The sequence below is a fragment of the Lagopus muta genome, chromosome 1, assembly GCF_023343835.1.
Source record: "Lagopus muta isolate bLagMut1 chromosome 1, bLagMut1 primary, whole genome shotgun sequence".
Classification (NCBI taxonomy): Eukaryota; Metazoa; Chordata; class Aves; order Galliformes; family Phasianidae; genus Lagopus; species Lagopus muta.
The window spans coordinates 30,650,441-30,722,529 of record NC_064433.1 but is presented as its reverse complement, the minus strand read 5'-3'; the positions used below and the strand labels follow the sequence as shown (position 1 = coordinate 30,722,529).

The following is a 72,089-nucleotide window of genomic DNA, read 5'->3' as shown; positions in this document are numbered from 1 at the left end:
AGCATTTGAAATGTTGTCTGTACTTTTGTGATAAACTCTCTAATTTTCATCTGCAGGGAAAAGGGAATCAAAAATAAATAAATTAAATAAAAATAGCTGATGATTTATTTACATTAGCTTTAGATGCAGAAACTGAGCCATGCAGTTTCCAGCCATACAGCTTTATTAGCTCTGAAGCTCATGTGTTAGGGCCTGCCAGATAATGGATCAAGTGACCTGCATGCACTAAGAGTGTATTCAGACTGCTCAACTTTATTTTTCTTTCTATTATGTTGCACCGTGCAGGCAGAGGAACACAGCAAAATTAAATCAAAGGGGTCAGTAAGAGCTGCTTTGTTGCTTCTTTCCCTGATTTTGAGGTGGCCTACATTACCTGCAAGAACAGACGGTACAAATAGTTCAGTATGGAAGTCACTGCCTATTGAAAGATGTAACCAAGAGTAACAGAAAAATAAAACCCTGATATAATCAGTAGCCTTCTCAGGCCATCAGATTGGTCTGCTTGATGGATGATCAAGTCCTGCTTATATAGCTTCTAATGCCTGCTTCATATTTATCAGTCATAAATCACAATATTGTGGAAAATAAAAATGCCACTGAAATATTGTTGAGATAGATGAAGAAAATTATTTTTTTCTGATTGTTTAAAGCCACAGTATTATAAGGCATTGCATGCACCTTAATAAATATATCTCACTGTTATTCCATGGTTGCATCCATATACATTTACAATTTTACTCTACACCTGTGACATCCAGGTTAAGCATGTCTGTAATAAACCCCAAATCGATGCATGAAAACAAAGATATTTAAGTCCAGTGTGGTCTTACATATTACTGAGATAAATCAGACATTTTTGTCAAAGGTTTAGAATAGAAGTTTTGAAAAGCTATTCGGCCATTTCTGTCCAGATACCTCTAACAGTGAAGATTTTGTTTTTATTTCCAGTATTGCTTCTTTAACAACCTGAGTCAGTTAAATTAGTCTGGAAATTCATATCTCCCTTGGAGACTTTTGAGGGCAGCTGGCTGGAAGAAGGCCTACAACTGAAGTTGTTTGCTATTCCGCAATAGCTTTGTGCTCTGCAAGCTGTGAAATGGTCAAAATCTGATAAGAATGGCAAGAATCAATGCTGTCTTGAAACTAGGTATAAGTTATCACAATTGCTTTGTGAGACACTAAACTTGCAGAAAGAGGACTATGTTCTCTGCCTTTCGTTTTCTCCTGCCCTTCCTTGGCTCTAAATTGTTATACCTAAGCAGGAATATCTCCTAATGTGGATAGCAATTCAGTAAATCTAGATGTCGAGGGCAGAGTCCTGGGAGCTTCTGAATAGTCAGTCCCTGCCCCATTTCAGGTGTCACCTAAAGTTTCTGCCCTGTTACCTAGATGAGCTAGGTGTGCAAAGAAAGGGAAAAAAAAGGGATTCTGACGTATGGAAAGGAGCCCATGCAGCAGTCACAGTGTCCCTCCAGGTGGCTCACAGAGCTCTGACTCTTTCCACAAGCCTTCTCATTTCTCTGCCCATCTAACTGGACCCAAAGCAAGTAGGATGGCGGGAATGTGTATTTGTCCAGCCCTCACTTGGTGGAGGTTTTGCTACTCACAAGTTTGTTGATAATTCTGGCCCATATATTCTAAGATGAGCTTGAGGTGGGACCTGAATTAGGCATTCCCTTCTTCCAGCTGTGTCAAAGGGGCTGCAAACTCCTGTGAGAGAGGAAGAAGGTGGCCACTGGGGCAGTAATGTTGTAAAATTCATCTGATAGACACACCAGAACAATCTATTGTTTTATAACTAGCTTTCTTGGCTTCAGAAAACATATCCAGCAACCAATGATTGTGGGCATGTACTAGCCATAGCCTTAGCCATAGCCTTGATCCCAGTTGTGACCTCAGCACAGACTTCCTTGAAGTTTCCTTGGGTGACACATAACTGTACTTCTGAATGGGACAAATTACCCAGATACCACAGGACAAAGGACAGGATAAGCCTGAAGGAGCAAGCAAAAGGTCTCTCTGTTTCCTTTGGGCTTTTCCCTCAGTGAAGGTACAAGGTTAATGTATTTCATCACCTTCCTCTAATATGTACTGAATTCATAAAAAATAAGCCACAAAAAAAGTGACTTACAGAGTTTAGTAATCCACATTTGGAGCATGAGCAAATTTTACAATCACAATAAATCTTAAATCCAATTAATATATTTGCAGATCAAAATGGAGCACATTCTGTTGTAAATAGAAGTAAAAATATTTTATTCATAAGTCTAACAAGACCAGTAACTTCATCTGATTGACCTACTTACCATGGCTACCTGATCTCACATAACCATGCTGTTGAATCAAAATTGATACTAAGAAGCCAAGCATGAGTTCTAGGAATGGTAAACTAAAGCGTGCTTTTTAGCTCCAGTGTTCTCTTCTTTGTGTTTTACTTTGAACTCATTACAGTGATACAGTGATGTTTCCTTTATTTTTAGCATATGGTCTGATCTTGGGCAGATTTGATGGTTTAGTGCATGCTGAATGTGCTAATAATTAGCATTACATTATAATAAAATAATGTTATAATACTTTCAGTTTGAAATTATAGCTAGTTTAGCAGTGCTACCAATAATTTGCAAAACACAAATCCTTGTTCACTGTGTTACGAAAACATACCCTATCTGTGTTACGCTATTATGCGTCACAACTCAATGTTCAGAAGGAACAATTTCTAATCAATTAAGCCTTCTTAATATGTATTTGCTTGATATTCAAATTACTGTCACTTACTTGAGTCTTCCTACAAAATGGACTTTGATGTTCTGCAGAGGACCTCTGTGTAAAAGACGTAGCTGAATATGTTATGTTTCTCACTGTTTTTCTTTTCCTTCTTCTACTTCTATACGTGTATTCCCCACTGAAATGCAGCACACTCTCTCTTTTTCTTTTCTAGGAGCAGCATGCTACATGTTACATGTGCTAATGAAATGGCATTTGTAAAGCAGAATGTATACCGTATCTAAGAGGACTGCTGTGAAAATGCCTGAGTTGCTGCACTCTCTAAATAGAGCACAATTATGGCATACGGTTGGAGTGCTTTTATCTGTACTGCCACTGCTGGAAATTTAACTGCGTATGTGACCTGAATATTTAGAGCTCCATGGAAAATTCCATAAATGTAGTGTCGCTTTAGAGCTCCTAACAGCTGTTATAAATACTACACCCATCATACACTATTGTTAATTGATACATATGAAGTCCTTCTTCCATCCTGGATGTATTCTATCATTTGTACTGATGTTGTGTTTTAAAAGTCTCTTCGAAAAATGCATGTACTCTAGGCTTGCATGACATGAAACTGCATGGTACTTTTACTGTCTATATATTCATACTTCTTCCTGGCTGTATGCAGTTAATGTTCAAACCTGAAAATGCAGGAAGAAAATTTATCATATGTAGACCACACTCTCCGTGTGTGCTTTTTATTTGCCCAGTATGATATACATGCTAAAAGCCACTACTAGGTGAGCAAACACAAAAAGAGGGAGCAGCTCTTCAAACTCCAAGGAGGTTTCTTATTGTACTGAGGTAGAGCAGAGGTATAACCTTCCCGTAGATGCTCCCTTCCACTCTTTCTTGCAACTGCAGTACTCTACAACCTCAGATCATTGTTGCGGTATGAGCTGCAGAAACATCAGGTATGAAAGTTTATAAGAGCAAAATAGTGTTTGCAAAGCTTTTTGTTGGGAAGAGCACAGTAATTTAATCAAGGTTACACACGATGCAAGCAAGTATCCTAATGACTCCTTCTTCCTGCCTCCTACTTCTAGTCCAGCTCTTTTTGATCTTGTTCCGCTGGGACATGCTAAGAGACTCTTAGCAGTAGAAGGAAGAAGAGTGCATTCACAACTTACTGCAGTGCACCAGCTGCATAAAGGAATGGGAGAGGAGATGTCAGTCAACACACACCTGGGCATCCCTAAGTGCCACATCTAATCAGTAATGTAAAAAGGTAACAAGGCTCAGGTAGAGGTAATAGCAACTTGCTCCGCCAAAGCTGAAATCTTCATGGCAAAGTAATTCTTCCATGTGCTTAACCTGGAAAGGTTACCAATTACGTCCCTTTACCTCCATCTGAGCAGGACCACCACTGCCCACAGCCATACTGAGTGTCAGTTTTTTTTCACAGACCCCACCATCTCTTGAGGCAATCTGTTCCAAGACTTTCTGGAATTTGCTCTTACAAAATGGTCGCCTCCTCCTAATGTTTCTCTTCAGCATTTCTTACTGTAGAATACACTCATCACTACCTGTCTTTAAGCAGCAGAGACAGGACAGATTGTTTCCATCCCCACTGCAGTACTGCATATTGCTCCTCACACTAACCCCTCATTAGTATTAATCAGTCTATGCAAGAAGAGAATATCAGACATGAGGCTATTTCAGTAAAAGTGGTAGAGAAAGAGAGGACTATCCACCTGCCTAAATCAAGATAATGGCAATCTGTCCCTGACAAATTGCACAGCAGTTGGCATCTGGGACAGGTGGAAGTAGAGCTGAGATTAATCCTCACTCTCATGGGGATGCACACCCATAAGGAAACAGTCCCTGAGCACTAATGAGTATCAGCAGCACAGTTATGGGAAATCCTTCTGAAGAGCAGCCTCAGAGAAGGCATTTGTAGAGGCCAGATCTGTTACAAGCCTTCCAGTCCAACTGGCGGGAAGATCCTTCTCTATCAAATCCCGTTAAAGTAATAGTAGTTTAAGACAAACTGATGTTTAAAATAGATAATGAAAATTGTATTATTTATTGGTTATAGTTTACTGCTGTGGCCAACTCCAATTACCATACAATTGCATCAGATAAAGCCTTTGCACTGTTTTACCTAGCCCTGGTTAATTTTCAGTAATGCAGTGGGATCAGAGAAAGTTAATGCATTTGCCTATCTCTGTTGTTATTATACTTTGCATTTTCTCCATCTCTAAATCAAATCCTTTAATTGACCACAAATGACAAGTTCCACTTCAGGAATCAGGGTCAGGACAAAAGCAGCATTCAGAGAGCACCATCCCCCATAGCCATGTCAAAATGGCGTCACATCCAAGCACTTTGGGGAAATGTGATAATTCAGCCAAAGGTAAATTTGACCTCCAAAATTTTGATTGGAAGAAGATATAAACTTTCTGAGTGCTAAACAAGAAAAACATTTGGGTGTATGGCTGGGAATGTTTAAGCAAAAGGATTTGGGTTGAAAAAAAAAAAAAGTTTGGGTTCTTAATATAGCAAAGTCTTCACAGAAAACCCAAAATATCCCTGGTTTGATTCATAACTGCACTCATGTTCTCAGTAGCCTTCTCAATTCTGTGAAGTCTATTTTGTAAAGTCAGTATATCTAAAGGAACACATGCCTCTTGCTGAACCTGCACATAATTAAAATGCAATGGAAATGCCTTCATGCAGTGACTTACTTACTGTCATCGCCCCTTCAGGAGAGGACAGTATGTTCATGTACCCACAGAGAGAAGCAACCACATCCCCACCATACTGGGGACTGAAAGCAAGGATCTGCTCCCTCTGCGTAAGCACAGGGGATCACCCTCTGCCCAGCAGCTCCCTGAGCACATCAGCCTCTCAAGAAGGCATGTGGGTGCCTGGAAATCTGTCCAACCCCCCCATGTTCTATGGGAGGTGCAGAAAGCCAAGGAATCATGCTGTCATTCCCAACCATTGGTTCAGGAAAACATCAGTGCCTTCTGAGAGATTAGGTGTACTCACTGCAATTGGAATTTAAAGACACAGATCTCTTCCAGTCCAAAACAATTAGTGTCATCTATCACTTTGTTATTTCTTATTTACAGTCATAAAGTCACCTCTTATAGGGGTTAAATGAGTTTTCTAAATATCAGAATTGTTACTTTGATATAATAACATGCTAAAATTCGCAGCTTTTTCTGGGATTAATATTTTGACTTTTCCCTGAATAAATGACCTAGTTTCTTTCCATTGATTTAACCTTCTGCAAACTTTTCTCTGTGGGAATCCCACTGATTTCAGCCAGAGTCACTGGATGTCACTACAGAGTCAAAGTCAGAGGGACTGCAGAAACCCAAACCTCAGCACTGGCAGTGTTAAAATGTTATCAGCATCCTTCAGGAGGGCTGGAGCACCGTTTTGCCAATTCTCCCTTTTTAACTGGAAAACACTTAAAATCCCAGACCTAGGTTTCACAGGACTGGGAGGAAGCATTCTTAAAGGAAATAATTATATTACAGGGTTTATGGTTATTGGAAAAAGTTTGGAAAAGGGCAAATATAATGGGTTGTAACATCACAATACAGATAATAATGATATAAATTTTATTTTGAAGGCTTTCTGATTTTAAAATAATCTGAAATTTTGTCACACTTTGAATCATGATGTTGGATATAGGGAAAAAAATCCTAAAAGTGTAAAAAAATGTGCTCTCAATTCCAATGCCCTGTAAAGGAAATGCAACTTATAGTTGTATTGATATCAGTATCAGTATTGGTATCAGCATGGTCACTTCATTCAAGTGAAGGATTTTCTTTTATTTAAGAATAAAAACAGTGTTTTCATGTGCCATGTTAATGAGATAAATCGGGGATTTCCATAGAAGCACCTGAGATTATTTTCTCCCTGGTGCCATTTATAATGGTGACCTTATCACAGAGAAAATCTTGTTACCTTAAACTATTGTATCCTGAGCAATTTTTGGGGCGAGGTTAGAAGGCAGAATAAGAGCAGGAGGAGTCAAGGTGTCTGGGAATGCAAAGTACATATTGCTGAACCAGTCCAGCCCAGCAATGACTTTGTGGACATTACAGCTGTTTAACAGCCTACGTGAAATGAGCCGGTGCCGCACAGTGGCTGTTTCCTGCAGGACCCAGTGATGCCAAGTGGGGACACTTTGGGCCGGTGCTGCTGGTCCTGACTCAGAGCATGAGCAGAGGTTGAGGGAACAGTGCTCTTGTCCTGTTGCCATAACCCCTTTATCCCGCGGCAACAACCGACTAGCCCAACTGTTTTAGGGCACAATGCAGAAAGGCGTAACAGAAATGTGACCTCTGCACTTAGGAGCTTCCAGGCTAAATATCTGCTGTGTGCACAAAGAGCCTCATTGCTTAGGCCACCTATCTCATGCCTTTTCAAAGCATCAACACTCATCTGTAAACTTAAACGTTCCATTTTAATTTGCTGACTCCTTATTTCACATCTCGAAATCACATCAGAATCTGTGTTGACCTGTGGAAGTTTTACAGTATCTTGTGATTTTATCAACATTACCTGATGCAAAATGAAACAAGGAATTGAGACAAAAAGCACACAGGAAATAATTCCCTGTCTCGTGTTACTTGTATGTGATATGAATAAACAGCAGATGTCAGCACTAATCCAGAACTTGGAATGTTCATAAGGGCTTTAATCAGACCCCACTCTACTATCTTCAGATTGCATATGCTCACACTGTGGAGAAACTCATCAAAATACCTGGTTGGAAGTACAAAAATGTTTTTATTTCAAGAACTTTTATACATCTTAAGCAACACTCCTAGCTAGCAAGGTAGGATAGGTGTTTGCCCTATCTTCATGCTAAAAGATAATCAAATCCATAAGTTTCCCTAAAAATTAAAGAGATTTTTAAAAACTGGCTTAGAAGAACTAGTAGCTTGGAAATAATCAAATGAGGTTCAGGAGAACAGATGAGCAATGAATAGGCCTGAGGCTGAAGGACAGAGTTCCCTGTGCAGTTGCCAAGTGGTTGCGCTGGTTTGGGCCCGGTGATCTTTACATCCCCTGAACAAAATCTACAAACTATTGAAGATTTTCTTGGAGATAAGACTTAAATTTAGCAGTACAAGTATACAAAAACCATGTGCACCTGTGTGATGAGTTGCACGAAGATGTGGGAATCCTGTCCCTGCTTGGTCACCATCACTTTGAAGTCAGAGGATGCTCATTTCCTTCTGGCAGGTGTGTAGCATCCATTGACTTGCTGTCTCTCAAGCTGAAGTCTTCTCAGCTCTTGAAATAGAAAGTCAAAAGGAAAATCTTGAAATGTTGCAAGATCAAGCAGGCATTTGCTGCAAGCACAAAGCACAGTTAAACCTCTCAGGACTTTTACCACTATCACAACTTAATCATAAATACCATTTCGATCTTAGAAGATAGAATATCTCAAGTTGGAAGGAACCTGTCAGGATCATTGAGTCCAACTCCTGGCTTTGCACAGGACAACTCAAAAACGAGATCATATGACTGAGAGCATTGTCCAGAAATTCTTAAAGTGCGCCAACTTGGGTCTGGGACCACTGCCCTGGGCAACCTATTCAATGACCACCACCTCCTCAGCAAAGAACCTTTTCCTTACCCCCCAACCTGACCCTCCCTTGACACAGCTCTGTGCCATTCCCTCGGGTCCTGTCACAGTCACCAGAGAGCAGAGATCAATGCTGCCCCTCCTGTACCCTCATGAGGAAGCTGTAGGCTGTGATACAAGAACATGCGTCTTATGATAGAGCCCAAGATTTTTCTTTTAAATATCTTTGGTGAGAACTCACAAATCTTGCAGATACTTGATGTCTGCAGCAAAGGATACGTGGTGAGTCTGCCCCATACAGACATCTTTGAGTCAAGATTCTTCCCAAAACAAAAGCAAGTTTTGTACCAACGTATATCAGTATGTGGTCCTGAGTTGAAGAACAGCAATCATACATGGGAGTTTATACATTTTCTGAAGTATCTTCCTTCAAAAACAAAAAATGACAGGCTTAATGACTTTATTATCTACAGAAGGATCACATGTTCTTTGGTGACCAGGGTTCACGTGTTCTTTTACTGCTAGTGAATAGAAAAAGAGCAGAAGTATACTCATGGTCAATTATACAGTAAAAATAGCTCAGCTATTTTAAATCGCATTAGTACTGGTTACAAAACTGAACTTAAATCTGTTTATATTATCATCTTAACAGACTCACAGTACCTCCTAAGCTGAGAGCTAAGTCCCAGCCTGAACAAACTGTCAAGATGCACAGATCCACCTTCAATTTTTAGCAAACATTACCATGAGATTTTTTCCCACTGCCTTCCCTGTCATTCCCCAATTCTTGCTCCCTAAACTCTTCTATTCTATGCTATTTTTGCAAAAAAATAAATAGACTGTTTCTATTAGCCAGTAAAATGACTGACTTTGATTCATCTTCTTTGACTGAAGAATATAAGAGGCCATCAATCTTCACTGTCAACATGGAGATGTCAAAAGTGAAGTGGTGACAAAATTGTTGGGGAAGAACATGGAAAGAAAAAAAGCAAGGAGGCAAAGAGAATGAAAGATAGTGAATCCCCTTCTCAAAAGAGGGGAAAAGAAATACTACTGTACCTCATTATTGGTACTAACTGACGTTGTGTCAGGTTTAAAACTTCATTTTTCACACTGAATCAGAGATGCAATACCTGAGAAGAACTACAGCCTTGTCATGAATTTAGAGGAAAATTTGGAAAAGTTAAAAAAAAATGTCCCTTTGAGTTATTTGAATTTTGATCTCTACTGTTTGCAATAGCAAAGAAAAGAAACCTTTAGAGCATACATCTGGAATTAGCTATATCTTTTCTTTGCAGGATTACAGTACTCTCCTTCACTCACCTGTGAACTGCTCCCCTGCGGTGTCTTCTCTCTTTTTAAGTGGCAGCTGGCTCTTTTCCAACTATAAGCACTGAAGGCTGATTCTTCCAACCTTTTCAATACATTCTTCATGCATACCGGCTGCTATTCTGCAAAAGCTTGAGAGATAGGATGAATTCCATATCATACTCCAAAGATTATTTAATTCTGGTGACTCCCCAGGTGTCACCAAGCAAAATCATATGGTCTGCCATAAATATCCCATATTTAGATTTCAGATGCCTAAAGTATTAGCAAAAAATACCTCAGTTGTTCTTCATTACTGCTCCATCAGTGACAGAATAAGAGTTGGATTGAAGTATACTGGCCAAACAGTCACTGCAATTGTCTACTCTTTCAAATCTCTACCAGTCAGAAGACACTTTCCACATCTAATGGGAAGTTTTATGAGTTTCATATCAGGTTGAATCCTGTATCAGTATTAACAGATGAGGAAAAAGAGAGGATTTTAACTTCTGAAGATGTCTAGGATTGTAGGAACAATTGATGACAATGAAGAAAATGCATTGCATGTTGAACATCTTCTGAGGTATCTTGATATCCAAAATCATTTCTTTTTCCCATCCGTCAGTATCTCCTCTGCACTATCTATACAAGAGTTCATACAGTCCTTACACATCCAAGACTTACCTCATTTAAATACTGGGAGAACAAAAGAACTGCAAGAGAACTGCATCATCTGTCGTGTCTGAGGGGTAACTGGGGGCATTAAAAGAAAAGAAAAAAAAGGAGAGCTACTGTTTTTGTGCAGTGGGGGCTTTGTGTACCAAGCCAGTTTGTCCCCACCAGCTAGGAGCTAGGCTCTGCAGAGCACTTTGTCCTGATGTCTCTTCCTGTTAGACCTCCAAAGGAGGAGAGCACAGATGTTCCTGAGCAACTACTGCCCACAGGGCCTCTGTAAATACCAGAATACAGGACCTTTAGGTGTATCAGCTGCTGCTAATTGTTCTCAAATAGCAAATAAAAATGCTGAATACTATGTGCTAAAAGAATGCTTACAGATCAGGATGCATTTCCATTTTATGCATAAAACCAGAAGAAAAATGTTAAAATTATATGGCAGTGACAGCATAGTTACTTCAGAAAATAACTTTTTAATATCCTACTTTAAAAAATGAAGGTTCAACGCACAGGAATAGTTGGCTGGATTCTAAAAGCCAAAAATCTTGACCTTTGCAGCCCACAAAGAATAAATTCTTTGACATCTATCTGGTACAATATGTAAATATGTGTTAAGTGCTAAGTGAAAAAATGACTGACTTCAAGAAAGCATTTCTGATGCTTGCCAATGACAACATTGCCTAGGGGAGATTTTAAATTTCTATAGATATAACAAGGGAATAATCTAATTTACTGAGCACAACATTTTATTAAATTCCCAGTTTACTGCGTGCCTGCTGAATTTGTTTTGGGGTACTAAAAAGTACTTATCAATACACATTGAACTTATCAGTAAATATGGATGTACTCTAGTAGTTTGGGAAACTTCTAAAGGCAACTTTCAATAAACAAGATTTATAAATGCAGATCTGTTATTTGCATGCAAATAAATGAGACTGGTCAAAATTTTCAACTACTTCTATAAACAAAGCCATTCCTGAAATGCTGAATAAGTTGGAAGTGGGTGGTTCTCTCAGCAGCAGTATTATATATATATATATATATAATATTATATATATATATATTATATATATATATCTTAGAAGTTGCTGTCTGACTATTCAGTATCTCCTTTATGTGCCTTTTATTCTTATCTATGATTCCATCTGTCTCAAGACCTTCCATGTCCTCAAATATTATCTATTAGACCACTCTTATCTAAAAAAGGATGAAATGCTTACATCACACAAATATAGACTACATGGCAGATCGAGAGTGAATGCAAGAATGTAGGCATGTTCAGTCACAGAGACATGACTTCATAGTGAAAAAGATGCAACCTCTATCCATTTATAGGAGATACTATGATTTCCTGCTTGTCACTTTATGCCAGTAGTTGATCAGGAAAATGCTTTGACAGGATTGTGCCAGCCAGCCTTTCTGGACGTAAACACAGACAAATTCTTGGCTTTTTCAAGAAATCTGTCTGTTTCTAAATATCAGCACTGAAAAGCAGAATTAAGCTCACTCATCCTTTCAGAGACGTTAAGTACTAAAGAGAAATGTTTTCTATCTAGTAAAGACTTTTATCTTATTACACTTTGTCACAGTATTTTCACTTAAACTTCTTTTTAATAGCAGATCACTGAAAAGCAATGAGCAGTTCTTTAATGTTTTGTTTTATCCTTACTAGCAGCCCACTTATTCATTGTCTTATCTAAAGACAGATTGATTCATTTCCTCCCAGCTATCGCTATGGAAAATGTCAGAATAGTACTTCATATGCATTCAAGGGTGTATTTTCACATCATCACTGTGGCAGCTGTTATTGTTCTTATCTTTCTACATGGAGAGTTAATGCACTGAAGGACTGAATCAGATTTACTCCAAATACCTATTTAGGTGCCTATTTTAAGAAAACAAGGATGTGAATGCTACAGCTTTCACTCTAAGCACTACTTTTGCAATAATCCCAAATCAAGCATTTTTGATACAGATTACCCCTCCGATGGTACAGATTATGTCCACCTCTTTGTTCCTCTCATTCTGCGCCCACAAAGAGCCATCCTTTCCTGAAAGATGTTACAGATGCAACAGAACCTTTCTCGAATCCTCTTTACACTTTCATTTCTCTTGCACTGATTTCTACCCCGTGGTCAATAGGCAACAGGGGTTTGAACTAACCAAGATCCAGGAGAGAGCCTGCTGAGAAGAAATCTGTACTCAGACTTCTCACTCCTTGTAAGGTCATTATATAAAAAAAAAGCCACTGCTGTCTCCATTAATACTTGAAATATCTTAACTTTGAAGAAAACTCATCTTTGTCACACAGGGTAAGTCTGATGATTTATGTATGCAGAGGCTCATTACATTTCTAGAACTCAAATGCTCTCAGGAAGAAAAGGTTGGCACTGAATTACTCTGCACTGAAAATTATAGATGTGCCTAGGAAGATGGACCTAGATAGACAGAGATCCAAAAGACACAGAGGCTCCATCTAAAGCTGAGTGCCCCTAAGGTTGAGTGTAGAATCTGAACTGGGTTCAGTGCATAGGCAGAGTCTCACTTTCCACTCATATTCTTGACAGGACCATAATCATATAATATGAAGCATACATACATGAAGCTTTTTTTTTTTTTTAATTAAAGGCTTAGCTATAATCCTATTCCCTCTAAAATTGGAAATGTTCTTTTTTTTAATTTATATTATCAGAAGATACCTTTCTGGTCATTCTTCTATTAAGCAATACCTTGGACTTTGATAGCATCTTCAATATAACTGTTATGCAAATTGAAACTACACAGTCTATCTCATGGGAAATTCCAGAATCATTTTTGTTCCAAATGGAAATGAGCTGTGAAAGTATTTAACATGAACACTGATTCAGTTAAGAAAACAAAAATATTTTATTGAAGTGAGTCAACAAAACGCCATTAAAAATAGTCAAAGCAAAACTTCCATCACTGGAGCACCATGTAGAAATATCCCGTGGAAACTCTTCAGATAAATTTTATCTTCAGTGGGAAAATTTTCAGCAGGAATAGAATACATGTTTTTCTAAGGCATCATTATGACAAAAAAAAATTAACACTTCTTATCATGAGCATCAGTGAAATCTATGTAAGTCAAAAATGTTGTGATCAGAAGAGGGTATTGCAGTCAGTTTGTTGATGACAGTAGGGCACATTCTTTACCTTACTGCTGCATATTTTGATATAACATTTTTTTAAAGTAGATACAATCTACTTAGGTGTCCCCGTCTTCATACCTCACTGATTTCTCTTCCTCTTGGTCTCCCATTTTTCCCTCCATCTTGCTATTGCCAGTCCTGCTCCACATATTGCAGGACATCTTTATACAGGGCATCTTCATGCAGGTCACCTTACAGACCAACTTTTGGAACTCACTAGCACAGCAGGTTTAGCTGAGATGACCACAGTAGAGCCAGTTGCGATGCCAGGATAAGTCTTTCACAAACTACTCACTTTGCTTACTCACAAATAGCAGGAGCTGTTTTAATCCCAGAACCTGTCAGGGGATCCTTCTTTCACGTAGGAATGACGTGTCTCCTATAAAATTAAATCCAAAGCCACAGGTGGTGCTCTGGCAGCAGATCCCAGAGGCAAACAGGAATAGCTGCTGTATGCTTGAATGCTTGATCAACTCTAAAACATCCCAGTGTGCTCCAGGAGCATGGAGCCCAGTGTGGAGCCAGGAGTTGGACCCAGTGATCCTTAAGGGTCCCTTCCATCTCAGGATATTCTATGATTCTGTGATTTATCATATTTGTTTTCCCAGCAATAGCAAACATTTTATTTTTAAATATACTCAGGATAGAAGCAAAATCTCAAGGAGACACTTCTTCCAGTTTAACCAGTCATGCTTTGCATGACTGATGATTCTAATATTTTGATGCTTCTAAATTTTTACATCCCTTTCTGTTTGTTTTGGGGCATTCAAGAGAGGAGGGTTTGTACCTATTTGAAAAAACTTTGAAAAGCAAGAATACTGGCCTGGAAATTCTTGGAGAGATCTTGCTGTGCCATGTGTAAAGGAACAGCTTTTATGTATTCGAGGAAGTGTTCCTGCTGAGTTGGCATTTTACAGCTTGTTTCTGTCCAACTGCTTGCACTAATTCATTAGCAAAGGAAATGTCTGTTCTTTTCCAGATCACACTTGCCTATGCCAAGATAGTTTAGCCAGGCATCACTGGTTCCTCTATGTGGCACGTGCATAACCTCTTCAGCATGGTCACATATAAATGCCAGTGGTAAAGAAATAATGGGAATGGTTTTGTCTGTATGGAAACATTAAATATAACAATTTTCGACAATGAAAAGCAAAATTTGCCCGATAAACTTGTGCCAAAACCTACATTTTGTTAAGTACTGAGAAGAAAATCTATTTTTGTACCAAATGCACTTGTGGTTTGATCAGATGCAAAGTTGTCTTTGTGCTAAACAAGGGATGTGAAATAAACAGCTTCCTTTCCTTTGTTCTGCGACACTTTGGAATGCCATCCTTAATCTTCAGCAACACCTGCCAAACTTTCATGGGAGGTTCTCTTCCATTGAAGAGCTTCCTTCTCTCTTCCCACATTTGGGTAAGGGAGATAATGTCTGTAAGGAATTTGAGATTTTCCTACTTCGTGAAAAGTTATCCTTGTGCTGTAGCTGGACAAAATTGTATCAGCAGCAGCAGTAGCTGTTCCTGGGTGTAGACCTGTCCTATTTCTTGTTTCCTCTGGGCTGTCTAAACTGACATGTTTTACAATACCACTGGAGCAGGATAACAGCATTTTGGAAGAAAAATATACAGTGTTGAATATTATCTGATCGATTGAAATATGAGGTAGTGAAACTTTTGGTATAAAACTACTGTAGGCACACCAGGCGTTGAATTTAGATTTCTTAGTATGGTTTGCTCAGGATAGTCTAATTAAATTATTTGAGTTCACCACTTGTGTTTTTTGCAATTCTTGACTTACATTTACTCCTAAGAAAGTAGTCTGGATAAGACTGTGTAGGAAGGTGCAGAAGTCAATGCTCAGTTTCTCCCCAGATGAAGGAAATAAAACTCATCTAAAAATAATTTTCAGTATGATCTGCAAAGACTAATGAGGATTTCTTGGTCCAATGTTTATTTACAAAAGTATTTTTAAGTTATCCTGTTAAGGGCATGCATAATACAAATCAATACTTTTTTATCTTGGTGACACAGAACTACTTGATGTAGGGGCAAAATAGGTGTTAGAGATGTAAGATGAGCTGATGCTTCCTTTAAAACCTGTGATTTACCAAGGCAAATGGTGGCAAAAAGGACACATGACTGTGCAAATCAACACGTGGTGAAACAGGACAGTTTTGACTCCAAGCACCATTTCTTCATTCTGCATTAAACCAGCATCAGCTAAAATAAAGTAATAAGTAATGGGAAGAGAGACTGAGGTCAAAGGAGGTCCTAGGGCAGGGAAGCACTCCTATGTGTCCTTGCTCTGCTCTGCCCTCTGGATTCATCACCACTGCTGCTGTGGTCCTGGTGATCCCAGATGTGCTCCTCACTTCTGTGCAGACAGGAGCTACAACACATCCATGGGAGTGTGAACCACTTTCCCAGGTGCAGCTGTCTCCCAGAGGAAACTATGATCCTCAGCAAGGATATGGCTCCACCCAAGGAGAGAAGTGCAAGATAAAGACAAGCAGTCAATGCTCAGCCTGTGGCGCCTAGAGATGATGAAGAACCTCTTTGCTTCAGTTATTTTGCATAGTAATGGATAGCTGAGGTTTTCAAAAACTATTTTGCTTTAAACATTCCTGAATAGGCTTCAAGGCAAAAGGAGGCTTTACTTCAGGACAATCCCAGCTCCAGTGCCTCCTCTTAATATCTTTATATAGCGATAGAGACTACAATATTTTAAGTCTCTTCTTTTGTGGCAAAACATTGTTGCACCATTTGTTCAATTAATTATATTACACAGAGATAGACTCAAGGTGATATCCTCATCAATACTTACAAGGTCTTCTGGAGGTACACATGCTTCCTCTTGGGAGTGCTGACCCAAATGAAAGACATGTGTGTGCATTTAATGCAAACTGCTCAAGCTTGATAAGTCATTAACTTGGGCCATACAGCTCCTGTTTGACTCAGGCCACAAGTAGAACAAAGGAACTTCAGCCTACAGAAGGCCATCTAAACACATCATTTCTGCATAATTATTGCTCTGACTGTGAAAGAGTCATTGGCTTTGTAACTTATATTCTATTGAAATTTGAAAAATGCATCTGTTATATAAACAAAGGAAGCTCATCAGGCTAGAGGCTAAACATGCTTTCTGAATTCTTATCTTCTCTATCAGGTTACATAGATTTTCTAAAAATAGGGCCATTACAAATTCTAGAACTTTAAGAATTTATTTGAGCCACAAATTGTAGTGGCTTTGTAGTATGTACAAACGTAGTTGAACCAGCTAAAGAAGTAAGGAGATTAAACAAAGACAGCTGCACCAAAGCGCAAGCCACTTTTTGAGGAATTTTAATTTGAAAGAGCAGACATTACTTAAAAACAATTGGGACAGGAGGCTTTACAATCATACTTTACTTTTTATTGACTCCAAGGTGCTGCCAAATTGACTAAGTAGATGGCAGCTGATGTAACAATGAACTTTTCACTTGCTCTCTCTATTACTATAGAGAGATGATTCATGAGAAAGTACCGTGAATAAATGGAATTAACTGGAATTTACTTTTCTGTTTTACTGTTTTAGGTGCTCAATTCTTCTAAGAAGCAAAAGTAAGCTCTGTTGGATCCTTGGCATGTAAAGATATTTTTATTAACATTCAATTGAGTAGAAATTAGCATGAATGACAGGTTTTAACAAGCAATCAAAATAATCTTTAAATGATTTATTAAATACTAACCAGTTTTGAAGCAGCACTGAGATGAAATGTTAAGCAAAATGCAACCAACGTTCATAACCCTTCAATAGTGATATATCATTCCATTTGCTAAAGTTTATTCTTCTTCTTCCTGTGGGCACCCCAGCCTCTGTTCTCTTTGTATCAAGGCACAGGAGCCCAAAAGATAAAAGGAATAAAACTAATGATTGTTCACATACATGCTAATGAATACGGAAGAATTTTTCAAAGGACAACACACAAAGTTTACTCAGCAGAAATTATTTGGCACCTGGCACCCTTGAACTTGGAAGTATTAATTTATATATATATATACATGTATATATATATGTATATATATAAATTACAAAGGTACAGATATGGAAAGAATTAAATTTTTCTCTTACATAATTTTGAAATAAGTGGATTTAAAGCACACATCAACATTTAGCAGAAGTTAAGTCACAACCATAGTTACCTGAGGGAATTACTAGGTCACAATCTTGATTGTCATCGTGTCTTCATATTTAGATTCTTCTTGGGTCTTAAAATGCTGTCTGTGACGTCTTATCAGTTGTGTACGGAATGGCTTGAATTTCCTTATTCAGATTTTTTCTCCTTTGTAACAACACCAAGTAGACAGAATTTGATTTATAGCAACATCCACATGCAAAAAATTTTGGACACATTTTGTGGTAAGGAATATAGAAATAGTTGTGCTTCTATTAAAGCAAAAAGTTGTTTTATGTGGAAACATTTTATATGGTATTAGAAATCAGCTTACACATGTATGAAATCTCTTTGAACTGATTGCAATTGATATTTTTCTCTGCTATTTCAGACATCAATGAAATCTGATTTTTCAAACAACCACAGATAAAATGGGATCTTAGAAACAGTGGAGGGGAAAAAACTTTTCAACAACAAGCAAAATAGTAAGTTATAGGAAACACATAAATTGAAAATAAAATAATTATACCAAATATATTGCAAACACTAAAGAGTTTAAAATATGTTTTCTTTTTCTTATGCTACGTGTAATGCACTATCTTAGTGTAATGAGAAATTGGCACTTCCTTTAGATATCTTTAGTTCCTTTGATATCACCTTGCAATTTCTTCTGCATATAGGATATGTTCTTCTTGCTAATTTAATAAATGTTATGTTTATATTATTTGTACTGCACCATGTCCCCAAGTCAAAGAAGTGATAATCAAGGATGTGTTGACATGCTCTCCCTACTGAAGAGATATTTTTGAGCTGCAGACTATAATCTCAACTCCACATACAAACGGAATGTTGAATTTATTTCAGACTGCATGCTTGAATGGGCTTTTTCTACTCCAAAATCCTCAAGGCTCCTTTAACTGCAATAATTGGAAATAATTATGATAAAGTTAAATTTTGTGCATTTTATTATCTTCCCACTTTTGGGTATCATTACTTCCGTGTGGGCAAGTGAAATAGACGCCAGGTCATACCATATTTCAGAATAAAATAAAGCCTGAGTAACTATAGTCAAAGTAACTGTTGCTGATTCATTTAACAGGTACGTCTGTGGTTTTTAAAGCCAGTATATCAGTCACTACTTGTAATAGAACATTTATGATTCCTTTGGTCAACAACTGCAGGTTAATGACAACCACAAAGTAGGGCGGGTATTCAAGTTGATGAGGTCATGGCCTTCTCTTCTGAATCTGTTTGCTTTCTGTTCTTCAGCATGCCGAGGCAGATGAATCACAATGAAGTAGTCTATCAGACTCAGTTCCGTGAAAGCATAACTTGAAATGGTGCTGAATAACACAAAACATGTCTGCTTTATTTTTCTCCCCAGTAGACATGAGACTGGCACGTTAGTGCTTTCTACATACTGGCTATAGAGCAGTCTGTGGCAGTTCAACCAACTAGATGTTTTAATTGATCATTTTATTCTGAACTTATTTAATTCTTCCTTGACTTCACCGTAACACTTCAGTCACTTTTGAAACAAAGAAATAGTTTCAAAATAAAAATTGTATGCTCTCTGTTAATTATTCGCAGAAGAAACATTTCCAGGTTTTACAATTTCTAAGAGTATTTTTAGGCTCAGATGTTTTGCCAAACTGGACTTTGACTTACAGTTAGTTTCAACTGAACCCATAAGGTGCTTTCGAGTCATGCTGGATCAAATACTGACTTGTCTACGAGCTCAGAAGATTACAAGCTCCCTGAGAGCTGCAGGCTTAGTTCACATAACAGCTACAGTGTTTGGCAGCCAAATGTTCCAAATCTGTTTGATAAAAGTTTACTGGGACTTTCCAGGATTTACTTGCTACCTCCATACTGGCAGGCATAGCAACAGTGAACATGAAAACATCAGAGCACTGAACATTAGGCACGCTTGTGCAATGGGCATGACCTGAGAGCACGGCCCTTCAGGTGCTTGATCACACAACCTTAAACTTCTGTTAAGGAATGATGGGGGCTGGGCAATGGAGTGAGTTGGGAGTTGTATATGTATCTCAGTATTAATTAGAAAGTGTCCAGGTGAAGTAGGGTACATCGGGATCTTACTTGGAAAATGTGACTTGTGCTGAGTCTTGCAGTTAATGAGCTCAATTATACATAAAATATGCCAAATAACTTCAGTTTTTGTCCTAAAGTCCTGCTGAGACTTTATGTCAATTTGTGAATAAACACTTTTAAATTAAAGCTTTTAATACTGCATTTACCCCAAATACGTCATTCAGCAGTTGTTCTTTTTTCATAGAATTAGTAGGATTCTGTTGCAACTAAAGATAACTTAGTGACAGTTTAAATATAGACTGGAGTGGTATTACTACAGACATTCAAAATTTTAGAATAAAATTTGCAGAGGGCAGCTCCAAAAGTAATGCCTCCTCTTTATTATGCTTGCCCATGACATCAGAGGCAAATGTTGGTGGTATGGCAATAGATGTTGGGACCAAGTTTGTGGGTGACACCAAGCTGTGTGGAGCAGTCAACAGACCTGAGGGAAAAGATGCCATCTGGAAAGACCTAGAAAGGTTTGAGCAGTACCCTGCCAAAAAGAACTTCAGAGTACTGGTGGATGGCAAACTGGATGTGAACCAGCAGTGTGCCATCACAGCCCAGTAAGCTAACTGTATCCTGGGCTGCATTGAAGGAAGCACAGCCAGCATAGTGAGGGAGGTGATCCTGCCCCTCCACTCTGCTCTGGGGAAACCTCACCTGGAGTACTGTGTCCAGATGTTGAGTTCTCAGTACAGCATAGATGTGATCTGTTGGAGCACATCCAGAGGTGAGCCACAAAAATTATCCCAAGATGAAACACCTCACCTGCAAGGACAAGCTGAGTGAGCTGGGGCTGTTCAACCCGGAGGAGAGAAGGATCCAGGGAGACCTGATAGCGGTCTTTCAGTACCTAAAGGGGGGGCTATAAGAAAGAAGGGGATAGAATCTTTAGCAGGATCTGTGGTGACAGGATGAGGGGAGAGGCTTCCAAAGTAAAAGAGGGAAGTTTTAGATTGGCTATAAAGTAGCAGTTTTTCAATATAAGGGTGGTGAGGCACTAGAGTAGGTTGCCTAGAAAGGTGGTGGAAGCCCAATCCTTGGATATATTCAAGGTCAGGCTGAACAGGGCTCTGAGTAACCTGTTCTACCTTTGGATGTCCCATTCATTGCAGAGGGGTTGGACTAGATGATCTGTAAGAGTCTCTTTCACCTCGAAAGATTCTATGATTCTATGATTTTAGGTTGAACATTCCCACTAATATTCTATTACATTTTGTTGCCATGTGACAGATAGGAGCAGAGGGGCAGTTGGACAAAATTTCTGACATAGAAATGTGTATGGGGCAAAGTTTCACTGAATTCCTCCATGCAGAGAAGAAAATGCACCCTCTGGCATTCTTCGATGCTGATCATTTATGGAGAACAAACAGTGAATGTGAGTGCAGTTAGGAGGTGGATGGAGTGTCTCAGTCAGCTCATCTGTGCAAATCAGATGATTATGACCAGGGAACGTTGTATGGAGAAGAATACAGCTTCAGTGAAAATTTTGCACTAGGTCAGTCCCACGAGTGCTCACACAGAATCCAAAAGACCACTATATACATGTTGGTAGCAACCTGTTGAACCAATACAAGACTGAGTGACAGTTTCCTGGATCGCATCATTATTGGTGATGAGATGTGGTGTCACCATTACAAGCTTGAGTCAAAACAGCAGTCCACGGAGTGTGACATGAATTTCTCATAAAATAAAAAGTTCAAGCTGCAGCCCTCAACAAGTAACATGATGTTCACTGTCATTTGAGATAGCAAAGAGATGATCTTTCTGAATTTCCTGGAAGCCAGACAAACCATCAATTCTGACTGCTACTTTGCAAAGCTGAAGGCTCTGAATTCCATAGTCAGGACAGAGAAGATGACAACCTTTCTTTTGCACTAAGATAACAATAAGATAACACCAGGCCCCATACCATTCTGAAGACATTGGAGCACATTTCCAATTTTGGCTGGACTGTCTGTCCTACAACACTCATCGTATAATCAGGATTTGGTGCCTTCTGACTTCCATCTGTGCAGGTCAGTACAGATGGACTGCATCAGCAACATTTTCCTAGCAACAACATCATCATAGCTGCTGTGAAACAGTGGGTCATTTCTGCTGATGCAGATTTTTATAAGCATGGCATATAGGCTCTTGTTTATCACTGGTGAAAACTCACAGCCAATGGTGGTGACAGTGTTGAAAAATATTTTGTAGCTGAAAATTTGTGTTACCAAATAGTGCTATTGTGCTCACTGTTGTAGTTTGCATGGAAATAAATAGGAGGCAGTATTTTGGAAGTGACTTATGTATATGAAGGACCTTGCTCTGATAGTGCTAGAAAATCATGAAGGTCATCCTCATTATCTTATCCAGTTGCTGCAAGTGACAATATTTTGATGATACAATAAATCTTAAACTGAAACAGAAATGATAAATCTTTTATTTCAGGATTTCTTTCTGAATGCTCACTATTTCCCAAGTCTAATCTAAAACAAACAAAAACTTACATGTAATTTGGCATTGCAGATGGCATGATTAGTAAATGAGGCAGTACAAAACAGTAGACATATCCTGTTCATGTCTTCAATACTTAATTCTAACCAAAGCATTTGCAATTTGTTGTCAACTTCAATGTAATTTTTAGGAGGCTAGGTGCTTGGTGGTAGGGGAATTTTTTGCCATCATCAAATATCAGCCACTAGAACCTGAGAATATATTTTTAGACAATGTTGCCTAATATCCTCTGATTTACTCCCAACATTCATACACAAAGTTAGAACTACCTCATTTTCTTTAGACTGTTATTTTCTGGAAGGTCACTGTAATTGCCTTTCCTTGGTTTGTAGCATCGATTACGGTTTTCCATTCCTAGTTTAAGCAAATATTTATAATTCTGATAGAGACATTAACAGCTGCACAACAACCCCCCAAGACATGCATTTTTTTTTAACCAGCATGCTTATCAAAACCTGCCCCATTCTCCTAAGGAATGCTTTAACCCGTTCCTATTTTCCAGAGCGTGAAGCAGTTTCTGTAAGGGCACAAGGACAGAAGGCTGATGAAGACACTCAGCTTTCTGCTGCCAGTCATCTCTCTGCCTGATATCTGGAAAGTGAGATGCTTCTGACAGCTGCTGGGGCAGTAGCATTACAACACAGCAAACTGAAATTGTGCTGAGCCCTGCAGCTGACAGGGAGGCTGTCATGATTTGAAGAGTTAATCACACGACACATCCCTCTTCCCTTGGGAGAAAGGGAGGGTGGTGGAAGGAAGAGGGAAAAAAAACAACTGAGACAGGAGAAACTAATTTATTAAAAGGAATGTGAGATAATACAGAATAATTCAGACCAATATATCAAAACAAACCAAAAATAAAGCCAGAGGAGAGTCAGTCTGAGACTTTATCAGCAAGCCCTCCACGGTTCACCTCCTAGAAGAGGCATGAGAATCCTTCACCCAACACGCAGAATAGGAAATCATGTGGAGGCTCCTAGGAAATGCAGTACTTCCCAGAGTACCTTCATCTTACAGAGTCAGAACTCATGTGAGGCTGCTAGAGAAACCAGCAAACACAGTTTTGCAGTGCACTGTGCTTTTGCACCCAAACAGCCTGTGTCATGTTATAATATGGAATACTGATAGAAGAACAGAGGCTCCTCACTATGATCTCAGCTGCACACATGCCAAGCATGACAGCCAGCTGATGTTGGAGGCATCCCCACCCCCAACCCCCTCAACTCATTCTCCTCAATGGGAGGAAGAAAGTGCTGTCACCCCAGTGACTCTAGCTCAGCTACACAAAAGTCCTCCTATCTCTTCACCAGAGATAGCTGTTGTGTAGGACCCATACACGTACCAGCTCCAAAATATTGGACTGGTCAGCAGCTCCCACCACCACCTCCACACCCCAGGTTCTCCTCAACAGCAGCTACCTCACTGCCCAGAACATCTCCCATGAATACAAATGTGCTCTTCCAGTTGCATTGCAAAGGTCACAAAATCTGGCTTTAAATTGTTTTTTTTAAAAAGACAACCTTATAGGACCTCCAGTTCATACTGCTTCAGGTGTTTGACATCTTCTGGTAATACACAAAGGCAGTTTGCTAGCTCTGGACCTCCGGCAGGGGCTGTCTGAGACATTCAGGAGCCTCAGCATTGACAGAGATGGGATTTTGCTGTTCTGTTAGCATGCCTGTACTTTAATAACATTTTGTATTACTTCTCAAGTGAGTCTCAAGTTCAGGACAGGTCACATCTTGTTTAACATACACTGAAACTAGAAAAAATAAATTCTTAAATATAATTTTCTTTTCCATTCTAAATTAAGATCTTCTGTTTTTAAAATACGCTCATCAGTCATTTGATATGATATTGTTCCAGACCATTTAATCTGTATAATTCCTTTAGAAAACAACATTTCTGAATGCTTAACTAAACATTCCTGGAGCAAGAATTCATTCTGCATTTTACCCTTTCAGCCTCAGAAATCAACCACCTTTGTTGCATGTGTGTTTTGTTTTGTTTGGCTCATTGTTTCATAGAGATCAAAAACTGGATCTCTACTGTAAAAATAAGCTCTGTTTGGGTTTAAAGGAAATAAAGGGAGGATAGGGGACCATTTCATTGTATATGAGTTGTATCTAATGTCTTTATTAAGTGTGCTTCAGATGCTTTGCATTAAAACTTAATTTAAAGAAAGCTGAATGAGCGCCAAAATCAACTCCATTGTTGGATAAATGGAATTGCTACACTCAGGTTCTGATTTATTCTGACATAAAATTGCTTGCCTGCAATTAAAGGTTCATTATTCTACCCAAAGACATAAGTAAACACTGCTCATAGGGATTTAAATTACCATAATGTTTTGTATAAATCCTATGATCAATTTTTATTCACCTAGTTTTATGCTTCTAACAGTCATCACAAATTCATATTAATATTGATAGTTGCTACAGGCATACATCAAATATTTTCTTTTTGTCTCATTCCAATATCAGCCTGAATTTAGTTACAGCCCGCTTATCTTCCTCAATCTGTTCCACCATCTTCTTATTGCACGTTTCTACTTTTGTATACCCACCTCACCTTTCCTTTGTCCACCAAGTGATGCTATCATCTCTTTCTTACTAACATACATTCACAGGAGAAAAAAAAAAAAAAAAAAAAAAAAAAAAAAAAAAAAAAAACACAGGAGAGCTACAAGGAAGGGCTCAGAAGAGAAAAAAAAGTAATGAAAGATTCCCAAAGAAAAGCACAGACTGATTTTCCAACTGTAAGGTTGATGGAAGTTTTTCACTCCAAGGGTGGTGACGCACTGGAACAGGTTGCCCAAGGAGGTTGTGGATGCCCCATCCCTGGAGGCATTCAAGGCCAGGCTGGATGTGGCTCTGGGCAGCCTGGTCTGGTAGTTGGCAACCTGCACATAGCAGGGGGTTGAAACTGGATGATCATTGTGGTGCTTTTCAATCCAGGCCATTCTATGATTCTATGATTCTATGATAAGGGTGCTGGAGCACATTAGCTCAGAATGCCGCAACAATGCCTTATCTGCTTCTGCTGCATTACCACATACCAGCAGCCTCAGAAAACTTCCTCTTTCTAAAAATTTCCATTTGGGCTCCTGGAAAGTTAGAGCAAAACAAAGTGGTAGCTTTTTGCCTGGACTGAGTGTAAAAAAATCACGCTTTCCCAAAAATGAATTAATTTTGAAGCGCCAACAGATGCAAATTTTTCATATTGGCTAATTTTGGTGTGATTTTTAAAGGGCAAAATAAGAAAGGTGACTTAGAAACAATACTTAATCAAATGAGCAAAGTGTAACAGCTGTTTACCCAAGAGGCAGAAAATGTCAAAGGTTGCATGCCTAATCTTAATTCACTGAATCTTTTTTCCAACTGCAGCTATTGCTTATTCGGTCAAAATTAATGATTTTGTTCCCTACCTCATGTTTGCTCAGCAAACTGTGCACACTGGAAGACTGTTCAGAGTTGGTCACCTCTAACTGCCTGAAGCAATTGCCAAGATTTGCCTGTGCGATGGGTCATTTAATTTACCAATATCTCAGTCAATTACTACAGCAATAGAACGTAGGAAATTATGGAATAAAAGGTACTAATATATATGGAGAGGAGAGGAGAGGGAGAGGGAGAGGGAGAGGGAGAGGGAGAGGAGAGGAGAGGGAGAGGAGAGGAGAGGGAGAGGAGAGGAGAGGAGAGGAGAGGAGAGGAGAGGAGAGGAGAGGAGAGGAGAGGAGAGGAGAGGAGAGGAGAGGAGAGGAGAGGAGAGGAGAGGAGAGGAGAGGAGAGGAGAGGAGAGGAGAGGAGAGGAGAGGAGAGGAGAGGAGAGGAGAGGAGAGGAGAGGAGAGGAGAGGAGAGGAGAGGAGAGGGAGGTTTTGCATGTTCTATGTTGACCAATAACCATCATGATATGATTGTTAGTCAGGTTTTTCACAAAGTTCATGCTTCCAGGTGCAATCCTTTCTAGAAGTGTTCTTTGATGTAGAGAGATTACTCCACAAACCTTAACATTCTTTCATAAAGCTTTCTTTATGCAATATATATTTATACTAATAGAAAAATTACCTCCTCTAGACTATCCATCAGTAAAATGACGAGTAGCAATTGAGTGTTATTATCTGTCTTCCCAAACTGCATTTCACCTGGAAAGAAAGATTAAAATAATAAAAACGTGAATTGCCATGTCAATAAATAAGAAGTCAGGAAATGTTACAATCGATTTTTCTGGTGTCCTTCAATCTGTTCTGAATGGTTTTATGTACATATTTAGATGCACCTTTTAACTAAATAAGCACGCATTTATTTTTCCTGAGGAAAAATATACATTTGCAAATAATACATGCAAAATATTCAATTAATATGCAGAATTTACTCCCTTATGAATGCAATTTTCATATTTTTTTAAGTTGCCTAATTAATTATACTAATCTATTAGTATTTTTCTGTCCTCATTCTGTCATTAAGAGCACTAAGCTCTTCATGTTAAAAAGCCTTTTTATTTTTCTCCCTTGAAATGTATGTGGTTTGTAAATTTCATTGTAGATCAAACTAGATATTTGTAAGTCTTTGTTAATTTGTTCTTTTGGCGGCCTTGAAGGGAATAAAAGAATCTAATCAAACGATCTAACGTTGTCTAGGCAAGAATTAAGTAACCCTGTTTATATCATTCTTATTAGTGCTTCAGTTAACCCCCATGAGACAACTCATGTGAATCAAATGAACCGGATTAAGCTTGCTGATCACTAACTAGTTTGTATGATGTCAAAATGGGCACTGATGTAATATGAATATTAAAAATCAAGCTAAGGAGAGAATTTTGATTCTGAGGATCGCTCTAATTTAGATGACTCACAACTCATACAATGCAAAGATTGCCTCTAATGAGGTAAAGGTGCAGTTCATCCTAATCAAAAGGACATTGGTCTGTAAGCATTTGAATTTTGGCACTTAGACCTAAGGAGTATCCTTTGATTACACCTGTACAGTTACTAACATACAGAGCTTGAAGCCTCAGGGCAATTAGTGACTACCCCTTTGCCATGAATCTAAGAAAGAGATCATCTGCAACTGTATAACCAGAGCAATAAACCTGGGAGAAGGTTACCACAGAATGCACTAAACCTCGAATATTCAAAATTAGACTTAGTCTTTGCCCCTTATCCATCAGATATCACAAGTTCTTGCAACAGATCTTACATAACAGATGCCATAATACATTAATTACATTGATCTCAGAGGTAAAAAAGAGATGATATGTTTACTGTAAATGTGTTCACTTCTGTCCAGGTCCCATTAAATTGCAGATTTTAAAAAGGCTGTGCTATGTCCACACTTCTTTGCCCTGTGCTGAGCAAGGAGGAGCCTCTCTCCCATCATGGGTCCATGGCTGGAGAGCATTAGGTCCTGTGTCTGGGTCCTACTGGGATGCCAAGTTCCCAAAGGAAGGTAGGCACTCCATCAGCATGGCGGAACTCAGCCTTCATAGATCATTCCAAAGCATGGTATTTCCATCAGACAGAGCAAAGGTATAATTTGCCAATTATGATGTGGGAGAGTAACTTAAAAAAAAAAAAAAAAAAAAGAGAGAGAGAGAGAAAAGAAACAACGAGCAACAACAACACCAAAAAAAACCATACAATTTTGGAGGGTTTTACAGCTAAATGAGAAGAACTGAGCACAATTCCATCTTCAGTTGGGATTTGAGAAAAATAATTGGGAAACTGCTTTCCCTAGATTTCACCTGATATCCCACAAATCCTGAAGCAAGAAGAAAAGCCAATGGAAGGTGAGCAAGATAGAATTGCCAGTGTGTCTTGGGGACTTGGCTCCAAAGCAATGAGCCCAAGAGCTGCCACAAAAATCAGTTCCATCAAATGCATGGAGCAGCCCCAGACACAGTTGTATCAACACAAGTATAATCATACCAGCAATTAGGAGAGGGCAGAAACACATGAGTCCAGCACTTCCACCAGGGAAAAAGGCTGTGCAACCAAACCACAAGCTGCTTAGCTTCAGGAATCACTGCGAATGCATGCTGAGCTGAATGATCAAAAGGGAGCAGAAATGAGGGAAGGCTGCAGAGGAACATCAAGCAATTGACCTTTCCACCCAACCCTGCTATGAGCATTTGTTTCAAACAACGGCTGTTTTTTATAAAGCTGACTTGAAAACTGGTGTCTTCCTATTTCTGAAAGAATTTGTTCTCTTCATCTTTTTACTGGCAAAAGCACTGTTATTGCTTTTTGTTCCTACAAGCCCTCCAAGAGCCACCTCAGCACTGAGGAGGTGAACCAGAGTCTATTTTGGCATAAACCAGAAAAAACACAGCTTGATCTAAGATCTCTGGATGAATTTTCATTGCTGGTAATCACAAAAGTCATGGTTTTATTTGTAAATTAAGAGAGATCTGCAAGAAACTCATTGGGAAGAAAAAAAATAGTAATAAAGCAAACACGGAACCCTACCATGTCATCTCTTTATAGATGAGAGCACACTTTATATAATGTAATTTGAGTTATAAATAATATTATTGTTTGCTTCAGCCAAAGAGCTATAGCTCATTTAATTAAGAGAATGGATGTGCTTGTGTTGTGTTACCCATTACTACTTTGTAAAATATATCCATAATGATATTCTATGCAAAAATTACTGCACTGGCAGGGAAAATGAGAGCAAAAAGAACTTATCCAAAATGTTTCCAGTAAAAAGATAAATGAAGAGAATTTGATCTCTTTTTTCCTTTAAATCAAATAGCTGAAAGTAAAATTTTAAAGAAAAAGAAGTAGGGGAAGAAATATGAATTGACAGATATGACTTTGAAGTACAATGTTTAAAATGGACCATTTGTATCAGTAAGTCAATGGGACAGGTTTAGCTGTTTTCCTATATCTGTCCAGGACTCAGTGTGTTCCATTCTCTTGACTGGTATGAATTTTATACTCAGCAGTAAGCTATACAATACTATATCCATTTCTAAGGCTCATTAATTTCAAAGTCCATTGATAAGGAATTACTATGTGATGTCAAAAAGAAACATTTACCACAAAAGGGAAATAATCATTCTTTTTCAAACATTTTAAATGAAAGCACCACAAAAACACGGAACCAGAAAAAAATTGTCGTCTTGTCCATAAATCTAAGAAGGTAACAGTGGAAGTTTTGTGGTATTTCTCTAAGCCACGTAAATTCTGACACTTAATTTTTACAAAGATGACACCAACTTTTCTTTAAAAAGAAAACTAGAAATGAGATGTTAAGGAAAATAAAAATTTAAGCAGTATAAAACAGTAATTTTTAATGGCATTTCATGATATTTGGAACAGATTCTTTCAATCAGAAGTAAAGCAGGTGGAAGAAAAGTGAAGAAATAAACTCTTGTGATGCAAAGTTAATAAGGCAGAGGGATGTGACTTGATTTTCAATGACATGGTGTACCCAATGAATATCTATACCAATATGAATAGTGAGACGTGATATTTGCATGGCTCACTGTTGTGGCTGCCGTTTCATGCGGAGAAGAGGTTGAGACTGAGACCTCCCCTTCAGATCAGAGATCAAAGTCCAAGCGAAAGCCTGTGCTCATGCCAAATCCCATTTTTAATAAATCCAGTTATAAATAGAACCTTGTCTATTCAGGTCATGGATTCAAAGGGAGCCGAGCGCGTTGCTGGTCATGTCCCACCTCTGTCTGTCACTGGTTACAGAAAATGGCACACTTCTGTCACACTTGTTTGGATAGCCATATAAGCAAACCTTTGGCTCACTTAGATACGGGTTGTTGAGGGTTTAGTGATTTATGTTGACAAGGACAAGTAACAGCACAGATATACCCCCATGACTGTTAAACAGAAGGACCTCAAGTCAATACAGGGAAATTGTAGCCGGCATTGATACTATGCTATACTAGCATTGACTACTTACATATCTACAACTACAGTGAGTGTATAAACCTAAATCTTTAATCATAATCTAGATTATTTTCTAATCAGTTCAGTTTGCATTATTATTTCAGCCATCTGAGAACTACAACCAACAATTCCTAGTTTTCAGTATCTAACTTGTGGGGGATGTCACCATAAGAGACAATCAGCAGGCCAATGCCAAATCCAATAGACACCAAAGAGAAAAAGGAAACAAACGGTACCCTTTCCACAGAACCAGAATTACAGAGGTATTATTACTTGGAAAGGAGGGTCGGAGAAGATGGGAAGCTAAGGCACAGCTAGGTTGCTCTGCAATACATTGTATGACCATGGGAACATGGTTTACATTATCCCTAGGCTGGCCAACAGCACAGTCAAAACTGAGCATCATGAGCATCTCAAAGAAAATTAGCTGGAAAGTGCGCTGTAAATCCTGGCATAGGCACCCTTCAGTGGTGTTTCTCTATCAGAATAGCAGCAAGTGTTATACCCACTAACAGTAATAATCAGAGGTTAAATGCATCTTAGTGCAGTACTTCTGGGAGGAAAGGCATCCATCCCTCTGGGGTCTTCAGAGGGCAGATTTCTGGGTCATATGGAGAGTTGAGCTACAACCAGAAGCACCCAGGTCCTAAGGTAGGGGAGAGATAGGCTTACAAGCCATGGTCAAGGCTGCTTGGGTCTGAGGCGTGGAACACACAGTATTGATGGGAATCATCCCTTTTGTTGCTGTGGATCATCAGTTACTGTGAACATAAATAATGCTCCATGAGAGAAAGAAAATAGAAAATACAGTAGGGAAACAGTGCTGTAATTGAAATAAGCTACATTTGAGGTGGATGTGCTTCATGAGGAGATTTCTACGTAAGATTTGTAAACATCTTTGGTGAAGAAATATGTTCGTTTATTTTGTGTGTATACATATACATGTATGCATATACACTTAGAGCCATTAATTAAATCTCCAATTTTGTTACTAAAAATATTTTCATTTTACTTCAGGTTTTTGCATTTCTGTACCATGGGAGAAGACCTTCCTGAATTTTCCTATTTTGAAATGTCATGAATTCTCAGGACAAATGAAGGAGCATGTCAAAACAATGGGTAGTTCACTGGTTAGCAAACAGGCAAAGATTGGGAGATCCAGTATGGCAGCAAGGGCTTCATGGAATGCAGCAGTAGTTTAAACTTTTAACTTGGTTTCTGAGGTATATAAAAGCAAGAATTTTGACAATAAAATAAACTTCACTAAACATTTCTTATTTATTTTCTAAATCATTAGAAGTCTAGAAATTCAAAATAATCGAAAGCTATTGGTAAAATAAGGCAGTGATGAACATTCATCAGTAAGCTAAAAATCAGTTTTAGCCATAAGGAAGTTATTAAAACTATGTTCCATGATAGTAAACTTTTTCATTCTCATTCATATATATACATATATATGTATAAAGTCTGATAGTTCGCACAAGTCTATGATTTCTGAGCATAGAAAAAGCAACACTTTGAGCATGAAAAAGAACGTACATTCAAAGACATAAATTTCAGTAATCTGGGGGCAGCACCATTTCAACCCTAATCTGTGTCTGTTGGCACATATTTCTCATTAATAGCAAGGGCACTTTATCCAAGGATATACTCCTATTCTTACTCCTACCTCACATCTCACAAACCAGAAACTGGAATTACTAAAGAGTAATGTGTCTGAGCCTGTTTCAAACAATTCTTTTCATAACTTCTACATTTAGGAAGATCCTGGTTTCTTTAAAAGTTATATTTTGAGAATATTGCCAAAAAAATAGGTTATACTGCTTAGTAGAATTCATTTAAATAATTATTAAAGAATATAGAACTTTTGCATATTAATATCTGTTTTAATATATTTTTTTTAGATTTATTTAATTATGTCTCTGTCACTGAAGCTGTTTCAGAGCACTACAATGGTTGCTCGGTTTTCACATTATTTTTTTTCTGGCAAAAACAGTGACATCTTCATAGACTGATAACTGATATTTTAACAAATTAATTTGTTTTAACATAGCTCAAGATTTTTCACTATTAATATCTGAGACGTAAAATACTTCTAACACAGAGCTCAGAATATTAAACAGAGGGCATAAATCTAGAGTACATCTGAACAATAACTGCTGGATCATATTGTATTTGCTTTTCTGAACTTGGACATTTCAGAGAAATTTCAGTATACTGAAGATACCTACATATTTTGCAGTAACATCTTTTATCTCTCTGCTGGTCCCAAATACACTAAATTCAGTCACTTATTGTGTTATTACGTATAATATAACTAATTACGTTCCCCATTTCCCTATTCTCTTGAAATTTAGAAGGCCTGAAATATAATAAAATGTTAATTAAAATGGCACATGAACTCTTAGTGTTCCCCTAAGATTAAAAATAATGCTTGTTAGATTCATGGTTTTTGAAAAATTACAGCATTATATTATTTTAATATAATTGTGAACTTGGGTACCTGGGTCAAGCCCAGGATTCTATTGTCCACACAATGGAAAGGTGTTAAAGGGTTGCAGAGATCTCTCATTTGGCCTTCAACTGACGTTGGAGCTGAAGCAATATTGAAGTGCCCAGGTGTTGTTGATGTTTTTCATGAAGTACAGTGCTTTCTTCCATGAAGTGTAGAAAGCAAGTGCTACTGTTGATTACATTGGATAAAAATTCAGAGGTAAAGCCCACAGACAATTCATGCAACACTCTTAATTTTTATTAGATTTGTGATATTCTGTAGAAGAAATCTGTAGGTAGAATGCTCTGTGTTTCTATTGACTATTGGCATCTAGGTACATTATGGTTCATCTTACTGTGTTGGCCATGTTGGCCATCAACAATCACAAATGCAAAGCATTTTTGTATCCATTGTGAGCCACTATTTTGAACAACACCCTGTGTAATCTTTTCTTCATAAAAAGAGTAGATGTCTTCAGATATGCTGTTCACTGACAAATGTTTTTTTAGTGCAAGGAGGCTAAAGTAGTCTTAGGAAAAGAAGCAAGAAAAGATAATCAGATTAGCCTTTATATGAGTAGTAACTTAGTAGAACTAGCAATCTCCTCTGTCTCCTCCTCCTCCACTTAGTCCCCATGGGCTAGATACAGAGGGGAAAGAAGCCCTTAGCCCTTGAGCGCATAACCAACTGATTAAAGATGTTTCATGTGTCTCCCAGGAAAACTTGCCAGCAGTAACAGAAGAACCTACAAAAATAAATGCAGGAGAAAGAAAAAGAGAAGAAATAAAAAGAAAAAAAAAGATTATTAATCAATCTTAATCAATCTTAGATGATGTGAGAAAATGTGTGATCCCCTGTACAAGTGAGATCTGGGAAGAGAAATTACAGTTGATTGATATCAAAAAAAGATCAAACCAGTTGTGATCACTTACTTCTCCTTCCAGAAGCAGGCTGTTATGGATTGTTGGGTAAAGCACATGGAAGAACTGACTGCAAAAGCTGCCTTGCAGCAGGCATGCTAACCCACCAGACATCATGAAAATCTTGCTTTTTTGATCCATATAAACAGGCATGCTAGCAAGAATTTTGGTCAAGATGAAGTTGGTGATACATCAGTAGCAATCTAAAAGCTTTTATTAAGATATAAGTAATACTGGATGCATTAAAAAAAAGGCCTCCAAAGTAAAAGCGCCAAAATTAAACTCAACAGAGGAAAAGCTTTTATCAGCTATAAGAGACTCACTAAAAGGATTAAACATTTAAATGAACAAGCAAACAAACAAACAAACAAGACATTTTGCTCATGTATAGGATGGAAATTCATTCTAAGTAAGGTCAAACAATACAAACACATATTAGAGAATAAAATTCAAACTGAATAGATAATAAAGGAAAAACAGTTGTAAATTTAAAATTGAGCTGCAAAACAGTTCAGCAGAAAACCTATTTCCCACTTTGGATGAATTCATATAATTCCGTTGAAGCTCTTGTGGTGAACAGTAGTATTTGTGGAGAGACACCAGAAGGAGGCCTAAAAAGGACGAGACTCCTGGTTAAGAATTCATAGGGACATTCTGGAGAAGCTCAGTAGAGCTCTTGCCACTATTTTGCTCGCAGAGATTGGGCAGCTGCCTAAAATTACATTTTGAGGCAATAATCATTGGACAACAAAAGGCAAAGTCCAGTCATAAATCAGTAATTTATGTAACGCCAAGCTACATCACTTTTTATTATACTGTATAGCAAAGTATTTTGAAAAATAATTTGAAATTGATGGATGTTTACCTCAAATTCAGGTACATTTCTTCAGAAACATTTGCCGTATCTTAGAAGCAGCATATCTGCAATGTGATGCAGGAGTTGCTATGGTGAGTTCACATCTCTTATTTAATGCTGCACCTGAGTAAATACACATTGTAACAATCTCTAGTAGAGGTGCTATTAGTAATGTTATGTCAGCATTTCTATCATAAATACTTATTTTCATGTTGCAACTTCTCCAAAAAGAAAGAAAACTATTCCTAGGCAAAATCCACAGAAGCCTTTGCATTCCTGTATTTTATTTTTTCACAGCTTCAATCAATTTCTGAAATCTTCTGTCATAAAAATGAAATAAAAATTAGCGAGTTTGTTTCTATTCTTTTGTTGTTAGTGATTTCCATGACAGTCGTAACATTTTCCACCTATAAAAATACTATAAAAAATTGGGGAGGTTAATTTTCATTTCACTGTGCCAGTCTGTGCCAGTAGGCATTTAGTCAGGCATTCATTGCGCTACTTGTTTTACAGCCCTTCTGTACTGTCAGAGTGGTATAAAGAGACTTTTGTTTAAAGAAGAATCAGGTCTTTAGTTCACGTATTTAAAGGCTCAATTTAACTGAATTGCATCAGAAATTTAACTTGTAGACTCCAGTGTATTCTTCCTGAGGAATTTTATTTGAGTTTGTCTCCAGAATAACACAGAAGAAAGAAATGTATTGCTGGAAGTAATAAAATATGTTTAACTTTTTGTCCTGTATTTGTTTTTCTAATAGTTTACTTTGAAAAATAGTAACTTTCTGAGAAGGTTTTTCTCTCTGAGATTCCTCCATGCGTGTCAGAATAACTCCTACATTATGCATTTGTATAAATTTGTATGTTGAAATAATTAAATGTTTCCATTTTGTGAGTTTAACTAAAATAACTTTGGTAGGAAATGTCTACTTTCATCAAAATTGTCTCATATCTAACAATGTTTTTGAAACAAAACTATCTTTGAATCAAAACTATTTTTGGTATGCATCCATTTTTGTTTGGAATTGCAGGGATTAAGTATTGGTGGAAAAGTCAAAAAAGACAAAAAAACTTTTCCAACTTGCCTGTAAAATCAGATAATTATACAGGAATTTTCATATATGTTTGTATGTTGACATTATGAAGAGTATAAGTTTAAGTAGAACAGTTTATTCTGTACTTCATGACAGCCTATAGAGTGGATACTCATTACTGGATTGGCTGAACAGTGAGGCTAAACAAACACCTCCTTCCCATAAGTTAGGAAGGTTGGATGAAGAAGTTCAAACAGACCATAAATGTGCATCATTAGCTGGTAAGATGGGAAGAATATTTTTTAAGAATTTACTTCCAAAGTCAGAAAGAGAGAAATGGGATGCCACAGTTTTATCTCTAGATCTGTGTCTGTGACAGAGGGACAGCAGGCCCAGAAGTCCACCAGCCCAAAAAGCAGGGAAAGTGAACAAAAGGGAAAAGAAAAAAAAAAACAGCAGCAATGATCTGAGGAAGAAAGCAAATGTGGTTTACAAATTATAATAGCAAAAATATAAGTACATTGGGATTGAAGCTAATAAATAAATGAGAGTTTCTGAAAACCAAAGTTCTTGCTCTGATTCATAAGGGTCAAGTCATAAAACCACAACAGATGTGCTTCAGATATTACCTTAACTAGACTTAGAAGCTGGGTGTTACCCAGCACGAACAAAGTCTGTTCATATAAAATGGAGTCATAGGAATAATCCTTGAAGTAATTTTGATGGTGTTTTTGGGTGGTGACCCTTTAGGCTTATTCATTGATGTCCAAGAAATTCCTCTGATATTAAGTCAGCATATTTGTCACTTTCTTTCATTTGTGTGTATAAAACTATAGAAAAAAAGACTAGAAGGAGAGGACTGGTGATCTTTAGTGGAAAGGTTTTCAGTCCCCAAGGGTGAAACTCCATATAATACCAGCAGAGATAGCACTGCAGCCAATCTCATTCACGATAAGACATGTATGAGTTTTTCAAATAGGTGGCTACAAAAAAGTAGCCTTGTGCTGTCTTGAGAAAAGCAACGAATACCATGTGTGACGCATAAATGTGCTCCATAAGCATAGCTCCATCACCTGGTAGAGAGGTCAGCAGCTCCTTGACCTCTCCTCAATTCCCTGGTCTCCTCACAGAAAACATCAAGCAGAAACATTCTGTGTATATCCTTGAGATGGCAAAGATGTTCACTATAATGTCTAAAACCTACAAAAGATGGAGAGAAATCCAGATCTCTTCTTAGAAAGTCATTCCAGTGTGATATTGGTTACTTTATGTACCACTTTTCTGAGGCACAATGGATCACTATGAAGTTAACCAAACATTTTCATAACTTTTCTTCTGTTATAAATTCTTCTAAGTGAACCTCAATGGTTTGCAAGACTTGTTGTTACCTTCTCTATTCTTACAACAGAAAATTAGGTAAATCTGTAAATTCAACATCATACGTACATATTTACCACAAATCTTATAGCATACCATTGGGTCACAGAATCTAGATCTTGAAAGTCATGCAACAGACACTCTTAGTACATAATTTGACACGATTGTAGCCTGTTGCCATAAACTGCTAGTACCAGAAAGCAAAAATTCAGAACCACAACCTGATAATATTAGTCATATAAAAACATCAACAGTATTATCCACGTATGTATGGTTCAGAGAAGGGGAAGATTCACTATCTTGGCAATATTGTGATATTCTCTTTCAAATCATGGAACACACAGACCTTTGTAAGATATCAGCTGATAGACTATATTATAGGTTAGAATTCAGATTTTGAGGGAAGGTGTAAAAAAATTAAGATTTATGCTCTTAGGAAATATATTAAGAAAGTTTAAGCAGATTAAGTTCAGACGTGCAATCAAAAGATGAGCATTCATAGAAGTACTCATAGACTTTAACCAATCAAAACATTCTACAGGCACTAACTGAATTTCACAAAATCATTGTGAAATAGGGAGAAAATTATCATTACACTTTTTCTATCACCAGAACTAAAAATTGGCACTTAAAGTATCACGCCATTGCCATTGGTGAGTTTTGCAGGCAGTAACAGTCAAGATTGCTATCTGTGATACATTTGATGGTTTGGATTTCATAACTACCATGACCAGTTTCCCTAAAAAACATAAAAACTGCAAAAAATGTCTATTTTGCCTCAAAGTATTGTGCTTTTTTTTAATTTTTTTAAAGACATTTTCATAACACTGCATCAAAAAATACACAGTATTCCTGTTTGTTTGTTGTTTTTTTTTTTAGCAATTTGTGACCTTAATGATAGAACAACTGATTCCTACGATAGCCCATTTTCTGGTATTTTTCTTCTATTTATCCAGAAATTACACTGGAAAATTTAAAAGTAATATTTCAGAAATAAATCTTAAAGGCATTTAAAAAAAAAAAGGAGAAAAAGTTTAAGTTAATTAAAAATAAATAAATAATAACCAGAAAATTCTGCTAAAATGTGAAAGAAAATATTGAAATTTAAAGGAACAGCCCCTTGGTTCTGACCCCCCCCACACACAAGTCCTGTCAAGAGGCATAGTTTTACTCTTCTTTCAAATCAGATTTATATGCAATGTTCTGATTAGTGGAACAAAATTGCTGGATGAAGTAGAAATATGTTTTTTTGTTTGTTTGTTTGTTTGTTTTGTTTTTGTTTTTATTTTCAGTATTTTTTTTCACTTTTGCAGTAAAAACAGTAAGGTATGATGGGTTACTCAGATAGACATTCCTTTGCCAGTAGTAAGAGTTTAGTTTAAATGAGTATTTCAGGATTCAGTCCATATTTCTACTTCACAATTTACTCTCCACAGACAGTGTAGGTGAAGACACAAAGCAAATAAAAAAGTAAGCAGCTGATGGACACTTCCAGTTTGGTTTGATAGAGGTGTCAAAGAACTCTCACACATCTTAACAACATGATTCATCTTGTACTCTGTTTCTACTTTATTACAAAAACATCATCTCTGCCCTGAGCAGTTTTGTTTTTGTGGCACTTAACGTACCATTTTGTTAGCTCTAATCTTCTTCCATGCAAAAGTGAAGTTGGTCACATGCATAAACGCTGCCAACAGCAGTAGAAGTGACATTGGATGCAGCCCCTCCTGACAACTTACATCTTTGGCCAGGGGTGGAGGGAAGGAGGAATGACACCACCTCGCCATCATGTATTCATGGTCTGCCTTTTTCTCAATCCTGACTCCTTTCTGTGGAATTTCTAGAATTGCTGCAGAAAGTAGCTCCAAGAATGAGAAACTTCTCCAGCTAATTAAAGTCAGGTGCTGACAGGCTGAAGTGATTCCCTTGCAGACATTGGCAGAAGAAAAGCTAAAACAGAGCCCAGAAAGGAAGTGTAAAGTGTGACTGGCTCAGGAGTTGCAAACTTTCCCCTCTAGGTCACAGTGCTGAACTAAGTCCAGAACGGGGGTGACTGAAAATTTTCAGTTATTAAAAGTTACTGCTAAGGATGCTATGTGTAGTTAAGTGATGGCTAGTACAGCTGTACACATCATAAAATTCTCAGTATTAATGTCACTTATTCACAGTTTAAAAATCATAACCAGATCTGAAACTATATCTTGAATTGAAATGATATTCTCTACACAGTAATTCTTATTTCCTTCTTTCCAAAATGGGGAAGCTAGAGTAGCCAGATCTTTAACACCAAGCCAAATATGGACAAGTAGGATCTCTATATACAAACACTTCTAGAAATAGAAGTACATTCATTTTCAAATTTAAATGTGACTTAGCAGCAGTACACACAGACATTGCATCTGTACAGGAATATGGAAACTTTTCACATTCCTATTTCAATAGAATCATAGAAAACAAATTTCTCACTTACCATGGAGCACTACTTGCAATAACAAAACAAATTTTATCTTCTGAGTCTCCTTGTTTTGCTGGAATGGAGGTGGGGATAAATCCAGCCCAGTTCATCAACATGTTTAAATAGTGCCTTTGAGAAAGGATTCAGAAGCAAATATGTACCGTTGCACTGGGCAGCTGCTCTGGTGGATTTCCAGTTAAACAAACATCTATTGCAAGGTACGTCTCGTAATGAGGTTGTTTTCTCAAAACTTTTTCTAGGGTCATGGTCATCACCTGGGAATTGTGTTTTTCAGATTTACGAAATTACTAATCAATATTTGAGCAAAATTACACAATGATATAAGAAATGATAATGGTGTATGAAAGTGCAGCACATACAAGTAAAAATTAGTTTCTTGTGATAACTGTTGGTTTCCAGATTTTTATTCAAATTCTGCTTAACAGTAAGTACTCACAGTAGATTACAAAACTTCTACTAGACACATATTAACCTAGGAGGAAAAAAAAAAGACATATAAACTACTGGTGACAGTTCACAAAAGCAACATAGAAACATGTCTGTGTTCTATCAGTACTCATATATGTAATTCTAAATTACAACCAGTAGACATGTGTAAAGTAAAAAAATATAGATATATGCTGAAATGGTGAGCATCATTGCAGTGCGCTCATAGACTTCTGAGCCAAGTTTATTCAGTCTACTAAGCCTGGAAAAGGCTTTTACTAATAAGATTTGATTAAAAGAAATGTTAATTGCTATTGGAAATCAAGAACTGCCTTTTTCCTTCAATAAATTTAAAAAAAAAAAAAAAAAGAGAGAGAGAGAGAGAGAGAAAGACTCATTTTTCTCTCTTTTTCTCATTAAGTACCATTTTAACCAGAAAGATGAATACACACGTTTTCAGCTTCAGTAAAACAAAACTTTCCAAAACAGACTTATTTTCTGATTGCTTTTACAACTGCATGGAGTTATTACAGGTTCTCAACTACTGCCAGTAATACTGTACTCTCTTTCTGAGCTCAGTGCTTAAACTGCAGTTAAGTGCCTGGCTTTACTTCTCTCTGATTTTTAGCACCTGTGTTCAAATTGAAAGCTTGATTGACAATTATCCTAACTTGATGTAGAAGGTTGATTACTTGGGCTATGAAAAGATTCTTCAGGCTATTTTCTAATATTTTGTCATAAACAATTACATTTTTGTCCCAATTTTTGATATTAACTCTTACTAGTCCTCGAAAAACCACAATCACAGTTTTTAAAATAAAGCCAAAAGCATGAGATAGTTGTGGTGGTGGTGATGATTCAGTGGTTAGTAGTATTAGTTCTTGGATTTGCCTGTATCAGCAAAGTTTTGCCACTGATAAAATCAATTTTTCTGAGTTTTCTCAGCAAGAATTTTGATAAACTTTTACTTTAGAATTAAAGGCAGGCTAAAAGCCAACAATAAAAGCCTTTTGATAACAGTGAGAAGGATGAGGAATGGAAAAGGTTCTTGCTGTGATCTAATCATAGTGAAATTGCTAAAAGAATCAAACTTTCATTAATTGAAAAGGCAGTGAACTCCATTAGTCACAGTGCCAAAATATTGTAGTTCAGTCAAAGAATTTTTTTGAACTAGTTGTTGTACGTAGTGCTGTTATAAGATCACTGTTAAGAAATATTATTCTCAATATCATTTTCTGAAGCATAAAAACATTTTGTAAAGCAAGAGATTTTCTTTTTTTTTTAAGATGAGAATTATTTTGATTTAAAAGAGCAACTTGATAAGGTTATGTTTCATTTGAAATTATCAGTACTTGATTTTAGACATCATTGTGGGTAATGTGAAGCACTTTGTAAGTGAAGGGCACGTCAGCTATGTTTAGACTAGCTTAAGTATTTCTGACAGCATTATTCTGGAAGCTGAAATTTGGTTTCATCCTGTATCCCTAACATGGGTGTAATGAACCAGGGACATCTGCCTCCTGCTTTTGCACAACCACCCTGAGAGAACATAATACAAGGGCTCTTGTGACTTCCACATTCAGTTTAAATTGGAAAGAGTAGTGCTGGCTTACCTTTCAGTCTTCACCTGTGCCTACTTACTGCCCCTGGCATTTCTCTCTCCCTTCTTCCAGATGTTTGTGCAGTCACATAATGAGGGGGAACAAGGCTATGCGATGGGCTAAAACTGTGCTCTTTTTTTCCTCTCATATGTATTTATGGCTATTTGCAGTCCCTGGGGAAACAAAGAAAGTATAAACTGTGATTGGGTCTGTGGGAAGCTGACACTGCCTTTTTTAGCATCAGCATTTGCCTATGTTGACTCAAGGGAGCTGTGGGACTACAGCATTAGAATGGCCCCTCTGAGGACCATACCCAGCAGGGTCTGTGGAGCAGGAAGCAGGTGATCAGATATGTCTGTCACAAGTTCCCTTCCTTTCCCAACAGTATTTTGAGTGACTGAAAAACCCGACTTGCTGGCACCAGTTATGATGCAATTTCACTTATATTCAAAAGCAGGAGGAGTGTGTTTTATATAACCCCACATGAACCACAAGTGCAACATCGTCACCAAGTCTGTGTAATCTTCATGGGTCTGTGACAGTGGCAATAAATATTGACATCACTGCAAAGCCAGGCAGACTATCTGAAAGGTTTTCATGCCATAACGAAACTGAAGTGTATTTTTAACTACATCACACTGGTTATCCAGTCATAGACAGTCCCGACAGCACAAGATTGTTAGGAGAAGGCAATGCAATTTGTCAGACCAAGATGCAGAACTCAGAGGAAACATGCACATCTCCAGATGCTGGGTACAAAAGGCACAGCTTGTTAGGCTTTCAGATATAGACCACAGTCACAGAGTATAAGTTCTCATAAGGTGAACTTTCTTAGATTTCTATTTGTATTCAGGAAGACACTTGGCAACGTTCTTGCCATCAACCTGTGGAGTCAGCGAGGCACAGGAGTCCAGAATGCTCTCCTAAGTGCCTGGAAAGTCTCTCAGCCAAGGTTCTGCACATATTCACTGCAGCTGCAATATGGAAGTAGGGATGTCATTACTGTTACTCTATTGTTGTTATTTTTAGCTATTGCATGTGTCTCCTACAACTTGTCCCCTTGATCAAATGCTACTGTGCTAACAACTATAAAGATAGGCAATATTGAACTATTTGTAATTCAATTTTTTAGTAAAGAGTAGAGCTCAAAACTCAGGAAATTTCATGAATTAGGACTCGAAGTTGGAATGAAACCTTCCCCATGCAGAGCCTCTCATGCTTAGGTGCAGCACTGAAAGGTAGAGGACAATCTGCTGGGTCAGATACTGAGTGTCATCACATGATGCTGCTGAGCTCACTGGATCGATGGCTTGATCAGAGAGAGCAAACCTTGCAGAATTTTCACACTTAGGTCAGAGCAAAAGTATGTTCTTCACAAGGTAGCAGGAGGGATGTGAAAACATGACAATGTAATAAACATCTTTCAGCTGGTATAAAAAACAGTTTAGAGCCTTCAGAGCTGAGCCAGATTTCTCTTTTTAAAGGGGGAAAAATGCAAAGCCAGGCATTGTCTCATATGACAAATGATAATAATGAGCAATAACAATAACATGAATCAGTGTTGTAAGTCTTCTGGTGATTTTACTTATTGTTTTTTATATAAACTAATAAAGCATTACAAAAATTGACTACCATGGGGTAAGGAACACTATCAATAGAAGTATGTAGTACTGACAGAGACAAAGCTTTTCTGGATATGAAGTTCCAACAGAAAAAAAAAAAGTAAAAACGAAAATGTTTCATACAGAGTATGTTTCTGATCTCTTTAACCCTTTTTATATTTTGATCTTTTTAATTTGCCTTTACTATATCTCATTCATTAAATAGCAGTGGATAAATGACAGCCAGTTTTCCTTGAGGACCTGTACACTACTTTGCATCTTAACCTTGGAGATATTTATCTCTACAATGTTCAAGTGAAACGGATGCACTACATTACTTGTTTTTCAGGTGAATTAGATCCATGAAGGACATAGAGACATCTTATTCTGAGGTGATGAGAATTTGTCTGCATGTTTTATTTTGGGCAGATACATTGACAGTTCGTATTTTCCATAGAAATAAATAGCAGGCATTACTTTTGGAGTGTTCTATGTAAATATAATCTTTTTTAAGAGTGATACCCCATCCTGATTTATTCTAAAGAGCTGACTGCTTCCAGGGTAAAAGTAACATCATTTAGTTGTGCAAAGTGTTATATGCTGCTCAGACAGTACAAATAACTATATTGCTCTCCTGCAGAGTCAGCTAATAAAAGGGAATTCTGATTGTTTTCATTAACTGATTTTAATCTCATCTAATTTAATGAATATGTTGTTACTTTAATAAAAAGAAATCTAGTCATAGGACCCTAAATATGCCTGTTGAAACTAAGTTATTGGTGGCTTCTTTTAATGTGTTTTATAAAGCTTGTTGAGTCCTAATGTTACAACTACTGAAACATAAACTGCTAAACCACGGTAAATACAAACACGTTCAAAGAAAGACTAGACAAATGCCTGTTAGAATGGACTTCCTCATTTTTTTCCAACTAAGTCACTTGTCTGATAAAAGCTGTGCCCTATTCCTTTGTCTGCTTCTTTTCCTTACCTCTCCTTGGGAGCTATAACATATGCTTGAGGTCACAGTCAGAAACAACCCACGTATTGCTAATCCTACTATAAACTTTCTGTGTTGGTACCTCTTTGACTCCATGGACAGCCTGACTCTGTCTTCCCCATATCCCCGTGAAGTGGTTTAGACAGGATTAATACAGACTTCTTCAAGCTGAACAAGCATAGTTCCTTCAGCATCTCTTTGCAGGCCCTGCAGTCCACCACCATCCTGGTACACTTCCTTCCAGTTTGCCAACATCTTTCTTGAACTGGGAGGCCCAGAACTGAGACATATTTTCAGAAGTTCCAGATAGAACAGAATAATCTCTTCTCTTTCCTTGACCTGCTGGCTGCAATCTAATACAACCCAGACAGCTTCATGAGAACTCCTCCTGCCTTTCAGCCTGTGATCCTGAATTGAGGAGTGATGGTGGCCAGCTCTCCTGCCCTGGCACACCATGCTAGCACATATAGAGGCATTTGAAAGCTTTACATTATCAAACAAATATAGGTTTCCCTAGATCACAGATCACAGAATCACAGAATCACCCGGGTTGGAAGGGACCTCAAGGATCATGTAGTTCCAACCCCCCTGCCTAGCAGGGCCACCAAACATACACATTTAGATCAGGTTGCCCAGGACCCCGTCCAACCTGGCCTTGAACACGTCCAAGGACGGGGCATCCACAACCTCCCTGGGCAGCCCGTTCCAGGGCCTAACCACTCTCCTTGTAAAGAACTTAAATGAGTCAACTTAAATGAGTTAAACTTAGATGAGTCAACACGAGCAAAACTGCACATATGTTTGTTGTTAAATGAAAAATGACGAGCTCTCCACAATCCTGTGTGGATGAAAGTATGTTTACCCCATGGTAAAGAACTGTGGATGCAAGTTATAGTGGACATCTCTGCTCATGCAATGGGACAAATCCTTTTGGGACCCAGAGAAGAGGGGCAGGAATCAGGCAAGCTCAGGTCTGAAGGGTCTCCACAGGAGATGGCAGCTTGGACTGGGGACTGCCTGGACGAAGAATTTCCCATCTGAGCTGGGTTGCTTATGGTTAAGACTTCAGGACGCAGAGGTCAATCCAGCAGCTGTAAAATTAGGCACCTTAGATGTGCACAAAGACCAAAATATCAAACTAAGTATAATGTGGCAGCCGCTATGAGAAAGCACAGGCATTCTGTCAGGAGCCTTAAAAGGCAGTTCTCTACACTAAGTGAATGGCACAGTGCAAAGAGAGAAACTGCAGTGCATAGTAGATAGATCAGGATGCTAACGCTTTTTAAATATACCAGTATGGTAAGGGAATAGGCCATTTGGATCCTACACTGAAAAATTTCTCAGTGAGATATTATATATGAAAAACACACAAAATCATGATGGTATCCAGCAGTGGCTATTCATTAAATGAATTCATCATTCCTCTGCTCTGCAGCTTTGTTTGCTCTCTCTCCATGCAGAGAATGGACAGTGTGTTCTTTCTAGCACACATGGACACTTTCAGAGCAAACAACAGAGACAAGTATATAGTGAAAATCTCTAGGTAGCCCCTGTCTTCACTCAGATAAGTCTCAAAGCCAATAATAATTTCCAGACAGAGCATGATGTTCCCAAATATGCTATGAAAATAATTTACGGGGGATTGACACTACTGAAGTCATCATTTTTGTGAGGGTGTGGAACAACAAGAAGACCTGGGGCAAAAAAATTAGAGAGGATGTATTTGTATATTCCCAGTATCATTCAAATAGAAATAAGTCAACACATATTCTGCATGGTCAGACCCTCATGTATATAGTATAAGTAATATCTATACCTTGCCCAAAGCTCAGACTCATACCATCAACCTTTAAGCACCTGACTGAAGTGTATCAGTCAAGTATCACACTGGCTTGTGACCATAAACCCCTTCTAGGTGGGCTGAATCATTGACTGAGAAGTTCCTGTATCCCTCCATTGTGCTTATACATACCTTAAGACAAATTTTGTCCTTGGTCAACCATTGTAGTGAAGTCTTTTGTCAGGGAACAAAAGTGTCTGGAATCTCTCCCTCTTTATCTTCTATTTAAAAATATTGGATATTAAGAAATACTTGCACTCTGCATTGGCAGGAATCATTACAAGAGGGAGATGTGTAATGTCCCAGACTAAATATTCTGTGTCATCCATAATCATGTTGAATGTGATAAGAACATTGTCACAAAGCACAATAATAAACTGATTAATATATTATAAATTATAGCCATCATTCTGAAATTCTATTTATTAAAATGAATCACTCAAGTTTTATTAAACAGCCTACTTTAGCTCTTCCCTAGTTTACCACAGGCAATTGCAAATGCAGCTTTCATACTTGTCCTATGAAGCTCATTATACCAGAGAGATTGGGTTAAACTTGTGGATAAGAAGAAATTATGTGTTTGCAAGTGAAAAATAGGACATTGCAACCTTCTTTCAGAACATACTAGTAATTCTGATACAAAAAAATATTAATGCATTTGCCAACTATCCTGTTTTGTTTTTTTTTTGCAAAATTTTTGAATACTGGTATTTTAAATGAACACTTTCACCTGTGTGGGTGGCTGTGTGTTTAGTGTATGTGTGAAGATGAAAAGACGTCTTATGCCAAGTTTTAATACTTTCTACAGAAAATCTCCTCAAGTAATCAATAGACTACTGAGTTCCTCACTAGGTCTTTCCTTTTTTAACCTGCTTGTGATGCATGATACACTGTTTGCCTAATTTCTGGCCATGGCACACTTAATCACACTACCATCATTGGTAGTATTGAAGGCATCTTCAACATCTTTACATTTCTGCTTGTTTTCTTACACAGCTTCACAGAGTTATCACAATGTCAGCTGGGAGAAACCTGTGGAGGACAGCTGGTCCAGATGCCTCCACAAAGCAGAGCTGTCACAAACACCAGGCCAGCTCAGACATGGTTTATCCTTGCAAAATCTTGAAAACTCCCAGTGACTGCAATCTTGCAGCATCCCTGAGCAATTTGCATTACCTACCTATAAAAAACTTTGTCCTATAGAATCATAGAATCATCAAGGCTGGAAAAGACTTCCAAGATCCAGTCCAATTGTCCATCTACCACCAAAATTTCCACACTAAACTGCATCTCTCAGTACGTGTTAAGAATTTCCTGAACACCTCCAGGGACAGTGACATCACCACCTCCCTGGGCAGCCCACTCCAACATCTAAACAATCTTTCAGAGAAGAAATTTTTCCTCATTTAGCCTGAATCTCCCCTGGCACAACTTGAGGCCATTCTCTCTAGTCCTATTACGTGGGAGTGGAGGCTGACCCCCAGCTCACCACAACCTCCTTTCAGGTAGTTGTAGAGAGTAATAAGGTCAACCCTGAGTGTCCTCTTCTCTAGTCTAAACAATCCCAGTTCCCTCAGCCATTTCTCATAAGACCTGTGCTCCAGACCCCTCACCAGCTTCATTGCCCTTCTTTGGACATGCTCCAGGGCCCCAGAGAGTTTGTGGATGCCCTGTCCCTGGAGGTGTTCAAGTTCAGGTTGGATGCCAGGTTGCTGACAAGCAGGAAGTTTGTTTGTTCCAGTCCTACCTTCCCTAGGGCCTATGGTTCCTGGCATCTTTGGGGTATCATGTGCTGTGCTGCAGCAGGAGCACTCCTGTGTACCAGTTGTCTTGATAGCTCCATCCCTCCACATCTACCTAAGCACCCTGATGTGACTAACGAGGGAACTGCCACACAAGTGGATATTAGACAGAGGTACTGAAGTACTGATATCTGTTGTATTTGAAAAGGAAATGAACTCTAGTCTTGATTATTTTTTTAATCATGTTCAAAAAATGTATCCACAGTAATTTTCACAGCTGCTGCTGATTTGTTAGTACAACTATCCCCAGATCTCCCCGCTGTTTGCTTTATGGTTTACAATCTTATTTTCATTTGTTCAAAGAAATGTTTTTCTCTCCCCGTCATTACATGAGGCACTCACATGAGCAACAGCATGGGGAGAAAACTGTCCATACCCACACCCCTGTCAAGCATGCAAAGCAAACAGGCATGAAAGCGGGGCCCCTCAGCCCGTATCACAGCCCCACTCATCGTGACAAAGGTATAAACACGTTGGTGTCCATCTAAGAACTGCTTTAATTCATTAAGAACACCTATTCTATGCCACATGCTTCATAGGGAAAGCCTGTTTTCCTCATTAGGCCAGTTGCTGCAATGGAAAATACAGGCAGCTTTGAGGCTCAAAGACCGCTCAGCAAGTTAAAGTCCAGAATTTGGCCCATTTTTCCAATTGTGCACACAATTCAAGGCAAGATAGGACCTCTGGCTGTAAACCATTTGCCTCCTAATATCTGCTTTTGGCATCTTGCAATCCGACAGCCCTCAGAAGCAATCCCATTTTCATGGGAATGCAGAACTGAAGGAGACATAGTTTATTTTTGTTAAACTATTTGTCTGGGGCTATGTCAGTAGTCAGATGTTTTTGGAGAGGAGAACATGAAACAACGCACCACAGCCAGCAATGGCAGGAAGCTGGAAGGAATCCTGCTCCTCCATGCTTTACAGGGATGGTGATACCCAGGAAAAGACAACCAGAAGGTGCAGGGCAGCTGTAGTTCCAACAGATCAGCACTGGCTCAGGGAGAAACACAGCATGGAGAAGCACCCAGATAGAAGTGCCAGTCCCTCCAGGCTTCACCCCCCCCAGAGCTAACCTGATCTGCTCCACAGAGACTCAATGTCATCCCGGCCTTCCCACCTTCCCAGGGGTGTCAGGCTGAGGGCTTTATCACAGAGCCTACATGAGAGGGAGGAAAGGAGGTAAGGAAGAAGAGAGGTGCTTTTTTGTTTGCTTTTTTTTTTTTTTAATTATGGTCATTATGTAATTGGATAAAAGGTAATAAATTCTGAAATAGAAAAGACTCATCGCAGACAGCGAAATTACTACTCCGCACGTCTATACTGCAGTTAAATGAATAACACTTGACATATGCCTCTGCAATTGCTATCATGGTAAATATTTCAGCTGCGAAACTAAGGCACAGGTCAGGCACCTGGCTGCAGTCACACACTTCCGACCCAGCCCTGCAGTGCACACCTCGCTGCCATCTCAACATGTGTCTCTGCACCATAGAGATAAGAGCCATGTGGGAGCCCAGATGCCATTTTCAAGGCTTATCACTACTGTGCTACGGTAAGTTTAATCCACGCTGGTCACTCAAAACTCAAGATTGTCAAATGAAAGCACCATCGAGCACGGGTGAAACATTCTGCGGATACACGTTTTGTAACAGCGCTAAGCTCTGAGAGCAAATAGCTCCGGAAGGGAGATGTTTGCCCTCAGTGTGCTCCAATAAACTGATTCACTTTTTTTTTTTTTAACCACTTTTTTTTTAAAAAAAAGCTGACGCAAGTTTGTCAAAGGGAGTTGTTGGGGTGTAGCTGCTGTTGATTGGCTCATCTGATACACTCCCATTTGTCTTTAAATCACTGTCCAACTGCTGTGGATTGCACACAAGCAAACTTTTCAACACAGGTGCAAATCCTAAAAGATAAAACCCGCTTAGCAAGCAAGAGAACCAGCTCAGCTCACAGGTAAACCTAAAACATTCTTCTCTATAATGTATGATCAATTCATTTTAGACACCATCCATACTTTCCAAAATTACAAATGAGAAATGCAATCAATTAATCTGTAAATTTAAGTGCAAGATGAAAAATGGGCTCCTTAAGATTTACTGACATGGTGATTTATGTTGGCGAGTATTTATTTGTATTTCTTCCAAAATGAAATATAGCTTCTTTTTTTTTTTGGTACAGAAGATCAAAATGTAAACAACCAACCAGAACTAGCAGGAGGTGTCTAAAATTAACCAGACAATTAAGAAATGCTTGCTTTCCTTTGGAACCCTTGCCTAAATTCAAGGCTCTTGATTCACTTGGCTAAAATTCCAGAAAATAAATGAATTTGTGGAAGCAGACTTTGCATTTTAATTGTTTATTTCACAGTGATAGCGCATTTCATTTTGAAATAGCTGTGCAGACAATAATATTGCAAGCTGTCAGGAAGACGAGGAATCTGGCAGTCTGCTAACTCAGATACCATAGTGGAACTTACAGATCTTGCCACCACAAAACCTGTAAAAATGTTATTAGTTATATCTGTGACCTGGCATTATTTGTGATCAGTAACCATTCTCTAAATGTTCTAACTGCAGATCAGATGGAAATCAGTAATACTGTGATATCACATGCCAAATAAATCCACTGATTTCCGAGTCCCTTCTGAAAACCAGTATTTAATAAGCAAAAATAACAGCACTCGGTACTTCAACAGTAAAATAGTTGCATAGGAATTAATAACTTTCCTCTAATAGTGGGCATATCACTTTTGCAACCAGTATTTCCATTTTAATGCCATACTTCTTTCTGTTCATCAGAATGACACAGGAAAGAATAAAGCCAAGTTTAAGGAATACTATAGAGCTAATGCACTTTTTTTTTTGCAGGAAAACCTAAAGGGAAAATGTATCAATTTTAAGTGCAAGAAAAAGCAGTGGAGAGATTTTCAGTTACTTGCAAACTTAGAGAATTCCTCTGTAAGGCAGAGAAATCTGGGTAGATTATGATTGGTTTAGGTTCTTCCAGTGTGTTTTCAGAATTCAGATTCAGATTCAGATTTATGAAGTAGAAATCATTAAATCTCAGAGGAGCTGAAGCAGATGATCTTTGATTTACATCTAAATCACCTCATGTGATGAGTTATATTCTGGCAGGATGCAAGACCACTGGCCTTGGTGGCCATGCCCTGATATGCAGCCCTGTGCCTGGCCCTGACCATCACCCAGGGGCAGAAATCACCCATCTACCAGTCTACAGGGGTTCAGATTCAGCCACGATTTTCTTCTCAACATAGCTAGCTAGTATGTGCCCCTGCTCCTAAATGACATCTCACAGGTACAGAAGCAATCCAGCAGTTGTGTTCACATGCAGAAGGGTGGCAATGATCCCTTTCGCTTTGCTTGCCCTCAATAGATCTAACATTGCCATCTGAAAGCTTGTGGCTCCACTGGAAAATTCCTGCTTTATGCAGTAATTCCATGGCCTCTTGTGATGACGCCCATAAGTCAGATTATTCACTTGTGTAAATGTTTGACAGGACAATGTCCAAACAATTCTTATTCTGTAATGTGTATTTCTAGTCAATTTTTTTTCCCCCTTCCAAACTGTTTACTGTGCTGTACAAAATTTCCTCCTCAGTCCAACCTCTGTGTAACTCAACTCTATGCAACTATTTTTGCTTACTTCTCTCGTGTCCAAATCTTTGAAGATGTGTATGCTTTGGACTGCCACATCTGGAAAAGACATTTCTCCAATGAGCAGCAGGCAGTGCACACAGCGGAGATTTGGCTCTATATCAGAATAGGGTTAAGTGCAAGCAGACGTGCCTGTTTGGTTTTTAGACATTAAACTCAAAATAAGCATCAGGAAGAGGAACAACTCTCTTCCTTGAACAGGACAGAGTCTGTATTTAAAGGTTTTGTGAATGAAGCCGCAGTTGGGAGGGCTCTGGTTTTTTAATGTTTTTTATTCTCCCAGCGTTATTCATACCCCGACTGGGCAGAATCCCCAGGTTGCAGGAATGTGAGCCTGCCAGCTGCACTGCCTGCTGCTCACATCCGTGCTCACACTCCCCGAGTGGCAACAGAAAGGAGTAAACAAAGCTGCGATCTCTGGTAGGAAACCTCCTAATGCACTCTGATATTGCTTTTCCTTTTCGGTTGTCTGGTCTGGGTGGATGGTTTTAGTAAGAAGTAAGGAGGCTGACTTTATTTTCTGGACCAGGGTCAGTTTTATCCCCTAGGACTGGTATTTAAAGTTTACATTTGCATTTTAAGCCTATGCACTGTAACATTTTGCCACTACAGATACATATGCAGATGCTCTTAAAGACAGCATGTGATAGTGAAGGTCTGGTCATCAAGAGAGAATGTACATTCACAAATGCAGAACCAGGAGAAATTGCAGATTTAGTGCAACAAAGGACCAAATGTGGAAATTATTAGTAGCATTGTTTTCTGATATTGTTCTGATATTTCTGATATTGTTATGCAGTGTTGGTCTGTACTTAGCATTTGTTTTTTATGAGAAAGGAAATGGGTCCAGCCAGCGTGCTCACCTGCGAGGCAGAGGCGAAGGGCCGGGAGCGTGCAGGGCTGGCACAGGTGGGACAGAGACTGCAATGCTGCCCAATCTGTGCTCGCTCCCTCCTTGTTCTGCTTTGTTGTCTCCCAGGCTAAGAAATAGAGATGTGACATGCCTCAAGGAGTATCTTTATGAAGAGAAAAGTGTTATAAAACCAGAAGGTTTCTTCCAAAATAGTTTGCTCCTGAATGTGGGAATAAGCAGATGAATGTAAATGTGTGTTTGCAGACTGTAACAAGAGACTGCTGAAATACTTCAGGTGAAGTCCTTTTTGTAACTGGTTTGCACAGTTTCTCTTGACCCATACGGAAATTGGCCTATACAATATATAAAAATCCACAGAGAGCTGAGCATTTATTCATACCATTTTTTAAAAGCAGGATTTTTTCTAATAAGAGTAAAGATCATAAGACTTTTATCTGTGTAATAACCCTGTGTGAGCCAGATCTCCGGCTGCGGGGTGAGTGACGGCTGGACACAGAAGAGCAGAAACCACTGTATGAGAACTGCACCTGCTATTTATCAAAATAGTGATAATGCACAGATGTTCATATTTACAGATAGAATCCAGGGAAGGGGATGAATCATCAAGGCATTTAAACCTGCAACAATATTCATCTTACAACAAATGATTCAAAACACTGAGAATTTCTTTGAGTGTGTGCATTTGGAAGCAGTGTTAGCAAAACCCTGATGTACTCTTCATTTCTAGCAGTGAGCTTCTCTGCATCACCATCCTCTGGCAATACAAAATCAGCAATTCCAGTAACTACTTTCACCTGGATTAGTAATTATGCCAGATGCGTCTATTGGCCACTATTCTCTCCACCATTTTGAGGGAGATGGAAGGGCTGAGTGCCAGCATATAAAGGAACATTATGCTTGCCCAGAATTTTCCCAGTCTGCAACAGTCTCCTTTCCTAATGCTATTTACAAAGAACAAACACAAGCCCAACGATTCACAGCCGTTTATCTAATTTGAAGAAAACTCTAATGAGTCCTGTTGTGCGTTGTTTGCAGAACAGAGTGTTCTGGCAGCTCCCCATGGTAGGGAGAACCCACGGGCAGGCACCGCAGTCCTGTTTACCCTGAAGAAGAGACCGTATGTTGGAAAGTACTGACCACTCTATGGATTGCATGGAGCAGCAAAAAGTCAACATTGAACTGGAAGAGCAGAGCAACAGCGGGGAAAGCCTGGAAGACAACTACACAGAGCTGATTGAGTCTGAAAAGGCTGCAATTAGGAGGTAAGCATTTAAGTGGAGGACTTGTCTGTTCTGGCTAAAAAGCAGTAATCAATAAACAAGCTTCACTAATGGCATCTGGAACTTAAAACGTTTCCTAGGTAATATGCTTAAATTAGCGTGATTGCTTAGATAGTGTCTCCCCCCAGTCGCAGCCTCCCTGCTCTGCTCTACAGATACAGTACCCAGCACAGTAGGGGCAGCCCAGAAAGCGACCATCACCTGGCGTGACCTTTGCAGGCTCCCCATCCCAATCTTGGCAGCTCCCACCCACACAAATCAACGTGAAAACTGATACCTATGTAGGGCAGTGCAAGCCAAGCACGCTCCTTGCATGCTCCAGCCATCTGGGACAGGGGCATCTCTGGCCAGGGCAGGGGATAGAGGGCTGCAGTTTCCACTGGGAGATGCTCAAGCACCTACAGCAGGGACCCAACGTGCTGCCAGCCTCTGTGCAGCCTCAAGAAGATATTCAAAACCAGCCATCAGCCTCCAGCCCCCACTCACAGAACCCATTTCCAGCAAGACTGCCGCAGGGCACTTTCCTCCCCTATGACAAAAGGCATATACGTAATGCATGTCATAGGCCTTATCTGATGTTTTCTTATTTTTCTTTGTGTTTAGTCCATTTGCTAGTGATGATGCAGAAAGTCAGAAGTTCCTAACAAATGGATATCTGGATAAAAAGAAATTGGAAGACTATAATGAAGAATATGTAAGTTGTATTAATTTTCAAGTGTAATTACTATTAAATCCCATTAAGCTGACACCAAAAGTTTCAGTAAATAACGTTACTCTGCAGCTTGATCAGCAAAATCTTGGCATTAGAACAGTAAGCAAACATTTTCTAAGTTAGTGCAGCAAACTCCTTCTGTTGCCTTGCAATTAAAACTAGGTCTTCCCAGGCAACAAGAAAAATTTTCTCAGATCACACTCTGTACAGCACTCATGACATCCCATCCAAGATATCCAGCCCAGAGTGGATCTACATACATATTTCTGATAGGAGTTCTGGTTCCCAGATACTTTGTTTCTTCCATTTAAGGCAGATCTGGGCCCTGCTTGTTTCCAGCATCCATGTAAACGAATCTACACCCAGTTGCATTGTGTTAAAGAAGGGATGCTCTTGATCAGATCCGCACAGATATCCTTCCCTTTCAACCCCTGTTGCCTCCTCTGGCACATTTTTAGCTCCACAGAGAAGGCAGTATATCTGACTTTGAGAAAAAGAATCCACTTGTTAAGCCAATAACTGGGAAAGTTACCTGATAGCAACATGTATTTCTGTTGAAGTTGGTCAACACACAGCCAGCTGTGGCTCCATTACCACAGCAGTTTGCTGGCTTCAAAAGGCTCCACCTCTAAGGACTGAGAGCAATGAAGGAAAAACCAGTAGTTAGAACAGTTAACTTATTGCAGCTAGTAAAATGCAAGCTAATAGTCATCTCTGCTCTTGCTTCGTACAGCACCGGGGCAGAGCTTCCTTTGGCATGTCCTCCTTCAACCTCAGCAATGCCATTATGGGCAGTGGTATCCTAGGGCTGTCCTATGCCATGGCCAACACAGGAATCATCCTTTTTGTGTAAGTACATAGAAATAAAATAAATAGAATATTAGCGCTAATCTAGAGTTGATTTTCTTTTGTGGTTAGAAAGGTAAGTTAAGCTTAAGAATCATGTTTTGTTAGCTGAAATGTTTTATAAGAGTTTTCGTAATGAAAATGTTTTAGCTGCACCACAAGCAACCATCCACAGATGACATACCTTTTTTTTCTTTTTTTTTTTCCTCTATTGTTTCAGCTTTTTAGCTCTGTTTTATGTCAGGAACACAGCTGACAATGGATGCTGTGTAGTCAAAAAAAAAAAAAAAAAAAAAAAAAAAAAAAAAGAGGGGGGGAGGGGAAGTGAAGAATGGGAGAAGAACAGCATACTTGTCCTAAAAAAACAATACCTATCTTACTGGTTCATTATGGGTAGATCGCAGGAGAAATAAATCACACGTGAAGTTTTACACCATCCTAACTATCTAATCACTATGTAGAAATGGGAGAATAGTATTTGATATAGGTCAGAAATGGCAATAGGTTTTGATTGCAAAGGCATGCACTGATTTATTCAGATTTGATGTTGCTCCCTCAGTCTATTTGTATTCAGTGTGCACAGATGACAGCAGAGGAATGTGGCAGAGATATTCTATCTATACAAAATGAGATTTGATAGACAGTAACAGATAGTCATATGAAGGTTTTTAATTTATGGATAATCCTATCAAATGAGAGAGACAGTACAAAAAGTTAGTGGGGTTTGTTTTGTTTATTAATAAATGTATTTAATCTTAACTCTGGCCTTAATTTTAATCCTCCATAAGGTTAGAACACAGTATGATGCTCCATATGACACTAGGTCACTGTTTTCCATTATTGAACTCCAGGGAGCCTTTAAATCAGGCTGCATGGCTATCTCTACATGGCTTTTTTCTTCTCAATGTTTTTTTTAACTAGAACAGCAGCAATATTTGAAATGCTACGTGTAGCTCCCAGTTGCTAAGAAACATCTCCTGTTTTGCCAGCCAAATCTGTACCTGAACATTAACTGTCGATGCAACTGCTGCCACACTCCTGGATAAATGTTTCCCAACACCTGTATTCAAATGGTTGAATATAGTTTCTGCAGATACAAAAATGGAACTTAGTTCTATAACTGAGTGCATTAGAATCTGGAAAATGTAGGATTCTTTTTCCCCAGCTTTCTCTGAGCACTTCTGCTCTGAGCACAGTATTGTCATAAATTATCACTGCAAAGAAAATTATGATATATTGAGACTTGAGGGGAAAAAATTACTGTTGCAACATTTTTGTTCTTCAGGATCCCTTCATCCAAAGGATTGGCTGTCTGTACTGTCAGTGCTAAAGCAGAATGCAAGCCTGCAGTTATGCTAGAGCAATCCTATGGAGTCATATAACAAAAACAAAGGATGTCTCCACCCCACAGTTCATTTTCTTTTCTGTCCTACTTCCATACTTTGTGCATTAGAACATTCTTCCTTCTGGCAGAGGAAGGAGTTTTATTTAAAACTGAAGAACTGTGTGAGGATATAGTTACCCCTGTGGCATGTATATGCTTGCTGGAAGTTCCTCTGTTTCCACAGATTGTGACGTTAGTAGCACAGAAAAATTCCATCTACTAATGGGAGCTGCTGTACATTAATTCTAATTTAGAACTCAGAATCTCCTCAAGAGCTGCCATTGCGCCTTCCTCTCCCACAGAGGAGGTTTGCACTCCAGATGCCAGGACTCAGAGGTCATGTCTTTGTATAGAGGCTGGATGGGTCTCATCAAGAAAGATGCCATTTTGGAAAGATACACTGCAATGTCAGATGTGAGCTCCCCTTAATGTACGGCCTGAGCTCACTGCATGAGAGAAATCTACTCACTCAAAGTCTGTAGAGTTGTCTGTCTCTCTTAGAGAAAGCAACTTGGTCTGGTGATCACCACCTGACCATTAAACGAATGTCTCAGGCTACAATTCATATACAAAGAATTGGCTGTCAGTATCTCCCATTTTTATATGAAGCTTTGTGTTCAGAGGAATGGAACTCTGTTCAGCCATAGAATAAGGCCTATCAGTAGAGTTGGTACTTCCTAGCTCTGTCATGTTATCATGACATCTCCTTCCCATGCTTATGCAGGCTGACGGCAAGATGGTTGTGATAGTAAGAGATGTTGCCCACAATGTTATGCACTGAAAATATCATGCAATATGTTTTTCACCAGCATTTTGCAAGAGGACGGCATCTGAAATCACAAAAGATGCAAATGTGTGGAAGGAACATGGCAGTAATCAGAATTAATGAAGGCAGGCACCAGTACCTTTAAGCAGACTAAGTTAGAAGAGAATGCTGCAAGTGCTGCAAAAGCATATCTTCCACTGTCAGACCACACTTCAGCATTATGTAGGATTCCTTATATACTTGTACTTTGCAAAGTGTGCATCTGAAGTTGATATCTACAATTATACAGTAAAATAGGAGAAGTCTAGGCAGAAGTTGGCAGTGAATTTGTCACAGTCACAGTTTAGGTTTTGAGGATTTTTTTTTTTTTTTTAATAAATCTGTATAAGGAGAGATAAAATATGAGGCCACTGAACAGATGAGCCCAAAGACCTGAGATCTGTTTATTTTTGTTGAGTCTTACTAAAACAGCATTTTGCCTCTGTGAAATAAATTGGCACCTGTCTGGACTTAAGCAAACATTGAGAGGCTTTTGAAGTGTCTAAGGTGCAACTTCAGCCATGAATAACCTACAGCTAACCCATATCTATTCGTTTTGTACCATGAGTCCTGGAACTAGGCACGCTCTTGCTAGAGATGTTTACACATTGAACTTCAGAACAAGCAAACATCCATTCAAATTAACTGAGTATTTCTGATGTGCTGCATGAGATTCTGATTTTTGTTTTGCTTTACAGAGTTCTGCTGCTCAGCGTGGCAATGCTGTCACTCTACTCAGTCCACCTCTTACTGAAGACATCAAAAGAAGGAGGTATGAAGATCAGGTTGAAACTGACCAGAAATCTCTATTGCATGCACATTTTCTTATCTTGGAATGCAATTTCTCACATGCATTCACTGTAGTGGTCCATGGCTCTTATTTATTTTGGTGTTTTGGGTGTTTGGTTTTTTTTTTTAGGTTCATTAATATATGAAAAACTGGGAGAAAAGGCATTTGGATGGCCTGGGAAGTGTAGCGTTTTCATTTCAGTTACAATGCAGAATATTGGAGGTAAGGGTAAAAAGATTTTAGAATAGCTTTCTAACTTCCAGTGCTTTTCTAGAAAACAGAAGTACTTTCTTCCCTCTGACTAAATTACATCATAGATGACCAGGATACAACACATGTTATTAACAAAGGAATGCAGAAGGAAATCTTGCCTTGTTTCAGATGACACAGTGGTGTCTGCTAAAAGCTTGTTGCATGAGATATCTGCACGAGCAACGCAGGTACTTCTGCGATGACTAAAGTGGCTTGGCCAGGTCTCTTCATTGACTGTGGCACAAGCTAGGCATCTGCCTTAGAAGAGATGAATATCACCTAAAAGGAGAACATAGTTCTGACTTCTACTTTTCTACCTAGACACAGCTGGCTCACATCTATCTATTGCAATAGCTTTTTTGATTGTGTACATGAAATATCCTATTCCAGGTCTTCCTCTTATTCTCCGAACATGTATGCTTTGGTAATTGAGAGGAATACCTCTTTCTTGTGGACCAGTGGTTTTCAACTTGTCCAGGTTGATCCAGTGAGTTCCAAAGAACTCTCTGTGGCCAGTGTAGGATAAAATGTGTGCTGTCTGCCAATATATTTAAATGAGATATGGAAGTCGTCTGCTGCCAAAGATCTTGAAAACTAGCTTTTTAGATATGTGCAGTAGAGTTTTTGGAGAAAGAAATTAGAAATAGAAGGGATAAGATGGACAAAGAGATTTAGAGAAAGTGACAACCAAATTTTCTACAAAAAGTGGATAGACAAAAGTGGATACAAAAACTGGAAAAGCAAGATTTAGAAAGAAAAACAAAAGGAAAATTTACAGGTGTAAATTTCATAGCAGTGATTTGAGTATGTTGTTAAATTAGTAGTAACTGTTGTAGTCTAAGACTAAATGCTAGATTTCATTCAGAACATGTTCATAAGAGAAAAATATCTCTTTAAATAACATTTCTTTATTTGCATTGTGATCTGAATAAAATTCTTTCTGTATTTTAGCAAAATCTGATTTATCAAAATGCTATGTTTTTCATGTAGCATCGATGCTTTTTAAAACAAATTATTTTTGTTGGATTTATTCTGTTTTCTCTGAAAGCGTTTGCTTGATTTTCAGCAATGTCAAGCTACCTCTTTATCATTAAATATGAACTTCCTGAAGTGATCAGAGCATTTATGAAGCTCGAGGAGAATTCTGGGTAGGTACTTTTGCCTAACCTGAACCTGAGATTAAAAAAAAATTTTGCTATGTCAATGATAATGATTGCTATCTTTTATTTCCCCTCTTTAGAGAATGGTACCTGAATGGGAACTACCTTGTCATACTTGTAACAGTTGTGATTATTCTTCCCCTTTCTCTTCTAAAAACATTAGGTAAGGTTAATGTCCCACTTAACCTCTTTTCCTATTTCTGTTAGGATTGTGAATTTATATGTAGCTGAATCATATAAATATACATTTTTTTATTTTTTTTATTTCTTTTTTGCTTCATAGGTTATCTTGGTTATACGAGTGGTTTTTCGCTGACGTGTATGGTTTTCTTTGTCAGTGTGGTAGGTAATTGTTCAGGACTTGCCTCTAAGCAAATATAGAGCCTGTGAACTGCACAACATTAATAAATCCCTTACCATCACAATTTAATATGGGTGTTAGAATGGTACCTACAAAACGAACTGAGTGCTGAATAAAACCAGAATTAAAAAGATCAAACTAAAAAGCAGCACTTAAAATGATAAAACATAAAGCGGAGCAACAGCAGAACCAGAATAAAAGCAATTATTTGCTGGAGAAGCAGAAGTGATAGAGTTTGGTTTCATGCTCCCTCTTTCCCTTCTCCTTTCTCTGTGCCTGTTTTTGTTCCTGTTGGTTTGTCATGGCTGTAAATTTAGTCTCATATAGGAGTACTCTACTGATGACATTGTCTACTGTATTGCAGGTAATCTTCAAGAAATTTCAAGTACCCTGTCCTCTCCCTATCATGGATCATGGGGCTGGAAACTGGACGGCCACCAACATCACACTGCCAATGCACCTGGTCACATTATCAAATGAATCTCTCAGTTCTGGTGTGAATTTCATGATGGACAATACAGTTGGGCACTTGCCAGGCCTTGAAGAGCCAAGAGATACTTTCCTCAAAAGTGGTGTAGAATATGAAGCACACAGCGACAGCAGTGACACATGTCAGCCGAAATACTTTGTGTTCAACTCACGGGTAAGGGAGATTGTGTAGAATTTGTCTTTTGCCATTTGTGCCACAGCTAAACTGCTGCCTGCCAAAAGTCAGAGGCTTATAGCAGTGACCATTCGTACTAATGGGAGCTTTATTTTACAGACTGCCTATGCAATACCCATCCTGGCATTTGCATTCGTATGCCACCCTGAGGTGCTACCAATATACAGTGAACTGAAAGAGTAAGGTTCTTGAATTTTGTCCCATACTTCCAGTTAACGATAGCAGACATCACTTTCTTCCTGTTCTGCCCTGATTGTGGCTCTATAGTCACCTACCTGATAATGATTTATTTTGCACCATAATAAACGGATATCAGCTCTGCTTTCACCTAATAGTTAAAGAACTGACAAAGAACTGCTGTTCATAGAGCTGCATTAATATGAACTAAGGAAAGGATGAGTTTGGACAGTTCTTTGAATGACATGAAATATGACGGGGAATTTGGCTGCACAACAGACAGCTCTGAAACCAAGAATTCTGGTCTCTAAAAATATCTTAATGAGTTCTTCGTCAGAGTCAGCTGTCGCTTACTCTTAAAGTTCCCTGGGATGCCATTAGTTAATGCCATGAGTGTCTTACATAGACTCTTAACCTACCCCATTTTGATTACCAAATATTAAAATCAAACACATTTGCTTAAACTATCTGATAGTTGGGAAAAGCTAAGAAAATGCAGTTGTTCAGCAACAAGAATTATATTCCAGGAGTTTGTGTTACAAAACTCAAGGAGGCCAAGCCGTATTACCTCCTATTTTAGCATGCTTAACCTCAGAATTAAAAATTATCAGATGATATGAAATTTGTTTCCAGGTTCTATAAGCTGAAGATTTCCTTATAAAGAAATATTTAACCAAGGGTTCTCTGAAGAAAGGAGTTGATTTACAAGAGATACTTGAACCTGCAGAACAGTGCTGTGTAGATAAAAAGGAATATTCAAACAGAGCTGCCTGAAAACTCATCTCATTATTGTTACCAGCCATACGGTTTTAGCTATTCCATTTTTTATTTAAAATGCACTATTTGAAATTTATAGTATAGAAATAATGATATTTTTTAAAAATATTTATTTACATGTTTGTCACTCAGTAAGCAGTAGAAATGAAGTGTCAATTCATTCTTTTGGTGCTGTTCTGTGTAGAGCTATTGTCACAAAGCTTCAGGAGCTTTGCATAATGCGCACAGCTGCTATGAACTTTCTAGCCACGAGGGAATGTCAGTAGAGGCTTCTCAGAGTACTTCTTGTGCAAGTAGAAGCTTTATAAGAATAGCACTGTTACTCTTTTTCTCTCCTACTCCAGTCGTTCCCAAAAGCGAATGCAGAATGTCTCAAACGTCTCCATCACTGGCATGCTCATCATGTATCTTCTGGCTGGTCTCTTTGGATATCTTACCTTCTATGGTAGGTTAAAAGCCTGTTCTTTACAGAATTTTCTCTCTTGTTTCAAAACAGACAAGATGGATCAATCATATAAAGACAGAAGTGTTCATGTGTTTTCTATGGGCCTTAATTCAAGCACTAGTATTATTCAAAAGTAATATACTGTATGTAACCTCCTGCATAAACAGTGAGACTTATCCAGCTCTCTGGCCACACAGTCCTCATCTGTCAGGGCCTTAGTTGGTCTAGTTGTGCATTTCATGGCTTTGTGAGCTCAGACAGCAAACTGCTGTAAGCTTGGCTCTTACAAAAAAAAAGCCAAGAGTGAAACATTAAAAATACTCTGATGCTCAATAGTTTTACATGACAATGTTAGCTGCTACCCACCGTGGCTCTGATGCTGTTAATTCAGCCTCACCTGTGCTGAAAAACAGGAGCAAACCATTCTAGCATAAAGAGAATACAGATGAACTGGACTAAGCAGTAGGTAAACAGAGTAGCTCCTATATTAGCACACTGGTTCATGTAAACGCCACGTCTTTTTACCTCATTAGTTCCTTTGTTACAGCAAAGAAGTAAATAACACAGTACTGCTTTGGCAAAAGGACTGAGAGGCTTGGATGGAGGTTCAAAGATGTTCCCAGTTCAGTCATTCGTTTTTTGTCTTGTATCAGAGAAATTTTTTTGCCCTAGGTTACACATCCAAGCAATGACTTTGCGAAAGTCATTTGTGAAGCTGAAGTAGAAAGCATTATCTCATAGATGTGCTATACTCGTCATCTCTGAATGATGGACTTGTATCAGTCATGCCGGGAAAATTCCTCTTTGGTGTCCAGCCCGTAAAATGGATCTGATGGCAGCAGCTGGGCCAGAGCTAATCTTGTCTGGCAGCAAAATAAAGACCTCTCTTTCGTGTGCGTAGGTACCATGTAAGGGACTTAGATCCCTTCTGTTTCCTTTTTGCAGGGGAAGTTGAAGATGAGCTACTTCACACATACACCAGGGTGTATACTTTTGATGCCCTCCTTCTGTCCGTGCGCCTCGCAGTGCTGGTGGCTGTCACCCTGACTGTGCCCCTTGTCCTCTTCCCTGTAAGTAAAAGAGCTGCTGGAGATGAAATCTGGGCTGGCCTGTAGACACTAATTTCATGTGCTTAGCAGAAGCAGGCCTTAACACAATGGTAAGAAAAGCAAGCCTGGGTTTTGTTTTGGGGAGCAAGTTGTTTCATATGCAGCTTGCCCACAGCAACCACATTAGGCAGCTAGGGTTGCAAACTTTGAAAGACTGAAATAAATCAGTCCTTATAAATAAACCAGAAATAAATCGGGAACAACTGCCCTGGCTCCCTCTGGCTCTTTCTGCGCTATATTTAACAGCACAAGCACTGAAGACTGGAGATATACTCAAACTGCCTACAAGATTTCCTAATACGTACCTACTACAGCATCCAAACTCAACAGAATGCATGCAGTTTACACCGTGACTGTCCCTTGTGCCTTTCCAATGTAGCCAGGCAGAAAACGTTGGTGGCCAGCAAGTTCTGGGGGGCTCGTGTGCTGTTCTGTGGAGCAGGCCTAGGTCCAGCACCTTGTGCAGGTGGGCTCCCGTTGGCCTGCATTGTGGCTGTCGCTGTCTGGCAAGAGCAGCAGCCCTGGAGTTTTGCTTTTCTATTGTCCTGGATGCAAATACCAGTTCTATGTAGGTATTGTTTCCAGGCTCACTGATAAATGCTTCAGAGCAGCGATCATCATTCAAGGTTGCCTGCCAAAAAATATGTTCTGAGATGAACCAATTACTTTGAGGGCTTTATCCTGCTCAGAATACTGTGTTGGTCTGCCCTAAATGTTATGTTTTAACCAATGACTCAGTGCTTGAATTTTTCTTAACTAGCTCAGCATTCTTCATGGGAAAACAGAGAGCACTGCAAAAGCCTCTATCTGTCAGAAGCAGCATTTTGCATTTTTAGCTTTCTGCATAATTATGTTTATGTTTGAATAATGTGCAAAGGCTTAGCAGTTACAGACCGCAGAGTTAATTGCCCTAAAAAAATAAAAAAATAAAATAAAAAAAACAGAAGAAATATAATTTTCTTTAAAGCCTGCACATCAAACAACTCTCTTGCCCATCAAGTTCAGCATCACTTATAAATCAATTACTCCAGTCAAGCAGCATCGTTATACAGCAGTTTTTCTATGAATTACTACATTTTCATAAAGTGGTCAGAGTTTATTCTTTAAAAAATAATAATAAAAATAAAGAAATCATTGCGTTTCCTTTAAAAAAAAGTCTATTTACCATTATTCAGTGTGAAATTTCAGTCTCGTGACTTCACATCAGCGCCAGCATGACAGCAGTAATAACGCACAGGATACTGACAAGTGAACAGGAATGCAGGCAGTGCTTCTTCAGAGTGGTAAAGGTGTTTTACAGCAACTCAGGGACCAGATGAAAGTTTTGCTACCTACTTTCTTCGTAACGTATGTTCATGTCAGCCTGAAAAGTACAGCATGCAAAATGAATGCTGCATTTTCATATGATGGGCTTTGAGTCTGACAGAACTCCGTACTATTACTGAACAGCCGAACTTATCCAGAAGCAGAAGTGAGCCTTGAGCTTTTCCCAGTTTCAACTTCTACCTTTCAAATCTTCTAAGCTTATCACAGTACTTCACAGTAACATTATCTACTGCCTCCAGAGGGATTTGCAGCTGACCTTTCTCCTACTTTCCATTTTCACTGATGAAAAAGCAAAGACAAACCCAACTCTATTGTGTGAGAAAGTAAAGCAAAAAAAGGATCTTTTGCAACAGCTTTTTTTTATCTATAATTTGATATATTTTCTTTTCCATGTGGTAAGAGATGCTTATATTTTGATAGATGTATTTGTATGTTTAATGAAAGTAAAACAAAAGTTTTCTTTCTTTTCAAAAGTAAATTGCAGATCTCCTGTGAGATGTTCAGGGGGATCAGGTTCAGGAATACAGCAACTCAACTCAGATTTCACCTGTGCGTATTTTGCCTGCTGAGTAGTATTCACAGTGGGGGGATCTCTGGACTGGTTTGGTTGTGGTTGTTGTTGTTTGTTTTTTTTTTTTGCTGATACCACATCTTTCAGTTGAGCAGATTTCATCTCCCCGATTTTACAGCCTATTTACTCATCTTTCTCCTACACAGCAAATATTTGAGTTTCTGCATGAAACTGTGAACCCAGTTCTCAAAAAACCTACACAAGAGTGAGATTACATTAAGACTGAAAACACAATTCTTTGGTCAGAATTTCTCACAGCAAAAGTAACCAGTGTAGGCCATTTAAAAAGCAAGAAGCAAAGATAAAATAAGTGCTGTTTTACTTTCCTGGATTATTTTTGTCTTCCAGATTCGTTCATCTATCAGTGCATTACTGTTTCCCAAAAGGCCGTTCAGCTGGATACGACACCTTCTGATTGCAGCAGTAATTCTTGCTTTTAATAACATGCTTGTGATTTTTGTTCCGGCTATTAAAGACATATTTGGATTTATTGGTAGGTTTCATAAATACTTTTTGTTTACTGTGTTTATACTTTCTACAACATATTTACATTTGTGGACTATATGATAGTCTCCATGTGGATCTTACAGTGGAATAACATAAACACCAATTTGATTTTATATGGGATAAGTTCAAAAGGTAATGTGAAGTCCCCATGGTCTATTGGCTGGCAACTCTGCCCATGGCAGAGGAGTTGGAACTGGATGATCTTTAAGCCCTCTCAACCCAAGCCATTCTATGATTCAGTGCCCTTTTGTCCCCACTTGAACAGCTCACATGCAGACATCTACTTGCAGACAGACAACTAATGTCTCTTCAGCTCTGAGAACTCAAGTACTTGGATATCTCTGTGCCAAACTTGAGGATGGGTCTCAGCGGACAGTAATAACTGTACTCCAAAGGAAGTTGCCCAAATCAGTCCCCATAAAACCCACAGAAATTATTCCTTAAAGAGAAACCCAACTCTTCTGCAGGGGGCTTTCAAGCCCCCTGAAGTTGAAGCCATGCAATTTGAAGGTCATGCATGACCACAGGCGAGTTCTGCACGAATATTCCCCATCTCTTTTCACCTTGTGGGTGAACTATGCTGGCAGAGTGTCACACAACATGGTACTCAACTTTGGTCTCTCTTCCAGGTGCCTCTTCTGCCACCATGCTGATCTTCATCCTCCCCTCTGCATTCTACCTGCGACTTGTTAAGAAGGAGCCCATGAGGTCTCCCCAGAAGATAGGGGTAAGGGTTCTGGCAGCAATTTTTGAGGAAGGATGATGGGAGGGTGTGTGCTTTCCACCAGCCCCAAATTCAAGGGCTTTTACTTGCAGTGTCTGAAAGCTGATCGTAAATGGTAGGGGCTCACCAAAACACAGATTGGACAATGTGGTTCACCATAGCATGGAGACCCGTGCTGTGCAAGTGAAATTGCTTAAAGCTCTACTCCAACTGCTAAATTAACAATAGCAAGCGTCTAAGTTAAAGTGTCTCTTAAGACACTAGAAAATCTAATTTATTTAATTGGATCTAAGATGTAGTTAACATCTTCACCTATATAATTGATACCTAAATTGTGCATAAAAAGCTGTTGGTCCATGCTAGAAGTCTATCTATGGGTTAATAGGAAGATGTAAGGTCTAGATTAAGAAGGAGGTTATACTGAAGAGATAATGAAGTGATACAAAGATGAGAGCTCTCCATTGGGATAGATTCATACACTGAAAGGAGATACACATGAAGATCTATCATTTATGTGCAGCATGTGTTTATACATCATGCTGAACTGATGCAGCAGCATCTTGTATCCATGTATAAATGCACACAATAGTCACCTGAAATTTAACAGTATCACTGAGGATATGTCCTTTGAACACTTAATCAAAATATATTGATGTAATATATATTCAGGCACATAACGTAAGCAGACATACGTAAGTACAGCTTTGTATACATGTTTTAAAAAAAGAAAGTAAATGGAAATGGGAGAAGTTCAATTTGTACATGACGTGTGTGGCAAGTGTGAAAGAAAAGGATCGTTACCATAAAATGATTTCTGAAGATAATTTTTGGAACAGTTGTTGTTAGAGAGATAGACTATGCGTATTTTTCCATGGCTCTTTGTTCATTCTTCATGATTTTGTGCTAGGCATATCTAGAATTTCACACTCTGCACAAAGATAGCGTACAATATTTCTCTTTGTGTTATGATGTAGATTATTATTAAGTGTGGACAGATTCTGAAAGCTAAAGCCCCACTGAAGCAAAGTGGGAATGTAAGCACCTAGATCACCATATACAGAAATGCTTTCAGAGAAGAAAGATGGGCTTATCTTTTGTCTAATAAAGATGTAAAGGATTAACTCTGAAACTGTTATTGATATTGGAAACAATGAATATGCACTGAAAATTGGTCAATTTTTAAAGGAAAAGAAACTGTTCTTCAGTTACAATTTGTATAATTATTTATATAAACAAATTTAGGTTGCTTTTTTTTTAGATTTAGTTTTGTAAAGCTCGGCTCTTTTGGACTGAAATTTTACATAAAATTAACTTTGATTCACATAGCCCTGTATGGTTCTACTTAAATTCAGTCACAGAGAATGGCCCAGATTCAAGACCTCAGCATTATAGAAATGTGGTTACCTTGGAAAAGTCTAAACTACAGTATGCTCAGTCATTTTCTTCATTAATACATTTTTGCTTTTCAATTACAGGCTCTAATTTTTCTTATAGTTGGCATAATCTTCATGATTGTGAGTATGACTCTCATTGTAATGGACTGGATTTACAATCCCCCAAGTTCCCGACATCACTAACCTGTGGAAAGAACCAAGTGCTTTTCATACCATAATGTTTGTATTGTGTGCTCTAAAGGACACCAACATGGCACAGCTATTCCTAGCTAGTAACTGCAATATGTTGAAGACAGTTTCTGGGTAGGACAGTTTCTGGGTAGGACACTAGAACCCAATGGAGTCTATGTCACAGGATGGTTATTTATGCATCAGGAACCCGAGCTTAGCATTTCTAGCCAGGTTGAATAAAATGTGTGATGTGGGTGCTTTCTATTTTCAAAACAAATATAAGAATAACTGTGTACGTAGTCCTTAACAGTCGTTTGGTCCCATCCTTTTTCACCTCTCCCATTATATTCATAACACGGTTCCTAGAGCACTGGAAAGGTAATGGCCAGAAAACCAGCTAGTGCCTTGTTTTGCACATGAAGCACATAGGAGCAGGTGCCCAGCTCCTAGAGAAAAGGTATGATTTCTGTAGGGGATCAGAAAAGTGACTTCTCCCCATGTACTGATCTATCAGAAAGGTGACAGATTTGGCAAGCCAGTGGACAAAGCCGAGCATCAGATACACTGCCCATATTTGTCACCCTTGACACATGATGGCTGTTGTATGGAATAAAGCTCTCTCGTGCAGGAGCCCCTGTGCTGTGACTGAAGAACATCTGACCATTCATTTGTTGTTGTTAAAGGTGTCTCTGCTGGAAACGTTAGGCAATTCTAGAGTGGGATTTTTGGTTTTCTTAGCATTTTTAATTCTTGTCTGAGCTTGCATCACTGAACAAGTTCCATCCTCCATAGAAGCTTGTCTTCCATTCTCACGGGAATTTAAGGAGACCACACGGTGTGGCTGAGCACCCTATGCAGTATTGTTCAGCACTTGTCTGTTTGATAAATGTTCAGTGCAGGAAACTGTAATTTGCTATATATATAAATATCTGTATTTATGTACATAATCCTTTGTTTTCTTCTAGTTATAAAAATATTACCCTCTGGTACATGATTTCTGATTTATTTTTTTTTATTTTATATGTCACTCTGTTTTCACAGCCACACATTTAGTATTGTTTTGAAGAAAATATTTTGGATTACTGGATTTGTTAAAGGCTCATTTTATTCAGTAGCATTTGAAATACACTTGCCACAAACCCTGGCCGTTACCTGTGTAAAAACAAATTCAGACATTCACTATTTATGTTACAATAAATGACAAGTTGTTTTCCTCTTGAGAATTTTTAATATGTGCATCAAGGTTCTGCATTACCAGTATAAACCAAGAATTTGGCTAACTTGCTCTGTGGCTTTATCTCAGCTCAGCTATGCATATGCCAGCATTCAAAAGCATGCATAATTAAGCTATGCAAAGGAAAAGATATTACTGATAATCTCAAGTGTATTGTGCTACACAGCTGTGCGAGAGAAAAGAATGTGATGTTCCATGTTATAAGGATGCTTAATTAGCATCTAGTAGCCTCCAGACTGCATTTTGTCAGATCTATGGGGAACTCTACACATGCTCTCTGTACTATTTTTCTCAAAGGAAAAGTAGTCAGAGAGGTGACAGGGGCTCAGTAGAAGACAGAATGAGTGGGAAAGTGCAATTGTTGGGTTTAACATGTTTAGGAAAATCCAGTCTCCTTTAACTGGTGTTTCCATTTTCCAATTTAAAAATCTGTTGTATGCACGCATGTGAACTCTGAAAGCCAACAAAAGCTGCCTCTGTCCACTCTTCAGCTTCACGTAAAATTGACCATGTGTGTCTCTCTGTGTGCATGCCTGCTAAGTGTGGGTAGACATAAAAGTTGGCAGGAAAAGTGTATCAGTTATATATTCCATGTCAACTACTGTCCTTCTGAGCGCTATTTTACACTCACTTGAGTACTGCATCATTAATACTCTAGGCCATACACCCTTGTGAATGCTGACTGGCTTTGTTTTTTTTCTTTAAAGTTTCCCATATTTTGTTCAATTTGAAGCAGACGAATACCAGTAACATTCTATTAGTAGTGAAGAGCTTTGATGTGAACTAAAGTTAATAGCAGTATCCCAACACCTCTTTTCTTGTTAGCATTAATGAGTTACATGTAGGGAAGAACGAAACATAACTGAGTTTCTGTTTCAGAGCAGTTACATCTATTGTCTGCAGCTGCATGTGGAAACTTAGAAATTCATGTCTCACATAAAATGTAGATGACCTCAAGAGAAGTAACCAAAAAACTATGGAATGATGGCTCTAGTCACTGGCTTTTATTGGCACAAAAATATTGGTGTCCAGCATAAAGGTGGAGAGTCTGTAACATGTCAGATATTGTAGTTAATAAGCACTGCTCACAGCAACATGCAGCTGTTAGTGGAGTAAGGCTAGCATTGCACACTAACTTCTTAGCACTGCTGGAAATGGAGGATGTTGCATTTTCTTGTTTGTCCTGTCATGTTGATAATGAGGATTTTTATTACAAAACTATCCATTGATGTACAATAAATGAATTTTTCAAGGACTGCAGATCTTTTTCTTCTGTTTTAGGCTAGCAAGAGAAGGAATATTTTGAAAATCAAGCAGAGACAAACTAAGCCTTGACATGAGCATCACTAAACCTGTGCTCCCTTTTAAGAGAGAAAGATGTGTATGCATAAATTTGTAGCTTCCTCATACCATAACCATGATACATACTCTGTTTTGTATCTATTCATGGAACTTCACAGACATCATCGAGTAGAGAATGGCTGGTGTTAAAAGTGGAGCTACCTGCACGACACTGAATGCATCGTTCTTTGGGGCATGGGATTAGCCCAGATACGCAGTGCAGCAGCTAAGGATAGCTGCTGTTAGGAGTGTGCACCAGATGGCACAGCTTTATATAAATACTTCCTATCGTTGAGCTATAGATTTTCCTACTGTTACATATTTGTCTGATGTATAATCACAGCCCAAAATACATGGGTCTATCCAGCACCAATGAGCTCATGTGAGAACTGCATACCCCATGCCAGACCTCCTGCTCCCATAGCTGCCTGCTAGCAGGCCCAGACACTTGCCAGACTCCCAGAACATGAACAGTACCTGCATTACACCCAGGACTGCCCTCAGAATCCTCTCACCCCTTCATCCCATCTCATCATTCCAAAGTGTACACCGCCACCTCTGCCTGGGACACAACGTCCCTGAAATCCTCACGGATCTTCTCCTGGTGGTTATGCCTCCTTAATTCCCTGCATCACCTCCTTTGCTCTGTTTTCACGTTTCTTGAGCTATAAATTCCCTATGTCCTGACCTTGCTTAATTAAACTCATGTAGTTGATGCAAGTGAATGAGTTTAGCTAGAGAAGAGGAAAAAAAAACATGTCTTCAAGGACAAAAAAGAAAGAAAGCAATGAATCTGTATTAGACATTCTTTCAGACAAAAGAATGTATCACTGAATGGACATTACAAGAATACTAGGATCGATTTGGAAAGAAAAGAAAAAGAAAACACAGAAAAAATCAACGCATGTTTCAGTTTTGGATTTAGAAAGAAACTGAACGAGGGACACTCATCAGAGGGCAAAGTCCTTTCTACTCTGTAAGTAATCAAAGACAATGTTAAACAACATCTATCTGAAAAAAGGGCAGCAGGGATAGATAAGCCGCAAAGCAGCTGGCTCTGGTGTTAATTTTCAGTAAACGTTGTCTTGCTTGGCTACTTCTCAATGGCTGACATAATAGTAATTAAAGCTAGTCAGCAAGTACTGACTAAGAGGACTAGTTGATGGTATAGATTGGAATTTTCCATTCATTTGGCTTAAAATTTCAGTGGAATTTTTCCCAAAAATGTGCTACTGAAACAAAATTTTGGTCTAGCCCATACAGACGCAAATGGCTTTCCATTAAGAGTGGCATCCTCTGGCCCATGTGCTTTGGCTGAGGGTCTATGATGAGCTTGGGATGTCATGTTCTGCCACCAAAGTTGTCTTTGGTGCAGCAGTGTCAATTCCTTCAACACATCCATGCGGTGTTGTGCAATCTGGTAACATCCTGCAAAAAATGAATGTTCGGAGAACAGAAGCTGCTGCTTGTCTTAGCTAATGAAATGACAATTTACTCAAAATACTTTCAAGCTTGTGCTGAACATGGATCATAAAGACTGCTTTTGTAAGAGACATGCAGCTGGAAGGGGTCTCAAGTAATCTCCCATTGCACACTTGGATCAAGCAGCAGTCCTGGGTTAGTGTTTGCAGATAACAATGGTTCCAGCTGCTCATTTCAGACCTTCAAAAATTCCAAGAAAATAAAAATAATTGTTGCGCTAACTGGCCTCACAATACAAAAATCTGCTGAGTGTCTCAAGGGACACCACAAACAGCACCACAGCCACCAGCACACCCTCTGCAAGGGGCTGTGGGGTGGACATCCCCACCACTTGTGTGTGAGGAGTTACGTCAGACAGAGCCCAAATCCCCCTGCCAATGTGGTGAGCTAAGTGCTAAATCTAACACATCGTAAAGTGGCAAATATCTTTGGAAACCAATACAGCACCCTAATTTGAGATGAGAT

At 38.7% G+C, this 72,089-nt stretch overlaps 1 protein-coding gene and 2 long non-coding RNA genes across 11 annotated transcripts; 1 reads left to right on the top strand and 2 right to left on the bottom strand.

Moving 5' to 3' along the window:
* Positions 1 to 7,246: 7,246 nt before the first annotated feature.
* LOC125694667 (uncharacterized) lies at positions 7,247 to 9,784 on the bottom strand. The gene is made up of 3 exons (XR_007377664.1): positions 9,650 to 9,784; positions 8,606 to 8,753; positions 7,247 to 8,031 (listed from the first exon to the last, which is right to left on the bottom strand). It is a non-coding gene; the product is annotated as an uncharacterized LOC125694667 (long non-coding RNA).
* A 3,260-nt stretch (positions 9,785 to 13,044) lies between these two features.
* On the bottom strand, positions 13,045 to 39,486 carry LOC125694631 (uncharacterized). Of its 6 annotated transcripts, none has more exons than XR_007377636.1 (6): positions 39,290 to 39,486; positions 36,516 to 36,642; positions 34,421 to 34,534; positions 26,300 to 26,376; positions 20,393 to 20,500; positions 13,045 to 18,975 (listed from the first exon to the last, which is right to left on the bottom strand). It is a non-coding gene; the product is annotated as an uncharacterized LOC125694631 (long non-coding RNA). The 6 variants fall into 6 exon arrangements; XR_007377647.1 differs by having other exon boundaries at positions 13,045 to 17,800; XR_007377630.1 differs by having other exon boundaries at positions 13,045 to 20,500.
* Positions 39,487 to 49,404: 9,918 nt separating this feature from the next.
* SLC38A4 (solute carrier family 38 member 4) lies at positions 49,405 to 68,790 on the top strand. Of its 4 annotated transcripts, none has more exons than XM_048947802.1 (17): positions 49,419 to 49,517; positions 51,522 to 51,658; positions 53,153 to 53,374; positions 53,996 to 54,086; positions 54,838 to 54,953; positions 57,838 to 57,911; positions 58,059 to 58,151; positions 59,248 to 59,329; positions 59,422 to 59,504; positions 59,625 to 59,683; positions 60,067 to 60,345; positions 60,466 to 60,545; positions 61,665 to 61,765; positions 62,711 to 62,835; positions 65,120 to 65,264; positions 65,908 to 66,005; positions 67,478 to 68,790. In XM_048947802.1, the coding sequence occupies exons 3-17, from the start codon at positions 53,232 to 53,234 to the stop codon at positions 67,577 to 67,579; spliced, it is 1,671 nt and encodes a 556-aa protein (XP_048803759.1). In that variant the 5' UTR covers positions 49,419 to 49,517; positions 51,522 to 51,658; positions 53,153 to 53,231; the 3' UTR covers positions 67,580 to 68,790. The 4 variants fall into 4 exon arrangements, with proteins under 4 accessions (XP_048803750.1, XP_048803740.1, XP_048803759.1 ...); XM_048947772.1 differs by having other exon boundaries at positions 53,148 to 53,374; XM_048947793.1 differs by lacking the exon at positions 51,522 to 51,658 and having other exon boundaries at positions 49,405 to 49,517.
* Positions 68,791 to 72,089: the final 3,299 nt, after the last annotated feature.

What these genes read in the sequence shown, in the direction of transcription:
- SLC38A4 (XM_048947793.1), top strand. Translation starts at nt 53,232, where the DNA reads ATGTTGGAAAGTACTGACCACTCTATGGATTGCATGGAGCAGCAAAAA. An exon ending in AAGACTATAATGAAGAATAT is followed by an intron (nt 54,087 to 54,837) that starts GTAAGTTGTATT and finishes TGCTTCGTACAG; the next exon opens with CACCGGGGCAGAGCTTCCTT. An exon ending in ACAGGAATCATCCTTTTTGT is followed by an intron (nt 54,954 to 57,837) that starts GTAAGTACATAG and finishes TTTGCTTTACAG; the next exon opens with AGTTCTGCTGCTCAGCGTGG.